Source organism: Hypomesus nipponensis, chromosome 23 (genome assembly GCF_054491055.1).
Source record: "Hypomesus nipponensis isolate SF chromosome 23, ASM5449105v1, whole genome shotgun sequence".
Lineage (NCBI taxonomy): Eukaryota > Metazoa > Chordata > Actinopteri > Osmeriformes > Osmeridae > Hypomesus > Hypomesus nipponensis.
In genome coordinates this window covers 9,266,134-9,338,222 of record NC_140383.1, presented here as the reverse complement: position 1 = coordinate 9,338,222, position 72,089 = coordinate 9,266,134, and the positions used below count along the sequence as shown (strand labels likewise).

At 42.1% G+C, this 72,089-nt stretch overlaps 1 protein-coding gene across 1 annotated transcript; it reads right to left on the bottom strand.

The window, feature by feature from the left end:
* Window positions 1-14,250: 14,250 nt before the first annotated feature.
* ikzf2 (IKAROS family zinc finger 2) lies at window positions 14,251-29,844 on the bottom strand. Its single transcript, XM_084689855.1, has 7 exons — window positions 29,793-29,844; window positions 26,448-26,552; window positions 24,043-24,234; window positions 22,961-23,128; window positions 19,240-19,377; window positions 18,764-18,895; window positions 14,251-17,150 (listed from the first exon to the last, which is right to left on the bottom strand). Exons 1-7 carry the CDS (start codon window positions 29,827-29,829, stop codon window positions 16,348-16,350), a joined length of 1,575 nt encoding a protein of 524 aa, XP_084545981.1. The 5' UTR covers window positions 29,830-29,844; the 3' UTR covers window positions 14,251-16,347.
* Between the last annotated feature and the right edge of the window lie 42,245 nt (window positions 29,845-72,089).

Sequence of the window (72,089 nt, the reverse complement as noted above, 5' to 3'; positions counted from 1 at the left end):
GAGGGAGGGAGGGAGGGAGGGAGGGAGGGAGGGAGGGAGGGAGGGAGGGAGGGAGGGAGGGAGGGAGGGAGGGAGGGAGGGAGGGAGGGAGGGAGGGAGGGAGGAGAGAGGACAGGAGGAGAGGAGTGAAGAGGAGTCTCGAAGAGAGGAGCAGCAGGCAAGGTTGTCAGTAGATGGGTGTCCTGTCCTGTGGCTAGCCAGGATGAAGTGTCCCTGTCACGATCCCAACCCTCACCAGCACCACCCTCCCATCATCCTCCCACCCCCCCAGGGTCCAGGCTGATTAATTGGCTGTCCAGCTCCTGTGATGGTGGCCATTTTAACCAAGGCTCCTGGGAACCTCACCCATGTCTCTCTCTCTCTCTCTCTCATGCCCTCACCTAAACACCCCCATCGCCTCCCCTGTGTTCCTCCCTGCCCGTGTGCCTACCTCTAAGTGTCGGCAGCTAAAATTAGCAACTCCTACCCCCCCCCCCCCCATGCTTCCTCCTCTCATTCTCACTTTTGTCAGTACAAGCACTTTACAGCACCCCCTTCACCTTGCCAACGGGGGGATAATGTCTCTTTGCAGGAGCGGAGCTTGAGCGCAAAGGAGGGGCACACATGAACAGCTTGAAACTCAGCATGGTATTCCCAACTGTTTACATGTGTACCAAAGTGATTGTGTGTGTGTGTGTGTGTGTGTGTGTGTGTCCATGGCCGTGGAGAGCACCTGTAACGGACATAGATGAAGCATCCTTGTCTGGGGTGAACAGCAGGAGATGCACCAGAGTTGACATTGGGCCTGTGGAGCCTCTCTGTCATCCGCTCTCCACTCTCTCCATCTTTCTCTTTCCCTCGCTCTGTCTTTTTCAATGAAACAATGGATCTCATATCAGTTCAACCACTCATCAGGAATGCAATTAAAATGGCTTCCAGTATCAAGGGGTTCAAGCGTTCTTCGAAAGTAATTACCAAACAATCATGCCATTGCCGGATAACAGGGAGGATATTGCACATGTCACATACTGTTCGGTACACTCAACCACCTAATAACCACCAGATGACCACTGTACTGTTTAGCCCTCAACCCTGGTGAGACCATAAGACATCAGCCTGTTCTCCAATGTGTCATACCGTTGCTTATCAGGCAGTGTTTTCCCTGAACAAAGCCTCTCTCCGTCTCTGCACCAGCATCATCACCAGCCCCCAGCAAGCCAGCCAGCCAGCCAAGGTCAATTGCCTTTCCGCCTCTCATTCTGTGCTTTATGTACCTTCACACCCAGGGAAAGAGGCTGCGCTATTTCTGCTCTGCTGCAAGGTGACTGCTTACACAGGCTGGCCGGGGCCACAGGCACCGTATAGGATGCAGAGCTGCACAGCCTTGGCACCGTGACACAGGGACACAGCAAGCGCCGCACAGGCCATGAGACACGGCTGCATGACAAAGGAGCTTGTTGCAATGCAACGCACACATTCACAGTATTCTCTCTCTGTCTTTCCTCTGCCTCTCCCTCTCTCTCTCTCTCTCTCTCTCTCTCTCTCTCTCTCTCTACTCCCTCACTCCCAGATGCCTCCTTACAGCTGCCATGACTGACTGCAAACTCATTTATTACAGGTCACAAACACAAGTGGCTCATTTAAAAGGACGTTACGCCCCAACCCCCCTGAAGCAGAATGAATAATCTACCTGCAGAAATAGCGACAAACACACTGGTCCATTGGCACCGAGGGAGGACACCCCGAGTCAAACCTTCCCTTTGTTTGACTTGGCGCTTTAGAAGCTGCTTTATCTGAACTGGCCGCAGAAGAAATCACCATCATGTTTTTTTTTTTTTTGTACGTATTCATGCACACACAGATCGGTGAATCAAGATTAAGCTTTGAGCATGCGTTCCAGCTGTCCTGCAGCAGTCAATATCACTCACAGCCATGCTGTAATTACATTGTAAATGCAGATTAGCTATGAATATTTTACTAAAAGGATTACTAAAAGCGGAAAGAGAAAGGAAATTAGCCCTTCAGCACAGCCTTACATGAATAGACCTTTAGAAGGTGGTGCTGAGCGTTCTCAGACAAGTTTGCCAACCTATTATTACTCTTTTATTTGTTCATCCCATTCGCTGAAGGAGGGGAAAAAAACTGAAATAAAACAAATCACCGAATTGTCAGCTACTTCAGAGAGAATAACAAGGCACAGGCCAGAAATTATAAAAGGCACAATTATCTTACTTTAATTCTAAACAGTGGTGGTAATGAGGGAGTCTTAGGGAAGATTAGCCATATTTCCATTGTCATTCTAATTCTCCCCTGCTTTTGTGGAGCTCACAAAAGCGGAGGGGATGAAAGCGGGGGAAGAAGACGAGTGCAGCCGTCTGAGGAGGAAGAGAGACTCCGGAACACCCGAGCCACGCTGTCAATCACCATGGAGGCACCCCATCCACCCCTCCATCCTGCTACGCCTCTCCCCTCCCACCCCACCAAACTCCCTCTTTGAACCCTCAGAACACTTGTCAAAAGACCCCTCTGCGGAGCCGAACAGCAGCTTGACAGTCTCCGGGTCTGTCTGAATGAGGACCGGGAGCGGCTCCCATTGTGAGAACGGCAGAGGAGGAAGTGGCACTCGACAGACGCACGCGGACGGAGACGTCTGTATTGTTCACGCGTGTTCGAGTAAAGCCGCCGAGGTGCGGGTCGCAGACACGGCGTGTACGACATGGTGTTCGCACAAGGGGGACGACGTTGAGGTTTCGTGCAGCGCTGAACTGAGCAGGGAGGCGTGCCGGAGGAAAGGACAGAGGCTGGGATGTGTGGCGGCAGACAGGCTGGCAGACAGAGGCCCGTACTGTACATGATGTTACACCACTTTGCTGTGCCTCTCTCCCTGTCTGTGTAAATCTGCCTTCTCCATGATGGAATACACAAACAGGACATGGAGGAAGCCACAGGGTGTTTCAGTCGGTGGGTGCTCTCTTTGGGTGGGCCTTCCTCTTAGTACGTTAGACATCTTAATTAAAACAAGGAGAATTGATCCCACCGCTTAAAGCCAATGCTCTATCCATCTAGGCTAACATTGGCTGATCATCATTTCCATTCTTCTTTTTCCCACCAATGTTTGTTTTTTTTCCCCCAGACATTCCGTCCCGTGAAACAGGTTCATTTGACATTCCGTCCCGTGAAACAGGTTCATTTGACTTCCCCTCACAACACAAATATAAAGTTCTTCTCTTGAGATACAATTTAAAACATAGACACACACACACACACACACACACAGCTCCTTGAAAAAGCCCAGATCTAAGACAAACTGCAGGTTTTCACATAACTACAACTCAAAGTCAGGGACAAAACAACACGCTAAGAAGTATCCACTCTATGACTCAGATGTGAGATTATGGAACATGATGGATGATAACACATGATGAACAGAAAGAACACACAAAGAAAATCACCTCTTTGCCTCAGTAGGTATTGGCTAGCTCCCAGTACATTCCATGAAGTACATGCAGTATACTTTGTACATTCATTGCTGGCATTCTGTTTACCATGTGATTAATTGTATCTAAATAAGGTGGACCACACACTGTACTAAACCACATATTACATTTGAATTCAATTAAGACATTCTCAGAGCTGACATGTTGATGGATGGCATTGACGCCCCCACTGCATGTGTGCCCGCCTCTGTGCCTATAGCGGGTCATGTGACATGAGAGAATGGAGATCTAAAGGTCAAATGAACCAAGGCTGATCAAACCTGCCGGACACTATGGCTAGATGGATGTTCTGCAGCCGAAACCCAGCTGTGCATGCAAGGGGGTAGGTCTGCTGTGAACACTGGTAGGGACAAACATTCTTATCAGCCTACAGTATGACATTGGTGGGGACACATAAATATGCTAACACTGCCCCTGCCCTGCAGTTAATTATAGTGTGTATGTGTGCGTGTGTGCATGTGTGTGAGTGTGTATGGGTGTGTGCGTGTGTGTGTGTGTGTGTCTGTGTCTGTGTCAATGCATGCATATGCAATGGTGTGTGATCAGAGGTAGCAGGTTCCAACCCAAATCTCAGCGGTGGAGTGAGCCACTTCCGAAAGGAACAGAAAGGACCCAATGGCTCTCCAGCCTTCGCTGGCCTTTGCCTGCCAATGGAGGGCATCGCCCCGGGAATCAAAGCATGCTATTCTTCAAGCAGAGTGCCAGAGATGAAGAGGTCAAGTCGGCTTTCAGAGACAGAGGATATATGAATAACAGGCCTTTGTGCTGCGGGACTGAGTTGTTGTAAAGTATATTGTATGTGCTATGAAAGAGAATGAATTATTTGCAGCATTGATATAAAAATTTTAATACGCAAAATATTTTGACATGAATGTGAATTGAAAACAATATTTTCTCCAGCAAAATAAAAGAACAATTTTGATGTTGTCAACTTTGCTTATAGGAATAGACCAGATAGATATATATAATAGAATAATCAACCCACCCTATACTGACAAAGGCGACATGTTGACTGAGTGGAAATGGGCGGTAGTAAATTGGAGCAAATGCAGACATTCAGTAATTTAAAAACGATTTAAGTAAAAAAATTAAAATAAAGAGTGCAAGCGCGAGGGTTAGTGATCTGTGAAAGGCCTGGTGGCTTGTGTCAAAGGTGCGCAGCCGTAGGCACGCAATGGCAAATATGAACTGTTGAGCTAAGCCTCTCGCTTTACAAAACCTTATACCTGACATCACAACCAGAGGATATTCATTAAACATACACATACACATGCATAAAGAATTACACAAATCCCCTGCGTGAACGGCACGCGCACGCGCACTCACAATATGCAACTTTTACCACGGCATAAACAGAACGTGTTGTCTTGCAGGATTATACTGATAGGTTACGTTCAAGTGTTGACATGCTCAGTTTTAATTCCCCAGAGAATGTGTCTTATCTCTGGGTGACGAAATTTCTCATCTGCGGTTTCCGTCTTCTCGCTGAGTTAAATCCATGCTAAACCGATGAGCACATTGATATTTGAATTATCTGTTCTTCCACCCGCTTCTATTGCCTGTGTCACAACTGTATGGTGAAGGATATTACCATTGTATTAAGTCTAGCATTTTAAAATACAGTTGGTTTCTTCAACTCAATTACTATAGGCTATTATGCAAAGAATAATAAGTTAACTCAGAGCAAACCAAATTATTGTTGATTGCTCCATATTCATAACCCAATTTAGAAATGCGTGCGTAACTCCAATTGCTGGGAGTAACAAAGCTACACTTTTTCTGTACCTTTTTTAGATAGACGTGTAATCTTCGAATACTCATGCATTTCAAAAATCATGCATTTTCACGCGCTTTATTGAACGACCAAAAGGCTAATAGGTATACAGTTTGCAGTTGACAAGGCGCTGGCGCGAGGAGGTTCGCAAATTGACAGAATCGGACACTCATTCAGTTGCCTGTACATACAAATACTTTGTACAAGCTAATGTGTCATACATATGCTACCATATCTGTTTGTTCAGTCTTCACAAACAATTTTGTTGTGCTGATGTCAATCCCACTACGACACATGTCAACTTTTTGGGGCAACCCTCTCTCTCTCTCCCTCTCTCCCTCTCCCTCTTCCAGTCATTGCGCGTTTCAATCCAGTCAATTGTTGTTAGTTCAGAAGCACACTATGTATTCTCAACAACATGTCACTGATCTGTAACAGTTCACCTGTTTGATCTGACGTAATTGTCGGCTTAATCAAACTATGAATCTACAATTATAACAAAATAATATTTTGGCTACACTAATGGTAGAAGGCTAGTAGGCTAGTTATTGATCAGTGATTGGTAATGACGATGGTCATTAAGCCTGCCAGTCAGAAATCTTTGACTATCTTGAGTTTATTTGATAATTTTTTACTTTGTCCTTTCATTTAAAGTGTCAAAGGTGCCTGAAAGAACCAAAGTCAACAAAACGTTTCCAAACTGCCGGGATGTGACTGAAGACAAACAAACAAGCATAAAGCTCGACTGATTTTATGCCCACCCGCGCCCTGAAGGAACTGCGTGAGAACAGCCTAATAAAGTATTAATTAACGAGGTTGACTGCCCTGACTGGTGTTTACTGTGTTCAAGGGACACGTGTGACAAAGATTCAATGCTCTCTATTCTCTAAAAATTCAACAAAGCCTCTCTCTGTGAGCAATAGCACGTTCTCGTCGGATATTCATGTGTTACAACAGAAAATTAATTTGAAAATAAACGAATGTACTTTCATTCGGGTTGATATCTAAATGAACCTTTATTTTCAGAGATAATGGTTATTGGACAATAGATAGCCTACCAATCTGCATCGTTCAGTGGCGCGTAAAGGCTACTTATTCGCTGCGCAGCATTCCTACGTTGAAGATCAGGAATTGCCGAAATAAAGAAAACAAAATCCATCAAAACAACCGTGTAGGTCAAAATAGAAGGTCGAACTGGTAAAACGAACACAAATAAATGAATCCTGAACGTCGATTACAGCAAAGAGCGACACTTTGTTACAGTGGGTGCGCACAGTTGTGACAACTGTACAAACACCTTGCGCACCAAGCACACCGTCAACCGCCACTCACCTGACTGTGAAGAGCTCCCCCGAAACAGCGCCGAAGTCAGAAGAAAGCCGAAGCAACACAGGGCAGATGCTTGCTTCATTTTGAGGATGTCTGTAACTCCTTTGATTCACATGTCCAGAAGCAAATCCCTATCTGCTTGGAAAATATAAAACATAAAGCAGTCTACTTCAAGACTTTTGATTCTCATATGTTGTAAGTAGTCCAGCCGTCCTCGTCCAGTTATTGACCTCCAAATTATTGTCAAATATGTTTACTCAAACAGATGCGTAGTACTCTCCACTGTGTCCAGTAAACGGGTTGTCAAAATAGTAAGGCAATGTTCATGCCATTACTCTCGGAGTTGACTACGGTATGCAGCGGAGGCTCACGTACCGGAGACACACCCCCCTGTAAGTTGTTCTCCTCCTACAGTTTACATGATTGGTCAACTGTCCTGCTGATTATCATAAACCCTCCTTTTATACAAAGTAATTCAATTGTGTTACACCTGTCACACAGTAGCCCACAGATAAAAGGTTGTATTCGCAATTTATATCAACATTTTAATGAGTAGCCAACCAGTTAAAGATTACAATGAGCTCGAAAACATGTGCAGACTTTATGCAGGCGATTGTTTTTCATAACCTACATTTAATAGTCATCCAGATCAATAATATGTTTTAGTAAACATTTCTGACTTGAATTCGGATACATTCAATTCAAATATCAAGAGACATTTGTAAGAGAGTGCATCTGTGATTATATCTAAAATACATACCTGCTTGTTTCAACAAAAGTCATAGAATTAACCACCAGGGGGACGGGAGTATATGGGTAGGACGTGCCCAAACATCAGAAGAAATGCATTCACTTATAAGAAGCATGGTTTTACCATGCAAGTTATATATTTTACATCATCTTCCAATCATCAATGAGCACACTTTAAGACTTTGAAAGTGGAAAGTTAGCAATTTTTCACAAGAGTCAGAGGGTCAGGTTTGTTTCTGCTCGGTTGCAGAATGAATAATGCACTGATCTGCGTGGCGCGTCCTCCCTGTGACTGCAATACTGACCTCTCACCACATGGGGGGGTTGCTTTCTCACCTTAAGGGTCAGCCACGCAGCAGATGCCAGCAGGGGGGATGGAGGTGATTCAAGCTGCCACCCACTACTTTACTGACTCTCTAAATGACATTGGGACCTTATCATTGATACACTTTATTAAAAGAAGTTCAATGTGACAAGCTTTTAATATCTATGACAACACCAAATTATTAAGAAATATTAAAATAGGATTTGACGTTTATTGAGGGTTTTATTTTCGGATTAAAAAAAACCCATCTCAGTGGGTGTGCCATTTATAATTTTTAATACTAAATGCAATTTAGCAGCTTCATACTTTAAAAATTATTTTTCATGACAACGTTATCTTCTTAATGCTGTCAATTACATAATTTATTTCAGAGATTATGAAATGGAATACGATGAGATTTCATATGTTTGGTGAGGCTCCCCGAGTGCCTAGTGTGTGGCAAATCTAATACATAACTCCTTAGTTTGTTTAATGGAAGAGATTTTGCTGCATGACGCATGCCAATAAAGCTAAACTTCCAGAGCCATTCTTCCTCGTAATGATTCTAGCAGTTATGAAGCAACTTCATCATACTTCACAGAGTGAGCCTTACTGTTGCCTCACAACCAGCCATCTCTCCCATCACTGGAGGTTTGCTTTCTTCACAAACATGCACCTGCCCGTGCATGCACACACTCATGCACATGCATACAGAGAAAGACACTTAAACTGGGGAAATTCCAGAACATAGTGGATAGTGCATGCAACAAAAACAGGCACCACAAGCAGTTACATGGAGTAACACATTATATCTTTATGTCGACACAGATTTGTTTTGCCAATATTTGCATAAATGTATTACTACATTAGTCATTTTCTCAATGTTGTTCCATTTAAAGATGTATAACCCTTTTTACCAGCAATGTCACAGAGAGCTTCACAGATGCGCATATCAACCTAAAACCCTCGAGGAAGACAAGGAAAAACACCCAGAAAGACTTACAAAAATGTAAGAAACCCTGAATGTGGCAATTCAGTGAGGGATCCCATCCTCCAGAAACAGTTGGTGAAACAGAGAGGTGCGGACCATATGCTGTTTACAATTATGCAGACATGGAGAGAAAAGTAAATAATATGAAAGTGAATGGATGGTGAGTAACCCTAGCAGTTCCTCGTGAATGATGCCTACCTATCACTGGCAAACCATTTCAACACAACCTCCCAGACGAATAACACACATGTCTGTTGGATTCGGAGAAGGATTCTGATTTAATGTAAATACATTGAGGCAGGAAGTTGTTAGAAGCATCTGTTACGGTCCAACAGCTCAGCTTTCAACTGACAAGAAACAGGTTGGATGGGTAAGGCTTTTATAGTCTGTAAAATGTCTTTCTATGGAGCTTCAGACCTCAGTCACCCAAACTGACCTCAACAACCTCGTTTCATTTAATCTAAAAAGATCAGCAGGTTTATTGGGGTTTTCAAAAGCTTGCTTGCAGGTGAGCCACAGCCTTGCAGCATGAAGCTCTTTTGGAGGAATTCTGAAAGAACTTCATGAGTGATGGTGAAAGGTAAGAGACAGCCTTGAATCCTCCAGTCAACGCCCCGGATGGCCTCTCAGGGGTTACGGCTGCCCTCAGAGTCAATGTGGGGACCGGCTCACTGAGCAATAAGCAGCATTACAGCGTTACACACACATGATTACGTGGGCACTCTCTCTGCGAATGACTCTCATCAGAAGTCACTGAAGAACTCAGTAAGTGTGTAATTGTTTCCCATTAGGAGGAGATGTGGGCTGCCATCAGATCCCATCCCACCGTCACATTTGCTGACGAATGCTCTGTGTCCAGTCAGTGAAGCAACTTCCTTCCGACTGCAGCCACTGGGTTGTGGCTGAATTGCTCAGAACCCCCAAAAGCCCACAGCCATTCAGACATTGCAGCTGGCTGGCTGTATATGCGGAGTCAACAACTTGTCATTGACATGGTGGCAAAGGACGGAGTTGAAGGGATATGAACAGGAGCATAATAAAGAAAGACACGACATTTAAGATCAACATGACGATATGTAACGTGTCAGTTGTTAGTGTATGTTTGCATGCTGTACATATTCAACAGTACCTCATCGCAATATGACAGTGAAGATTCTGTTGCTGTGGGTATGTGTGCTAGCCCTGGCCCTATCTTATTCCATCCCTCTGAGGTCTGCCTAACGGGGGTGAATAATTGTTAGCATGTGCCCTTGTGAAGGTGTGGTAAATTGGATATCTTACGTTGCAAATGATGGGTTGGTCCAGAGAACAGACAAGGCCAGCTGTGTGAAGTGAGACTCGTGGATGAGATAGACAGGGCTATGTTGAAGTTGTTACAGTAATGATCTGTCTTAGCTCTCTCTCTCTCTCTCTCTCTCTCTCTCTCTCTCTCTCTCTCTCTCTCTCTCTCTCTCTCTCTCTCTCCCTTTCTCTCTCTCTCGTTGCATCGCATGTGGACCATGATTGTGACTAAATGTTTTTCCTTCTACACTGCTGCCATCTAGAGGACAAAACAGATTGTGCGTCTGTGACTGGAACTTCTGAGAGAAACAAGCCGTGATAAAGATTACATAAGTTATATGATTTAAGGTGGTCTCCACGATAATAAATAAATGAAATCACATCCCCAAACAGTGTGATCAAGGACTAGATGTTTATGCTTATTAATAATCGTGTTTTATGCCGTTCAAGAGGCCACTAGAGAGCAGCAACAACGCAGACTCGATGACGTGACAGCTTAGTAGATTCACTTTTTACTGAAAAGATGCATGTGTGAAAGAGGCATGAGAGACATGCAGTACAGTATACACCCACGCGATTTGAATGTACACTCGCAAAGTAAGACAGTGGCAATGGAGAGGGAAGACGCAAGTTATCTTATGTGAGCAATACTGAGATGACGTCACCATATCAGCGTAAAGTCATCGTGGGGTCTGCAGACAACTACTGTGCTATTCAATCTCACTGGTCATTGACTCAAAAGAGAAATAGGCTAATTTTGACTCATCAGGTTACTGAAAGAAACTCAGGTTGATGCTAGATACTGTACCACTGCTTGAATTTTTGTTCTGCCATGGACAATACAGGAGCAACGACAGTCTACAGTGAACTAGAGTGAAAATGTCTATTGACATCCTAAACGATAGGCTGCAAACAGGGATGAAGGATTCCATGGTTATGAACAAAGTTATTCCGTCTCTATCATTTATTTCCAACGATGGCAATACAAAGACGACAATACCAGAACAGTGAATACTGTTAACTTAAGCTGTTAACATTCGATTGTAGGACCATCCTAAAACACATTTTGAACGTTCCAACAACAGTACTGTACCGTTGGTTCTGCCACTCATAGCAGTAGCGAAGCAGCCCCCACCACACTACAGAGGAACAATGTGTTACTCCAAACATAAGTCAACTGTCAGTTTCAGGAGATCTTTCCCCAGATACAGTTATGTAGCGACTTTCTTTGAAGTGACTCCCTTCACACGCATCTCTATCCTGCACGGCTGCACTTAGGGTCCTAGTTGAATGTGTTGACTGTGTGTATTAAATGTGTCGAGCTCCCATACAGAGTAGGCTCTTTCGCTGGGGCCTGTCTGGAGGCCGTTGGTGTGGTTTACCGTTCCCATTTGAGCCCTGTGCTTCCCTGACCCCGGACTCAGCCACCACACAATGAAAGTGCTGACATTTATGCAAGTCAAATGCAGGTACACACACACATTTTTTTTTTCTGTCTTACTTACCTATTTCTTTCGCAAAAAAAGTGTCTCCGTAAGCATTGAGAGGAGGTGGGATGAGTCGTGTTCGCGTTGAGTTCACATCGTTCATCCTAAAAAGAGTAACGGTCCAAACTAAATTGATTAAACTGTGAGATTCAAATTATATTATAAAACATAGACCTCAACTGTTTTCCCAATCATTTATTTGATTTAAAGGGTTTGAGATTTGAAAATCTTCAAGGCTGAAAATGTCTGCAATCTCCATGTCTCTCAAACACCTCTCAAACAAATAGGTTTATTTGAATTTGTTTCAATTTTTCAGTTCAGCTCTTGACAGCTGTGCACACATTTGTGACAAACCACTAATGTCTGGATCCATGCATCCCCAACCCACAGTCCCTGTACAAGCTCACACCGTTCTCCAGCACCACAAGTCTCTCTCTCTCTTTCTCTTTCTTTCGCTTCCCAAGACTAACAAGCCGACCTGCAGGTGTGCACTACTCCACAAAACCACTCTTTTTCTCACTTTCCCTCACAGTGTCTGCCTTTGTCAGCTGCACTCATCTCTGTCTCTCTCCCTTTTACTCTTTCTCTTTTTAGTCTTTCTCTCTTTCCTCTGTGAGAGGGCTGTATAACTTGGTTAAGCAGAGGAAGGAAAGTGGAAGTTCCCTCACAGTCCAACTTCCTCCCCACACAACGATCGCGACCCCCGCTCTTTGAGCTATAAACATTACCCAAAGGACTTTGCAGTAACTCCAGGTTTCCCTCCTTAATGGTTTTGTTGCACAATATGTTTTGTGTCAATAAGGTATCCTAATACTATATCCCCAATGTTGTATAACAAATAAAAGAAAGTCATAATTATATTGTCCCTTTGTATGAGAGTTTAGCTGTCATAGCACTGTGTCATTCCACTATGATCCACAGTAGGCCAGGCAAGCCCTGACACCTGTAGAGGTAGACACTTCCAGCAGCAACACTTGTGTTGCCACACAGCTACTATGGACCCCACCCCTCCGCTCCCACTCCTAATCCAGCACTACTCCCACTCTGACAGCACATCATTTGGCACACACACATCATTTAGGTCCCAACTTGATCCCAGCCAGACAGATGCATCTTGGCAACTCTCTATAGTGTATTTATAATCCCCATTTCCAGTATAAAAATGGAGTGGTAAAGTACACCTTATACATGGGACATTGAAAGTGAGCAAGGTTGGATCTCAGAAGTCCTTAATCCCATTACACCTTCTTTCTGGTCTTCTTCCCCACAAAGCCTCAGTACAAAGTCATGGCACCAGCGAAATGTCCGTGAAAGTGTCATTGGCAAAGGAGAGAAAACTCCAGGAAGCACTTAGGTCCAGGAAAGTCTTAAGATACAGCCAGGTTGTTTAGTAAAGTGAGAGATGCAGAGTGAAAGACCAGCCCAAACATCCCCCATCACTGAGCAGGAAAAACTGGAATGGGAGTGAACGGTGATTGCACAACAACCAGTGAGAGGTTATTCATAGGATTAGAAGATCTGGAGCAGTTTACTGTAGCCTTCACAGTAATCAATGCCATACATCCATAGAAACAGCATTTTACAAGCTCAGAAAAAAAGAGCTTGGAGCATTGAACCACATTGGAAAATATGGTTCGATCTGCACATGTATGATACATTATTATTCATCCGTGTTGATGTGAGATTATTAGGCCTTATTAGGCCTATCAGTGACCCAGAAGTTGTGTGTCAATGGTTGTCGCTGTGGATTATTATGCAGAGATGATGGGTCTATTATCTCTGTGCAGGGTTGGATGTTTAGCCTGACCACAGGCGGAGTGTGAGGCTGGTCAGAGGCAGCCCCTTCTCACAACAGCTTATCTTCACCAAAGAAACCTCATAGAGGAAGTCTTGAAACTACCGCTCATGCAGCACAGCTCTTTTCCTCAGGCTTTACAAGGTCAAGTAGTGAACATCTATTTTGCTCAATCTACAGTATCAACAGAATATGCACATGTCTAGATGTGTGACTGGAATCGTCAGATGATATGGTGATCTGTGGCTGTCTACCTACAGTCATGTTCATACTACCCGGCTCACACACATGGGGGTTATTGTCAAACTTGCTTGGGCTTCAGAACAGTAATAATGTGTTGAAACCACAGCATTGAGAGTTTAGAGAAGTGTTGCCCCCTGACAGTTGTTGTCACATCCAGACTACACAAACACACACACACACATTTGATGACTGCTCCAGGTCATCAAAAATACCATTTGTCCCTTTCTGGGTTATACCACAGGAGTTTTGCGTTTCCTTGTCTTCTGGCAACCCTCAGAGCTCATGCCACAGCCTATTCAAAATGAATTCAATTCACGAGCAAACATAACTGCTCCTCATTTATTGATGAAATGTCATTGGTGAGACAAAAGGTCCCCCTGATGCAAGATAAGGGAAACAGGGAGTTCAGTGCTACTATGTAGAATACGTGAGTCAAACTGATATCATCGGCAGTGAAGGAAACAAGAAAAGGTGCTGGTAAGCGACGTAAGAAATAGGCTGGATGAGTGCAGATAAAGAGCTAGTGAGGCGTGTGTGGGGTCTGACTGCTGCTCCTTAACATCTGTCACTAAACATCTGTGCTCCTAGAACTCTATAACTCTGAGCTTTGATTCTTTTGTTTTGTTTTGCTTTGTTCTTTTGAGGTAAGGTGGTGAGGGTATAGTGCTGTTTTGACATTTACACAGTTTCACAGTTTACTCTAGGGTCTCAAGATAAAATGAGAAAATTGGACTATTAATTGTGTCAACGATTCGACTGGAGGATTCTAGACCAAAGACAATCAGGACGTAAAATGAATACTTTAATAGAGAAAAGCCAATGCCATTTGAACAAACATTCAACTATGTACAGCACAGTATCTTCATGTAAAGTCAAGGATACTGAAAACTCAAACTCTTCAGTGAAGTGGATTTCGGTAATACCAAAGAACTCTCCTCCATATACATTTGTTTTAATCACAATAATAACAATATCGCTTCATCGAAAGTTACCCAAAATGTCCAAATATAGGATTTATATATTTTTTGGATCTATATAAACCTCAAAAGTCATACAAAAGCACATAGGCGACAGATACCTGAGAGCCCCCACATCAGTAATCATCAACGTCAAATCGTTTCAGAACTTCAATGTGCCAAAATATACATTGTTCTCATATATTATTTTATACAAAAATACATTCCAAACCATTCTTTTAACAATTCAATGGTTAGGACTTAAGAGTAGAAACACAATATTCCAATTCCTGTTTTACATTTACAAAGAAAATAGGTGTTTATAGATATTTGATCAAAATCATCAATCATGATGCTTCAAGTATCCTAGTAAAGAGTGTGTAACATCACCTTTCCCCCCCCTCTCTTTGTTCACATTGATGACTCTAGGCTGTAAGGACACAACTTTATGTTAAAGATTAGGCTATATAATTCCTAAACATGAGTCTAGCCCCTGATGTATGTATAGGAGAGTAGAACACTTTATAAGCTAAGAGTGCATTCCAGAAAAGCCCTTCATACATACACATACACACACACACACACCACGCACACAAAGATTTATGTTGTCACTGTTTTGTGTAAACTCTCACTTGCACAGGCAATAGATATGTTCCTTACAGTGTAGCTGTCTAAATCATATGATGAATGACCTTCACCTTGTCATCAAAGTGTTCCCTTCATGTAAATAGGGAAGTCCTTAAAAACAGAATGTCAGATCTGAAATATTGTAATATAGTAAAATGTTAGTTTGAATACAGTATAATATACATTTAGTCTAAATTAGACTTGATTCAATATAAAACTACAGGACAAACCCCTTAAAACAATAATGCATTAAATGAATGTGGAGTAATAGCATGTTACAAACTGTAAACAAGTTCCAGTGCCAATACTTGATTGATGGTAATAGTAAGCAAATGCCATAGCAGTATAATTTTATACTTTTGTCAATATCGCTGAGATGTAAACTGAAAAGAGCTGCCTTGATCAAACACAATAACTTTCCACACAACAAATTGAAAGAATTGCCCCCATGAGATAGCTAAGACCACCAGGATGAAAACAGATAAAGTAGAGTCTAATTTGTGACAAAATACACTGTACTGCATGATCACCAGTGCAACAGTAAAATTTTTTTTTTTTAAGAGCAGAATAGATATGCATATGTCCAAGTGCACCAAGATAATCCAACATTGGCATTTCAATTGTGGATAGGCTGAGTTTCCCCCCAGCAGTGCTACATACTAAAGTGCACAGCGTACTGTGCCAAGCAGTATCCTTTTCCACAGAGCATGCAAATACACGCACGCACACATGCACGCACACATAAATACTAAAGAAACAATAGCATGTCAACTAGGCAACATGTGCCTGGTGAATCTCTGAATATTGACATGTAGCTGCTGGTACTGAGCTCTGGACCAGCTTCAGATAGGATGTCCTCTTCATTCCAAGGGCCGTTATGTGAACCAGCCATGATGTGCTGGTTGAGCCCAGATTTGGGGTGTGTCCATTTCAGGTCAGGTGTGGACTGGACTGACATGAGGCTAGGTATAAAACCCTTGAGCACCAGCAGAACTAACGTGGAGATATTAAGAAATAAATGACTGTCATTATCGAATCATAGTTAAAGCTCCTTTGTTACATCCACACGGACATCACAGCAAAGTAAATGTTTTCTTTTTGCTTTCAAATACAAATAAAAATACATGTAGACACAAATAACAAGTACAGATTCACCCACCATAGAAAAATGAACTGTGTATTTGGCCCAGACCTTCATATAATTGTTTGATTCATCAGAAAACATCACAGGTAACTATTTTGCTACAAAAGTTTCAGTTTTTCCTTCCTGGAGGTTATGTGTGTGATGGGGACGGACTATGGCTCCTCTCTCCTCCCTCTCTCCCACCCTCTCTTTACCGGAAGGTGTGTTCCCCACGCACAATGTGGGAAGAGAACTCATAATGGTCCTTACTACGATGGCCGCAGATGTTGCACTCCAGGGGGTCCCTGTAGCCATGGCAACCCATGTGGATGGTATACATGACATGGTCCAGGAAAAGGATACGACAGTGCTCACACTGGAACACCCTGACTTCCTGTCCCTGACGCCCAATCACACGCACACCGTCCTGGCTCACGGGGCGCTCGCCACCCCCTCTCACCACCTCCGGTGTCAGGCCTGCCTCGGTCGCCCGTCTCTCCTCTCTGCCATAAACTGGACTGGGCCGGGACCTGGGATGGGGCAGGTTGGCATGGTAACCCAGCCTCTCCTGGGGACTGCTGCGGGCGGAGTCGGCTGAGTCCAAGCCACTGTTGCTAGGCGATTCTCCCCGGACGGCTGGGGGGTGTTTGGGCCTGGTCAAGGACACCGGACCATTGGAGGAGGGGGGATAGTCAGGGGGAGGCAGGGGCACGGGCATGTGGGGGACGTCACGGCTGCTGGGCCGCTCCATGCGGGGCCCCATGGTGGAGTACACATGGGAGAAGAGGGGGTTGACCATGGGCACTACCTCTGCCATGGAGAGGGGAGTGCCGGGATGGGGGTGTGGGCGAGGGTGATGGACAAGAGGCCTGATGGAATCAGCGCCCAGGTAGGAAATGGCATTGTTGATAGCCTGGTCCATCATGTGGGCCTGCATGATCTCAGCTTCCTTTTCATATTTCATACCCATCTCATAGTTTAGCTCAGGGTAGCTATAGCGAACCATCTTCTCACCTGAAACACAACGGCACAGACACAGTCAACTTCACACATATTATAACCGCACAGTTAGAGAATGTGCTTGGCAGAGTGCGGAACTCTGAAGCCATGCTAGATCCATTCCATCTACCACTTCTATGTAACAGGCTTCACACAATCAGCACCGTATACTGTTTGAGATGTGAATCACTGGTTTACCAAGGTGTTAGCAAACACACTAACCTCCCTTACCCGCTTCAGTTGCAAGTAAAGAAATATGAAAGCAATCATTTCTCGTTTGTTTTTCACATTTTTCTATTTTTCTCTGGCGGCTGTCTGGCGTTTAATGGTGGAAAGCCCCATCCGACTGCACTGCTTAACCCCTGCAGAACATGGATGCGGTAAGCTGTTTTGCTCCCCTCTCGATAAGAACAATGGCAAATCTACAGGTGTACCAAACCACAACGTGAAAAAACATTTCCTCGTGCTCTCATCCGCTTTGTCTCTTGCTCAATCTCTTCCTCTACACCTAATAGTGCGGTAAAGCAACTAATAAACTCAACTCTCCCTGAGAGGATTGACAATCATTGGAAAATGTACTCTTAGGTAACTATAAGTATGTCTGTAAATTGGTCCAGAGAGGGCAGTTGATTAATTGCGATTAGTTGTACTTCATTGTAAATTGTACTCCATTTAAATGACTAACATTTGGAATTACAAAATAACTTTAAAAACATTACAATCTACAAGATGTTCACTTTAAAGAGACTATACATACTTTTTAGTTTTTTTAAAATATGAATATATATATATATATATGTTTTTTTTTACTTTAAATTATAGACATACACATTTTCTTCTTCAAATTGTTTAAATTTGATGTTGAGAGACTTCAAAATAAAACACGTGCATGTCCCAGTTTTAAATACAAATTCAAATCTGCAGATTATTGACTTGACGAGTGGTGCACACCTCTCATGTTTCAACGGATATTACAGGCAAACATATTGGGATTTTTTTTTATTGAGAGTATGCGTTTTCATTGCCAGACCAACTGGATCAGAGTCGCACAACCAACAAGTCTTATTAAAATATCAACAATGCTGACATATCACAGGTCAGCAGCACTCTAACTGTCATCCATGTACAGAACAAAGCCTTGAGAAAAAAAACAGCACTAGGTCTTTATCATCCCCTCGATGTGGAGTTTAAGACCTTTTGACCGCTGGAACACGTCAATCAGAAGGAGGCACTGGGCAAAAGAACTCTGGCCTTCCTAAAGCAATAACCCTGCTAAATAAAACAATGACATAAGGAAAATCACTTTTTTGTTTTACTTAACCAAAGCATATAATCATGTGGTAAGCCCAGAGTTCAACCAATTTTCAATACTTGGAAAATAAAGCAACATACCCGTCTGTCTGTCTGTCTGTCTCTCTTTCTCTTTCTGTCTGTGTACTTTACTATTTATGTCTGTATATTATCTAACTTGAAAAGCAGATACAGTAGGTGCCCTTGGTATGATGCTCACTGATGAATACTTCACAGTACACTATATTGCTGTAGCCTTGCCAACAACAATGTACATTGTTTGAAAATGTTTGGTTTGAGCCGACACGGTGCGGTGCGGCCAAGGCATTCATGCTCACCAACAAACTTCTGGGGATTGCTGCTCTTCCTCTTCCCCACGCTGCCCTGCAACCTCTCAATGACGGGCGGACGATCAAAGGTTGCCATGACAGAGGCCTCTGCTGGTGGCCTGTGCTCTTTGGTGGCTTCACCTGTGTGTGTGTGTGTGGGGGGGGGGGGGGGGAGGGGGAAGGGGGCAGAGTATGTGGGTGAGTGTTGATGTTCCACAGTCCGGCAGCGACAGAAGCACAGCATCCATGATACCATCCTTATCAATATGCATCCATGGTAAGGTTAGAGGTTAAATTGTTTAACTGAGCTTGTGCATATGTGGGAGGGGAGGGGGGTTAAGGTTTCTCCCATCCCCCTTCATTTTGTCCTTGGTCCAAACTGTAATGGCTAATCTCACCGTTAAACAACATATCTTTTAGATGATTACACATTGGAAGCAGCTGCCAGTTGGTCTCTATGAAAGCTGAAGACAAGTCGTTCTCACCTGGGTAAGGTCCTGAGTTAGAGGTGGGATCCATGCCAACACTCTGCAGGTAGCTATGGCAACGCTCCTTGTGCTCCTCCAGAGACGTGCGCTGTTTGTAGCTGCGTCCGCAGTAGTTGCACTTGTGCGGTTTGCCAACTAATGCAGAGGTGACATCAAAGGAAAGGGGACTATTAATGTCACACACCAGCAATGAGACAGCGAGAAGGAGGGGGCAGGAGATGGTTCAACCTACTCGGGGGGATGACGCAACGACGAGCCTGCGCTTGGCTGAGGAAGGCAGCCGTAGTAAAAGAGGAAGAGTGGGGAAGCCTCGAGAAAGATCGAGCAGGCTTCTGAGCTCATGGAGTCATGTTCCACTATTACTCTGATCCCACACAGTTATCACCAGCCAAGCGGCACACCAGACAAACAGAGAAGCAGTGGGCGAAGTTCGAAAAAAAAAAAGAAAAAACACTCATACGCATCTACTTTTCATACGCCCTGGAACATACACACATCAAGTCACCCAGGGGCCCACTGCTGTAGTAAAGCCCTACTCTACGAACAAGAGCGATGCTGCTGCGTCTAGCAAAAGTACATCCAGTAGTGGTCGGAAAGAAACGTCAACGCGAAAACAACACCTCTCTCCCACCGGCTGGAGGAGGGCTGTGATTCATGCTGTCGGCTCCATTCAGGCTGGCTCCACACTGGGTTGACGAACCCAGCAGGAAGCACAGCAGGAAGGGAGAAGCAAGGTGATTTGCCCATCAAATCCATTCATCTCTTCATAAATCCATCCATCCGCTCATCCAAGCACCCCCAGATCTGTCCGTTCGTCTACTGCCTGGTCCTACAGCATGACTAGTAAGATATTGGATAGCATGAAAGACAACCCTGTGTAGTAGAATTTTCTGAAAGGTCTTGGTTTGAGTCATAAAGGGACTCTGAGAGTGCACTACAGGCCAGATGCCATGCTGACTATGTGACCCAGACACTGAGACGACAGCAGTGTGTGTGTGTGTGTGTGTGTGTGTGTGTGTGTGTGTGTGTGTGTGTGTGTGTGTGTGTGTGTGTGTGTGTGTGTGTGTTTGACTTTGATAACAGAATGCCCCAATGTGCTTCAGTTTGAGGTTTTTATATGAGAAGACACAACTTTTTGTGTGGACTATCTGGGAATGGTTTGACCGCTGCCATTGTGTCTGTTAGAGAAAGAAAAGGAGGGATGCAAGCTTTGTTTTAATCAAGATAACATTGAATTGAAACCATTCAGGGAACATGTTATCCATAAACTACATTACTTCAATTTTTACTTTACTGCATTTTGAAATGTAAGTAAAAATATTAATTATTACATGTATATGTCCTAGACATACGTTATAAAGGTCACATTCAAATACATCTTGTCTATTGTGTGTACCACATATGGCTATGATACCACATCTGACAATGTTTGGATGACGTGTCCAATAATGATATAAACCACTTTTCATAGACCCATCCTCAGACATGACCTATATTCCATAAGCAAGCTTTTTTTCTTTTTTTTTTTTTACAGTGATTCATAGGAACAATCACAACATCATCAGCAACAATATCTGCCATTGAGCAATCTTGTGGTCTATGAGTAGCAATTGGTTTAGTACATTAGAAACTATGGTTCATGAGAATGTCTGAGTAAGGCAATATACCGAAACACGTCCGTTTCAATATTTCTAAAATCATGGGAGCATAGAGTTGTAGCTAGCTAACAGGTTATGGTTTTTACAGTAAAATTACGCGTTTTACGATGTTCAACCAAGTTATATCTACATATCGTCACAGGGGAAATGTCTGCTCCAGTGATCTTTGTCAGGCACAGCACCTGCTTCAAACTGCCTACATGGTATTGGGCAGTAACACTTTCATATTGTAATCACACCAACACCAACACAAGTTCACTTCAATGTATTTTTTTATCTTTCAAAACCACCGCCCCATGTGGGCTTTGCAGATGTTGGATGCATCACCCAAATCCCGCTTTCAGCTGCTATTCTTGGCCATGTAAATTAATTCAACTCTGTGTTCAGACTCACTTGGCCGCTTCCATTTGGGTGATAAACAGGAACTCAGGTCCCTTATCTCATGTGCTACTAACTTGTGCGATTCTATCGGTCTCCATGGAGAACATTCTGTCCATGAACACATCACATTCATAGAAATATACAGAGCATTATTCTGCCCCAAGGTCATGCAGCATTTCTAGCAGTTAATGTATGCCAACAGGGAAGGACATGAAAGTACTGCATTCTGTACAGTTTGACAGACACATTTTTTATTTTAGTGTATGCAACAACCTACTGCAGTTATGCCACCTTAAATATATCCAGCCATCCTTATTGTCTGTTAGATAACTGTTGCTGCATTGCATTTACTCTATCATCGACTTAACACAATAGGAAGCAAGGTGTAATGATGATTATAAAACAACACATTTAAGGAGTTAGTTCTTCTTGTTTTGTTAAGAAGACCTCAATCAGGTAGATGTTTACTTAGGTGAGGTGTCAATACAACATATACATAGTAAAAGTCAACTCTTTGCCCTTTAGACAGTCATTCAGCAAAGCCTTAACCAGTCGTTGAATGAGGCAGTAAAGTATACTCTGTCTGTCTCTCTGTCTCTCTCCTTAAATGTTACTGTCTCTCGTCTAACTTCCTCCACTATTGACTTCACCTGTTTCCTGGGCAGGGTGCCAGGTGTCTCCATCGTGCCATGGCCATGGAGAGCGAAAGGGGAAGAACAGTGTCATGCCTTTCATGTAAGGTAGCGTCATGCCAGCCAGCTCCCTAGGTTATGTCACAACCCCCCATCCTTGCGTTCCACACTAACTCAGATGCACGGGAAAGAGTGGCAGACTAATAAATACAGCAAAGACCAGTGTACTGCAAGAGGAACAACTTTACACTTCATCTCAGCCACTGTGTCGATCCAGGAGGCTGCAGAATCAATTTAGACATTTAAAACAGGAAGTGAGAAACTCAAAAAGGGGCAAGTGAGAGAGATCCGAGTAGAGAGAGTGGAAGGAAAACAAGAGATACAGAGAACACACGCCGAAAGACAAGAAAGACTAAAACATTACAAGGGAGAGACGCAACCCGGCAGAAAAAAACAAAAACCGTCATTAGAATGAGTGGAAGTCAAAGGGCAACTTTTGAGCAGAACTAGAAGGAAAGGGCTTGGGTCGGGGTGGTGGGGGGTAGAAGGGTTCAGTCAGTCAGTCAGCTGACCCTGATCTCACAGGCATAAGAAAGCACATCCTCTGGTGATGCTAAGATAGGAAAGTGGGTTACAGTTAGAGAGCTCTCTGGCCGCCACTCCTCATGTGTCTCTGAGCAGAGAGCTTCCTTCTAAGGAGCGTGAGTTGAGCTTGTCAGGAACAGCCTGGCCTTGGTGTTTAACCACAACACTGACACACACACAAACACAGACACACACACATAAACAACGTCTGCAAAAAGCCCCGTATCTGCAGTCAATCCAACGATGCGAGATCGAGATCGACACGTGCTATTCTCGACACAAGCATAAACACGAGTCGGGTCGAAGCTTTCTGAGAGACACAGATCCACAGTGCGTGTCGCCCGCATGGCTAATCCAGCTCAACAGAAACCCACGGAGCTCGCTCGTTACATCCATGCGGTGTCAGAGAGTTGGACTGACGAGGATGGGAGGATGGAGGGAGGCCTCTGAGTGCCGTCTGACCTGAGTGTGTGCGCAGGTGGCCGCTCAGTGCGTCACGGCGTCTGCAGGCGTAGCTGCAGAAGGGGCACTTGAAGGGCTTTTCACCCGTGTGCAGCTTGATGTGCCTCAGGAGATTTCCCTTCTGGGTGAAGGAGACCCCACACTGGTTGCACTGGAACGGCCTATCGCCTGGGGAAGACACAGGAAGGACACACTTTCAGTTTTGTGCACCACATACACACACACGCATGTACACATCTGAAGTGCATAGAGACACATACACTCAGAAGCCCCTAACCCCCTCCCCATACCACCACCACCACCTACGCACACACCCTTTTGTCTGTATGGTAACATCAGCAAGTACACCACTCACGGGTAAACCAGCTACAAAGCCCTACTTACAGCTGTTTGTGAAGGAGCAACACTTTCTAAACATCTCGATGACAACACATTTAGCTTTGTGGCACTTTATAGCAGAGTTGCACTGTCAGTGATTTCAATATTAGAATTAGCGAATGAATGGCACATGATGCCACAGAGCCGAGGTCTCGTGTGACATGATTATGAAGATGGTGAGTGCCAGCTACGAGGTGGGCGTTTGTTTGGCTACATCTCCGCATGTCGTCTGCCTGCGGTAACGCTACGGTCGTTGCAGCTGAGTATTCTCACCATGGTGGACATCGTTTGGTCTTGCGGAACCATGTGGAAAAAGTGAAATAGGATCCCGTAGCTGTGATGGTGACAGCACTGTCGTCACAGCGTCAGGTAAAAAGGCTAAGGAACAGGTTGTGGAGGATTCCAGGGATATTTTCCCTGATAATCATTCAAGGGCTAAACTACTGTCTTTTACTTGGCAGCAAAAACTGCCCACACCCTCTAACAAAGAATACAATAGCACAAAAAAGTGATACTAACAATGACAACTAACAATAAATCATCTACCGGAAGTATTGTTCATTGAGTTATTGGACATATATCATTTAGAAAGTTAACCTACGACAAAACTTTAATATATTAGCACTGCAATCAGAGAATGTTTTAGAATTTGACAGTATGGTATGTGGTTTGGATCTTACTGAATGAAAAAGACCATCATGTACCATTTTGTAGCCGATTGTCTGCGTCGCTTACTCCATCGGACCCAGACACACCATCTTGTAGGTTGTTGGGGCTGTCAGTCATGGGCTCCTCCAATCCCGATCCTTCCTCCCCACTATGGGTCATGTCCTCTGGTGCTGTGCTTTTCCCTTCTGGTTCGTCTCCCGTGCCCTCTTCCTGCTTGATGGTCACTTCTGATTGAGACAATGACATGAGAGACATGAGAGTCAGTATGTATGTATGTGAGTGTGTTTGTGTGTGTTTGCGTTTGTGTGTTTTTGCCTGTGTATGTGTGGACGGGGATGGGGATGTGGACGTGCGCATATCTAACCCTAGAATTCATATCCAATCGAACCCTTTGCGAACAGAACCCACTTCTTCACAATCACACCTGAGAGAGCTGTGCACTGACAGTAGCAAGCAGTGTGTTCACACCTCGACCTGCCCTCACCAGCCCAGAGCCCCTGGCAACAGACGACAGGTCAACGTCGGACAACCAAACAAAGAGTGACTCCCAGAAGGAGGTTTCTGTGACATGCTGTGCAACACTGACAGATTGCTGGAGAAATGAGAAACAGGCTGGTCTGGTTCGAGTCCCTGAGGAGAAGGTAGGGAGTGTCCTGCCCGGGCTAGGTTCTCAGCATGTGTGGGTTTCCACTTGACTGGCACTGGGAGAATGGTTGCATTGGGGGAGGAGAGAAGGGGAGGGAGAACTCGCTGACTGAAGATGGGAATGCACGTTCTGATTGTTATAGCAGTCTCATTATCTGTCACCAGACAATGGGGCTTCTGACAGCCAACACATGCACTGTCACGCACACACACATACACACACACACACGCACACAAACATACACACAGATAGACATACAGTCATTCATACACGGGCTGCCTAGATACATATTTTATATACTCAAAAACGTCATTCATTACTATAAGACACTCTAGTTTAGCCATGATGGGAAAACGAACACAACACAAACTGACGCACTACACGACGCAAAAGAGCCCCAAAAAAATCGCCAAACGCCACAAAAGGTCACACAACTTTAGCGTGAACTTGTAGAGGCTCCCTGCATTCCTCTACACGCTTTGGAAAACCTGATCCTGGCTCTCAGTCCCTTACCCATCCTGACAAGCCTGTTTGTGATTACCGAGACCTTAATCACTGAATGGGTGCGGAGTGTGAACCTCAACCCTGACACCACTATCCGGCTCTTTCATCTCATGACGACGTGCGTACGTAGCGTTGTCGACGTGACTTGTTGTTAAAATAGGTGAAACCGACCAAATGGCATTTTCTAAGGTGCAGCTGTGTCGTTCGTTTGTCATTTGAATGCCATGCCGTTTTATTTCACAAAAAGTGAGACGCTCAAGGTGTCATCCCTGGCGACTGTATCCTGGCAACATGGACCAACCTGACTCTATTTCTATTTCGTTTTTCTGCTTTCCCCAGGAGGTTTACATTAAATCATTAACATGAAAACAACAGAGTGAATTAAGGGAAAGGACTGCGTAAAAGAAAGAAGCAGCAACAGAATTGTCAGAAGACAGCATGACAACCTTAACAGGGAGAGAGAGAGAGAGAGAGAGAGAGAGAGAGAGAGAGAGAGAGAGAGAGAGAGAGAGAGAGAGAGAGAGAGAGAGAGAGAGAGAGAGAGAGAGAGAGAGAGAAGGAGAAAGTGAGAGTGAGAGAGAGAGAGAGAAGGAGAAAGTGAGAATGACACACACGAGGCTATCATGAAACAGTCGAGGAGGAGAATGGAGTCGAGTAGCAGCAAGAGACAGTAGGTCGACCGTACAGTGACAGCAGACTGACAGTGGAGTAACAGTAAAGTGACGGTAAAATGCCTGTAGGGTCCCTGTAGGGTGACCATCAAAAGAACCCCTAGAGAGAGAGCTTTGGAGTTGTGAGTCAGAGACCATTGGTAACTGTGGACTCCACAATCTTTCAAATTAAATATGCTTTCAAAATAGATATTTCCCCCCACATGTTTGTTTATCCCTTTCCAGGGACCAGTCAGAACATCATAACTGCATTGTGACAGAGGAGCTAGAGTATATGAGGCAAACAGCAGGTGTCGAGCTTCTCCTTCCAAAACATCTACCTCAGCTGGGGGGCCTTCATTCTTCTGACAACCCCTCTGTGACACAGCCACCAGAGGACCACAGCCACCAGAGGAACACAGTCTCCTTTCATGGTTTAATTAAGAGGCCGCAGGAAAAGAGCAATGCAAGACTTAGGATATTAAGTGATGACAGTTTCTGGCTACTGTAGACTCCTACTACCAGTAAGTGGTTAGTAGTCATATTTAGACATTATGCCAAATGACAAGCCGGCATTGTAACGAAATAGGCGTGTGTGCGTGCGTGCGTGTGCAAGCTAACGTGTTGAGTAGGCACTTACCGCTCTGCGACTTAGGACCCTGAGGCTCCAGTCCGTTGGGTGTGTTTGCCGACAGGTCCACCGACATTCTCGAGTTCTCCTTCCTGGGAGGGCAATCTCCGTTACCTGGGAGACAGACGGCAACAATTGAGCCGGGGATATTGTCCTTGTCTGCACAGCGCGCAGACAGTACGCGGCTCCAAATATTACCCTTCTCATGCTCACTCTGCTGGTCTCACTCTTGACCATACACTCAAACACACACAGTAAACACTCACACGCGCGCACACACACACACACACACACACAAAACAATGCTGGAAGTATTCATACTCCACTCATCAAACCTCATCCATCAAATTCAGATCATTTTATTTCTACAATTTCTACTGATATTCTCTGATGACAGTGACACTAACTTCACTCCAATGCTTGACAGGTGCACTGCAATGTTTATGCATGACAATACCGGGTCACCAGCAAAACATGATGTATGAACAGGAAGGAACATTTCATAGAGTGGTTGCCGCAATGGTCCACCTCTGGCTCTCTAGAACCACAGTTTAGCGGAGAGACGTCCCACTACCATTAACCAGGCCCAGCATGTCTACCTACACGAGGCAGACAGTACTGGGAGGCAGCGGGGTCAAGGTGCTGGCTGCGATCCTCATGTCCAGTAGCATGTCCATGTCTAGTATCCGATTGCTTTCTCTCAGCAGGCTGTTCATAGGCCGGGCTATGGATAGCTGTGTCCACTCAGAGGGAGAGCTAGCCTATCCCTTATCCCATTACACTCTGGCCCCATCGGAGCCTCTCAGATAAAGGCTACAGCGAAGCAGCCCTGCTGACCAAGGTGTCAGATCCCTGAGGAGTCGGGGCAAACCCCCTCACTTCACCACATTTAGCACTACGCAGCAGTTCCTTGATAGCCGAGAAGGAAAGTACCTGAGATGTTCACGTGAACAGCCTCTTCACAGATTCCCTAGTATGGAGGTCTCGTTCTTACTGCTACCAAGCAGTCTGGTTGCAATGATGAGCAAATGCAAATCAAATACCAACATTGACTGCACACTTGACCCTAAGCTACAAGTACTCCCCTCCAGTGAAATAGATCCGATACCTCAAACTGTCCCTGTCGGTTTGTGCGTCTATACTTAAAGGACGGTGGCTATCACGAGGAAGAATAGGAGGAGGAGGAGTGGTGTCCCATTGTTGAGCTGAGTGACGCCCGCTGGGAGACATGACACAATCCCTGGGCACGGTTTCGGATTGCGTGCACTCGCTGGGGTTGGAGGAAATCTCAGGTGACCGGTGGACGGCTATCCCCTGGCTGTGCTGTCCCGGAGACAGGAGTGGCCCAGATTTGTCATGAAGGATTTTCCATTACGGGAGCCTGGACGGACAGCTGCCTCGCGGAACACTAAAAGGCTCTCAGGCGAATTACTATTTGAGTGTCATGAGAAGAGGTCTTGCCATGACACCCGCGTAAACAGACTGTACTGACACACGGTCTGGAAATTACATGGGAGCGTTCGAGCTTTGGTAACTCCTGAGTGAGGCAGGAGTCGCAGGAAACCAGTGTATCCACGAGTGTGACCTCTGTCGTGGCAGACACACACACACACACACACACACACAGTGGCAAACGCACATGGCATGCACGCACTCACTAACACACAAACGTATCCATTCACACACACGCTGACATCCGCACACATCCACATAAGGAACGCACCAACACTCACACACACACTACTGTCTGCTGATTCAGAATCTTCGCTTCACACCACTCATTTGTTGAGTCAATACTGTATGAACAGTAGGCTAAGACTGAGAGCACAGCGGAGGAGGTCAACACTAACAGCATAGATGGATCATTCCATGTACTGGTGGGTGAAAGGAAAAGATGTATGACAATGACAAAGAAAGGAAAATAAAATAAAATCATCAGTACAGACTTGCTCTGTGTATTTGCCAGATTCATGGATTTGGTTCTTTTATAAAACCCTTGCGATAAGACAGAACTGTTGATAGAATTACATTGTTTCACCTGTACTGAACAAAGTTATGGCTTGTGTTCAAATATGAAACCTGGACCTCTACTGAATTATCTACTTAAATGACAGAGCACTCAGTCCTGGCTTGTTCAATAAACAGTTCATGAGAATGATCTGGTTTTTCCAGTAAAACACTGAACCTCCAGACCACACCATCTTTTTCTATCCTTCTCTCTCTCTCTCTCTCTCTCTCTCTCTCTCTCTCTCTCTCTCTCTCTCTCTCTCTCTCTCTCTCTCTCACTCCCTCTTTCTGTTCCTTTCTAACTCTTTCTCAAAAATACTGTACAGTACAAATGAACTTTTACAAACAGTACACACACAGCATACATTCTTCAAATTGCTTAAGGAATGAAAATGTTGACATTTATCAGTTTGGTGATGAATCACCCTTTCCCAAAGCTTTGCTCAGCATCTGCAACATTTGTCAAACTAAAGACTATCAGCATGTTGTATCTTATCTGAGGAAATTTGTTGGGAAACCAAGAGAAGAGGGAAGTACTGCTGTGTACCTGGTACAGTCTCACCCTGCAGATAACAAATGTCCCGGGTAGCCAAGGGTTTTCGACCTTTTGCTACACAATCACAGGGCATACACCAGCAACCTGCTTCCACAGGCTACTTTACACGCCAACACTAACGCATCGAGTGAATACAGTGACACACTCACAAGGGCTGAAAGAGAGGACGGGAATGACCTACAGACAGAACTGAAATGTTTGGCATATTTTTGAACATAAGGCGAGGGAGAACACAGGAGGAACGGAAAGCAGAGAGCTCCTACTTCATCGTCAACCTCCACCCTACCCTGTCCGACAGGCGTTCCCGCAGGCCCACTCTTCAGTGGACCAGGAAGTCCCCATGATGTCACTAACGCGAACCACCAGTTTAAGTACAGAGGCAGACAGATTATAAACAAGGTACACAAAAAAACACAAAAATAAATATGTGCCTGTAAGAAACCAAAAAAGGGAAATGGAGACACATAACAAGTGTATCCAGCATCAGCTATCAGCATTAAACAGGATGTCACTGCTTTTTTTCACAGGTTATAAGGGCCAAACAGGAAAGGGTTTGCTCTAAGGGAAAATCCCAAGCAAGGTACATATATTTTAAATACATGAATTGTATTTATCTAACAAATATGTTTTTGCTAGTGTAATTTACATAAATGATTTTTGCGACACCCAAAGCATCCACTTAAGGCTGTGACAGTGACAATGATATCGCAAGATTGCCAATCTTTCTTCTTCTTACACAAGAATCCTGAAGCTTAATCTAGGCAGACAGAGTGATGGATCAGTTGACTTACTAGCACGGTACCCATCTGGTGAACCTTCCGAGTCCATAGTCCTGCAGAGAGCTGTGGTGGCCAGAGAAAAAGTGTTTATTCAGTGAGTACTGTAAGTCAAACACAAGTTAAGAGTTACCCATTAGGATGCATCATTGTTAGTTGAATAAATACAAATGTTGTTGCTTAAATTCAAGTCATGCGGCTGCAGGAGTGGTTTCAAAAGAGCAAAAAAGACATAACAACTCAGTAGCACTGAGCAACACTGTTTTTCAAACCATCCCAAGGTCACACGTGTTTAAAAATACAGCCATTCATTTCAGTTTGCACAACCACAGAAGAAACACATTTAGCAGGATAGGTTCAGACTTTGTTACAGACTTTGCAGTTGTAGTGAGAATAGCCATTTCCTCTACACCCCCCCCCCCCACACACACACACACACCACCACCACCCCACCCCAAGTTTGATGAAGACCAACTAAATGTATTTCAAGTCAGTGGTCAGGTATGTTTGTGTGTCTGTGCATTTGTTTGTGTATGTTAATCCCTCCTGCTCTCTCTGTGCTTGTCTCTGGTCAAGGCGAGAATGATTTAGAGCCTTGTGAATCCTTACCATACAATTGGCAACAATTTTGAAACATATTTTATTGAATTACAAGCATAATTTAGTTACACCCAGTATTAATGGCCGCATTTTGACTGTCCAACACATTTTAGAGTAAGACCAATAATGAACTATGTGCACTAGCATACAGTATGCTGTATATTAATTGTACAAAAACCTTCTAAATTATTTAGATCAAATGAGTTTCATACTCAAATTTCAAATGTATTTTAGTATAATATTGGCCGGAATAAACAGTATGCTATCGGTCAGAAATTAGGCATTACAAGGGGGCATTACAATAAGGGGGCATTACAATAACGTGTAGGCCTAGGTGGCAGGGTTCCTGTTTGAAGGAGTGCGCTGCTGCATAATGTGCACCAACCCGGCAAGACAAAACACGGTCTGGGTTCAGCACATTACTGTTCAGATGTTAATTGAAGTCAGAGACAGCCCAAAATATCTGGAAAAAAGTATTCGCTGGTATTTGTCACAGCGCTCAGTGCAACCTATTGCATTTTGTGCGCAGCCTGCGCTTTGCCTGATGCACCGTAAAACCATTGGAAATAATGGGTTTCAGAGAGCTATATGGTGCCGTTGCAGCGTTCTGTCTGAACGAATCTTAACTTTCAAATGCCACTTGGTCTGGAACCTCTCAGTGCATTTTTTATAACCAAGGGGCGATCTCCAAGGACAAAGGACAAACATATCCTTCGGACTCAATGGGATAGATACAAAGAAACATTATATTGGTTGTTGTTTACTCTCAACAACTAGATGTTTTCGAGATCTGCCTTTCCAAGCCCTGAATGTAGACGGGAGTAGGAGGTATCAGTCGGGAGGAGTAAAACAAAAACAGTGATAAAGTCGGACAGTCAGTCAGCAAGTCGTTTCCCATCGTGCTGTTGGCTTGGGTTGGCGGTGGAGAGCAACCGCAGCGCCTGGCTTGCTCTTTTGAGATTAGTGGCTCATGTCACTGTGACAATAAGTGACAATGCAATGCACCAGACACCATTTCTAGCATGCACTGCACTGAGTCAGGCAGCGATTGGTGTCTTATCTGTACTGCCATCCTATTAAATCCGCAACAAATCATGAAAACCTTTGTAATAGACCAGACCAGATTCTGGACGGAGGGAAATCTATTTGAATGGGTGAGCAGCCAGCCAGACTCATCATCTACTAGAGAAAAAATAAAACATGAGCTGGCAGATTTGTATGGTTCCCAAGCTAACTGAGCACATGCTTACCACATTATCAGACCGATCGCGCAACAGCACCCTGTCCCGGGCAAACTTTGATAAGACTGCTCGAAACACACACTGACTATCCTCTGTTTAAGTGGATGGTCATGTTGAAACAATGATGTTGCCTTTTCAGAAACTGAAGCAATCTCTTGCCAAATATCGATAGGCTACTGTATAGGCAATCTCACAGTGTTCCAACAGATAATAAAGTTGGAGCGACAGTTAAAAGACACATTGTTATTTTAATTAAAACAGTCAAATTATTCAAGAATTACCTTTCGTTGTCCCCCCTGCGCAAATGCGTACTGTTTCGATGATATCCACCAATGTGATATCTGGTTGTCACCTCCCTCTATAATGCTAATTTAAATAGCCTAGTAGTCTATATCTATCAGATGCCGTGAATTTTCTTTCTTTTTTTAAATAGTAATACTAATAACTGAAAAACACCAGTTTACCTCAGTTACCGTTTTCATTCAAGTCATTTTCAAAACAAAGCATGAGGAAACACTCAAATATAGGCTACTGTCAGAGGCAATAGGTTGATCAATCCACGAACTGATCTTGCACTGACTGAGAAAAGTTAGGAAGAGCGCATCTATCCTAAAGCTCATTTGATTACAGGCTACTTCCTTTGCAGCGCGCAAAGTCAACTTTTCCACCCAATGCGCGACCCCCGCACCGTGCCAATCTCGTTCACTTGATTAAAAAAATATCCCAAATGCACTTAAAGGTTAGCTAATGTGTGCTGTTCGTAAGGAAAACTAACAAAGAGGTAAGTGGAAAGACAACACGTTTCTAAATGAAAGAAGGAGAGGGATAAAACTGGATCCACCGGTTCCAAAGAATTAGCCAAAGAAAAGAGGCAGGGAGCTTACACGCTACCCGACCAAGGTATTGGAAAAACATCAGCTTTAAAAAAAAAAAATATTGGACTTAATATTAGAGCACTGATAACTGGTGCATGCAAACCTGCCTTCATTTATGTGGTTAACTCGCAATTATATTCTCCAGATATAGCTGTTATATTGCAATACAATAATAACTCAATGAATGATTAATTACATGTAACGATAATCATTCGTAACATAAAAACTTCAACGATGAAGAAGGCTAGAGCAGGCCCATAGAAGGGTAACCTGTAGCCTATGTGTTGCCACATAGCACTGGACTTCACCTGGTTGTCAGATCAGTTATCACTACAGACTGTCACAGAAAGACGCACCTGTCTTTGGACGCAGTGCTGACAGAACCACGACAGTGGATGACGATGGATGTGTCGGTCCACTAATAGCCTGGACTTTGTTCGAATAGTTTCAATATCTAAATCAACACCTTATTGTACGTGGTTGTCTTAAAGTGCGCGAAAGCACCAGCCCGTTACATTTCTTACCGTTTACTATGATAATCCTTATCGGATGCATTGGCTAGTTAGTTAACCCGCTGGAATTTCCTCCATCTTCGAAAGCAGAGCAGACTAGCCTGTTGCTATTCTGGAAACTTGATCTGACCATGACAAACGAATCTGTATGGGCAGTCGGCTGCTCGGTAATCGATTACATGGTTTTAACAAGGTAGGCTATTGGAAGATGTTTATGATGTGTCTGATATAGTGTTGGGTGATTTCCGTTGTAATAATCCGAACCACATAGCCTATTATGCAGCAAACATGGCCAGTAAAGGCTACTTTAATCGTCATTATTAACGATGTAGTTCACTTGATAAAACAGTAGGCCTAATCGATGTGAATTTTTTCTTTGTGTGAATGGAAATAAAATACGCACTTAAACCAGTAGTATTTTAATATATCGGTTAACAAAGTAAATCAGTTGGGCAAATTATATAAAACCATATTGAAATACATATAAATAGTAATGATACTCTCTGGCTCCCTCCTGTGTCGAAGACGCGCCAGTTACGCAACAATTACCGGGTCAATTGAATTAATCAAATATATCTACATTTAGGTTTTTTTCGCAGGCAGGTAACATACTAGACAAATCAATTAACACAACTTCATTCAATTCAATGTGTGGAGTGCATGAAAACATGAGAAAGCTCTGACATTCATTCAATCGTAAAACACGCAATGACATTAGTCACCTTTATGAAGTGTCACAGTTTTTCCCTTTGACTTGTACCTCAAGAAGAAAAGTGAAAATGTGATATTGCTACTTACTGGCAATGGAACTGGCAGAAATAGGGTAATGGGAAGTTCTCCGGCCATGGCAAACATGTGAAACCCTGATCTGAGTCAGATCATAGGTTATAGTCTCAAAAGTGTAACGCACACTGTGTCCACTGAGTCAGAGAATCATGCTTTTGCCTCTTTATTGCAGAAATGTGTCAAGGAAATCTAAAAACAAATCAATAAAAACATAAAGTGGAGTGACTTATCCTATAGACTAAAATGTACAATTAAAATTGTTTACCTGTACGCTTGAGCAGGTACTGTAGTGCTCAGTGCATTGATACTAGCATGTGACAGGTACAGTACATGTTCTCTTTGTTCAGAGTGGTTTTCTGGGTTTTGTCTTTTGTGTTCTTATTGACACAAGTGTCACTGCTATTATTAGGGATGTTTCCACTCTTCCAGGATTGCATTTGATGTGGGGTAGAAACCGTTAAGCCCTCCCCTAGCTCCCCACCTCAACCACACCCACCACCTTGTACACATCAGACCATACACAACCAAATAGTTCTTGTTCAGTGAATGTGAACAATTATTGACTCATTAATAGGGAAGAATCTCTCACACGAACACACACAATACTCGTGGATAGATTTGTCAAAGAAAAGAAGTAAGGAAAAAAGAGAGAAAGAAGGAAATGAGCTGCCTTTGAGCAGCTATTGGGCCGTCTTCCAATTCACTGCATGCAGCAGTCTTTTCTCTCTTTCTGTCTCTCACTTTCACATTCTCTCATATAATATTTAGTCGTTAATATTTGACTTATCCTTACAGCGGGCCATATGACAGCAATGATGTGAAACCATTTCTGCCTATTCTCGATACACCACGTTAAAACAGGAAATGTTTATATATAATCAATGTTGGAGAAGAAAGCTGTTTCCTGCATGAACTCAAAAAGTTATTGATTTCAGTTGACCGCACTTCAAGTTTTAGCATTCAATCAAAATCATTTATTTGGGTAACACATTCATATTCAAAGGTCGTATACATACAAAGAGTAATAAATATTTTACCAGTCGGTTGAATCCTTCATGGAAATTTACCTCAGTGCTGCCACCCGATGTTGAAAGAAGAAGCTGCAATAGGGGCCCATGATTGCTTACAACTTGGAATGTTTTGGTTTTAAAGTTTTTGCATTGAATTTAGAGAAATTGTGCATCAAAAGTCTCCCCAAATATTGGTTAATTGCTTTAGAGAATTATCAACACAAACGACCACACATACACATGGTCTTTCTTCTTTCTTCTACAGAACGTCTACAGAATCTTTAGATCACCGAAGGGTTGCTGAAGGGCTGAATTAAACCACTGAAGGACTGAACTAAAGTGTGATGGTACACATACCATGAAATAGAAAGCTTTCCCAGCTTCGAAAGGATCAGAATGGTTTTATTTTGAAATTTTCAAAGGTCTTTTTTGCAAAACAGTTATTATTAATGTCGTTATTATTATAATTGTTTCACTCAGACACAAATGTGTCACCTGTTCAGCATTAATGTTGTATGGCTCCAGAAGACATATATACTTCTTTTGCATCCACCTGCCCAAGATCTCCTGACAACACCGGAGACAAGTCCCCTTGGGACCAGGGTGCAGAGCAATGTTTATTATCAGCCCCTCTGACTTGAAACTGAGCGTCCCCTCATGCATGCTGATAAAAGAGCCTCTTCTCAAATGGCGAGCTCATCAGCGCAGAGATGAGTTGGGAGGGGGCATGGGGAGGTGGAGAGGTGCTTAGAGTTATTGGACCAGGCCAGGGTGTACATCTTCACGCCACCGTTTCATATCTTACACAGACAGCCGTGGGGATTGCGTCGTATTTCACAGGAGGACTGCTATCGAGGGCAAGCGCCACTCACTAAAGCTGTACATGATTTTGTCAAAAGGGCTTGTCTTTTCATCACAGCCAGGCATGCTTTTAAGGCTGTACATTTTCACAGAGTGTGATATACACTGGCACTGTATCCTTTGTGGCACCTCTTCTGTCAATTGAACCCCCATGACACATTTGACTGTGCCGTCGTTACAGATAAGTTATGATGATCTGTAAAAAGAAAAATTGGTAACACTTTGGATCCAAGTGCATAAGCAGTAGTTAATAGGTACTAAGGTCTTAACAAGTTGGAAAGTCTCATTAATAATAATACTTTTTATTTGTAATGCGTCTTCCTTGCACTCAAAGCGCTATAGTGCAATACAAATTACAATCATGAAAAATAATATACAATAACAATAAGAACACAGTAAAATTACAACTTACAAACCTGATACGTTTTAAGCACATTTTTTAAATGGCCAAGCAAAGGAGCAGTGAGAAGGCCCTTACACCCAACGTTTTTAATTTGGAGAGAGACTGGTACAGAGCAAGTCAGCAGACCAAAGAGGTAGTTTGAGTATGAGGTGTGAACAGATCACAAATATGGACTGGGGCCATGCACTGTTTGAAGGTTAACATAAGAATTGTTACATAATTTTGAGATTGGACTGGCAGCCAGTAACTTAGAGAGAACAGGGATAATGTGCTGACGTGAAGATGTGTGGATCAGGACACGAGCAGCTGAATTCTGTATGTATTGTAACCTTTTAATTGAGTTGGCCGGCAGACCTGCAAAAAGTGAATTACAATAATCAAGCCTGAATGAAATTAAGGCATGGATACTCCTTTCTGCATTAGGCAGAGAGAGAAAAGGCCAGACATGGGCAATCTTTGTGAGATAGAAAAATGCTACTTTTATTAACAAGGAGGGCGATAACACCAACCCTAGTTATAACGCTTTCAAAAATGAATGACACTTATTTGGTCTTACAAAAACACGAACACTTCAATAAGCGTGTTATAAAATAAACTAACTTTTACTAAAAACACATGGATAGAAAGTGTTACAGAACAATTATAGAGAGTACAAATAAGGAATCGTACTTCATTTGTGGGATTGGATGTTACATTGGCGGACTGCTGTCACGGATTCTGATGTGAAGTAAATTGTAACTGAAACACAAGTTTCTACCTTCAAACAAATTCCCATTCTATCTACAAGACTGTTCTATTCCTATTTGTTGCCTTTAATACATTTGTATTGTGTGTATATATATATACATATACACACAATATATATATATATGTTTTTAAATAATTTAAATCTCTGCTGCTGCTGGCTAGCCCGCACAAAGACAAAACTCGCATGTATGTAAATATGCATGTGCGTGGGTGTGTGCATAGACATCTACATTGTGCACCTGCATGCTTACTGCTGTGCATGTGTAGTCACTTTAATGGCCAGATAAACAACAATCACCTTCCATCCCCTGACCTTGATCAAACATACTGGATATAGATTAGTCAAAAGAAAGGTAGTGAAGGCATGACATCTCATTGTGCATTACTTACATCAGATTCCAATCATAGAATGGCCCTGCTTACGGTCCAATCTCTTTCTGTATTTTCTGTGGTGTTTTGACATATTTACCTCAGATTTATAATCATGACTGTGTCTGCCCTGAGAGAGCCATGAACAAGTAGAGATGCTCAGCTCTCAGACAGCAAACTAACCAAATTATTATTCTGGAGACGGCAGCACACAGATATGTTATCTGGTCAAGGTCAAGAAACCTCCCTGTAAAAGTCACTCATCAAAAACAGTACACACTGTCTGCTTCTCTACAGTACCTACCCTACAAATACCCTGTTATGATAATAACCCATTCCATGCTGTTCTTCTCCAAGGATCTGGGCCTGGAGCCACATCTTATCACCTTACCAGATTTACAGCACTCATTATTCATGACATCATCCTACTGCAGATTTCAGCGCTGATGATGATGAGTATTGTTGTATTTTTAGTTGGTCATTGCTATTCTACCTTAGATCGGTTGAGACATGATTGCAGCATCCCAGGATATTGATTGTATCTCTCGCTCTTTTTAGGATTGACTCCTTAGACACACCATGCTATGACATGCGAGAAGGAGCTTTGGTATGCACAGAACAATTTAGATTGATTTTGTGTGTGTGTGACAAAATACAGTAAAACTGAAACTGCTTTCTTAGAAGTTGTTGGCCTTCCTGTCATTCTCTAATAGAGAGTGACACGCAGTGGTGTTGCTTTTTACAAAGTAAAGGCTATTTTCCAGATTTGGGTCACTAGGAGGAGAAATGCTTTTGAGGAGCTTTGAATGAAATCCCATTTGCCACGCAAGCTGCCTCTGAAAGCAAGCCAGCTCAAGGACACTGGATGAGGGATGTCATTACACTAGCATGGTGAATCTGATTGGTCACAGCTCATGTGTGGCAAAACGACCCCAACGTTCTCCACAGGCTTTACTCGGTTGAAATGAGATCAATCCATTCGCCTGTATGCCCTTTGAGTGCATATCTGGTAGTCTTCTTATAATGGTTGAAATGACACTGTCAATGACGTTTTATCAAAGCAACATTTGGCTTTTGTAACAGGCATGAGCATTTTGTTGCATGTTATGTTTTTGTTGTAATGTTTTGTAGGGGACTGAAATGCCAGCCTACAATAACGCTTGAGTCTGTTTCTGTAGTTTGTTATATGACGTGCAATGTCTGCCTACCTACCTTCTGACAACCACATAGTTATCGAGTTAGAGCGAGGTAGCTTACTGCACTGGATAGGCATCAGTGTGTGTGTGTGTGTGTGTGTGTGTGTGTGTGTGTGTTTGTGTGTGGGGGGGGGGGGCGGGGTGAAGGACTCAAACTGAGATGGACTATCCATAAATGAGAGTCTTTTCACAGAAGCCAGGTGTCGAATATTCTGTGGTTCTGAGGGGGTGAAGCCCAACAGCAGAAGCTTGTGTGGTGTAACATTTCTAACAAGGTAGGTACTTGGATACTGTGGGCCAGGCTGGTGTCTCGTGGTTTGTCCATGACTCATCTGCCACCCACATGCTCAACAAGAAAAAGAATCCCCCACAAATTCTACTACGACTACTGCTGCTACTACAAATGATAATAATAATTGTAAGTGTAATACCCCAATATTTAGGAAGCAAGTAACTAATGTGATTGTCAATATTGATAATTGTATTCAATTAATTTAATAAATTTGTACAAATTGTAGAAATGTATTTAATACAATAAACAAAGCATCACAAAATACAGAACTTTAACATTTGTGAACACTCAACTCTCAATAATCACATGTAAAATCTAATTGCATTATGCATAATACTATCACTAATGAAAGTATTCACTTGCAGATAAAGTCATAAGAATGACTGAGGGAAAGTCTTTTTCTTAATCCAGTACCCAGGAGGCAATATGAACTGTTCACAAGTTTCCAGGTGGAGGTCACCAGTTAATCTCGTCTACTAATCTACATACTTGTCACTCTGCCTCAAACGATCTTTTGAAATAATTACAAATATCCTTACATGTCACAAGAAGAACCAACGCAGTTGTTCATTTCGTTAACCACAGAGCACATTTAGTGGATGGTGACGGGGGCGTTTACTGTCTGAGGACCCTGTTTTCACATCACTGTGTGGTTTCACCAAACTATCACACTCACAGTGTACACGCTCATCTAGAGAAGATAATATCAAATATGATGCCATCAGTTATTTTGTATTTTCTTTGTGTGAGAACGCCTGCATTCAGAAGATGGAATCTTAGCTATCAGATTCAGAAGTGTCAGATTCAAAGCAAGAAGTGTGTGGCTTTACTACATGGTTGACAAGCACACAGTGTTACATTTCGTGATCCGTAGATCTTGCGCCAAAGGCTGTACAGGTTTAAAACACCCCCTCACTTCAACGGTTTACAATGGAGAGGTACTCCCCCACACACGATAGGAGATTTGTCTTTGAGGCAGACTGCTCCAGAGGAAGAGTTGTTGGTAGCAACCACTTGGCCTTTGCTATTCCCCTGAAGCCCCTATGCTGTAAGCAGAAGGTTTGATAACACAACCTGGCTTTAAAAGGATTATCACAAGAATAATGATGAACTAACACACAGATTAACTTTTAAACCATGTCAAGTCATGTTTAATACCAGGGTTTATCATTTACTTAGGCCCTACACATCTTATTTCTGGTTGTGAATGAATCCAAGATTATTAGTCTTTGCAATCTCACGTAGCAGTTCTTCCAGCTACCCACATATGTCTGGTTGTACAGCGTGTCTTCTTCCTGTGTATACCCTCAGGATCAAAGCTTTGACTCAACAGGAAGCACACCATTTCTACTTGGTACAAGGTTGCCGTTGACAGTTTGATGAAAAAGTGTGTATTCGCATACATTTCACATCATGTGCAAATCTTTTTTTAAGTGTGCAAAAATCACCTGCAGCTCAAAACAGATCCTTGTGCCTTGCATAGCCATACCTGGATGAGTTTCTTACACGTCTCACCACTCATCTGGTAACTGTGAGTCGGTGTGCGGTCTTTGAGACGTTGGTGTGTGGTTTTAGTAATAAAAAAGATAGATCTACTAGCTGACCCCTGGAGATTTCAGATTAGAGTCTTGGATGCAACATCGGAGGCTACACTGGAGACCAAATGACAGGTACAAGTACAATGAGGCTACACACTGTGACAGGACTATGTCATCTTTTAAGGCTATTTAAGATGTTATTTTCAGATGAATCGTGCATTTATTGCCAACTGTTGTCAATTCATACTGTGCAGATAGAAATACGGCGCTTACACAGTCGCAGACACTATACTTCCAGTTTATAATGGTTTTTCAGCAGCTGAAGCAATAATAATTATTGTGGTCTGTGACAGCAGGATGGCTGTTACTTTTCATATTTGTGTCTATAGGAACCAGACAATCGTTCCAAGTAAAACCAGAAAAAGGTTCTGCTTCACACATCTAAAAAGTGAAGCAAGACAGAAAGGGAGACAAAGTAAGATATTCACATGCATTTGTAGAGATGCACAGTTTCCAGACACCTGTTGTTGCTGTGGGAGTACAGTTTCCTGTCTTTGCCAGTGATTAAGATGTATTCTGTATAAGCTCTGAATCCTTGGGATCCTCTTTTAGGAATTCAAAACCGTAAAATTATTTATGCTAATCAATTTTAAAGTTGACTGTTCATTTTGTTGGCAGGTTGAAATACACCAAATTATAGTCGACATGGGAGGTCACACCCCTGGCAAATCATATTGTGTGTACTGCATGTAGATAGGCTATTAATTAATCCACCAAAGTCTAAGAATACAAGTATTTCCTTGTAACTTCAGCACAACCTGAGTTGGAGTGTAAAACTTGCGTCTCCATCTCTGTTTTGAGCAGGCCATGAAGTAATCACTATATCACGGCTTGGCATGGTCCCCATGAGGTTACAAGTGTAGCATGTTGAACTTACAGTACCTAATAGCTCCTTTTCTCCCCTGTACTTTACAGACATAACCTTTGTGTGTGTACACCTCTCTCTCAGGCTCTGTCAGCTCGGGTAATTGAGTCTTACTGTCTCTCCAGAGTGTTCCGCTCGGCTTCCCAGGCTCCACATGCAATCAGGATCGGTGCTTCCACAGTGGCTTCAGGTGGATGGGCAAGAGGACAGGGGACAGGGGGCCTTACAAAGCCTCCCTTCTCCAACACCACTCTAATTAGGCTTTGACGAGGAACGCAGGAGCCTGCAGACGAACGTGCACAGGCACACACACACACACACACACCCAATACAGCAATCCCATGCCTCGTTGGAGTTGTTAAGTAATTGAATTGGTGCAAGTGCCACAACATTGACTTTATATTGCCACAGGACTCAATATTTATAATTCATAGTTGATCATTGGAGCAAGGATTCAATTCTGCCTTTTGGTAGTTGTATAAGTAAGTAAAGTGAAGGTTTCAAGAGTGGAACTATCAGCTATCAACAATCACAAAAACAAAGGGACAAAGTATCTTGAAAATGTAGTTTTGCCTCAGAAAAAAACTGTATTCACTAAATGACTGAGTTGGCCTTTATACTGGGAGTTTCGAGATGGGCTAAAAGTTCAAACTTCTCCCTAACTTCAGAAACCCTCCTCTTTTGACAGGAAACACCTAACCTAACCTAAATAGATACAATCCATGAACACTACAATGTCTAAAACCACCACATGAGGCACCACAACCTAAACTGTGTACCAGCCCCCAACTGAAACCACCATTTGATATTTTTGCCATAACAGAGAGAGACATTAAATAGCTTCAGAGCATTGCCAGGGCTAATGAGGCATCACGGACGTGGACCAAACCAATTAGCCCGGGTGACCTCAGAGATGGTGCGTCTGCAGCCTGTCAGTCTGGGGGGGGGAGGCGGGCTGGGCCCACACCCCTTATCTCTTTTCCTTGTCGGGAAGAAGGGGGCACACACATCCAGGGCTCACTGGGGGCCAGGAGACGAACAGAGAAAACGGCGGGAGTGAAGTGATGGGGAGATGCTATCTGTATCAGACACACAGTGTAGCGAGTGTGTGAGTGTGTGTGTGTGTGTGTGTGGGGGGGGGGGGGGGGCGGTTTGGGGGCAGACCGAAAAAAGCCCTGTGGGGAGGGGGGTAATGTATTCCACCCTTGCTTAGAGGGAGTGAGAGAAAGGTGTAGGGGGAGGGGAGGGGAGATAAAGAAAAAGGCAGATGGAGAGATAGACACGGGTTGAACAGTGGAGAGAGCAGAGAGAGTGAGAACAGATGTAGGGAAGGGCTTCACGCGAGGGAACTGTCTCAAGAGAGCGTTCATGTTTCGTTTTTTTTTTCTTCCAATGCATCCCATCATGTCCAACTACGTTCAGCTGGTGTCTTTTGCACCTCGACTGTCTCACTGTGTGGATAATCTCACAGACAGCCCTGCAGCAAAAGCTTCAAAACACTGCGCTCCAGCCCAGACTCTGAGAGGACCTGATCTGCAGGGACGTGTGTCTCTGTGTGCCACATTCTCCCCGTGACCTGCAGCCATACTTAGCCTGGCTCTCATCTTCCAAAACACAGACACCTTTCCACTCTCTAACTCTCGCAGGCCAAATAACACATCACCAATGGCTGAAGCATTGGACTGAAAAAGAACCATATTTCTGCGCAAGTTAAAAGTTGTTTTACAAAGATTGCCACTCCATAACAGTCATAATTCTACATGGATTTACTCTAAGACTATTCTGTGCGTTACGGAAATCATAGATACAGTGTGTATGTTCAGTCGTCACACCGACAGAAACATAAAAACGGGCTGTACAGAGCTGCAATATTGCACTAATCCAAACACACAACATCTATGTATTTCTAAGGACAACTGCTAAACTGTAGCTCTGATCCTCTCTCTTCCATGTCATCTCAGATCAAGCCACTCAGGGATCATCTAGGTCCCTGACTCCTTGATCATTATCAGGGAACCAGGACATCATGGATCATAATTAAGTCTGGCCCGTCAATGTGACATCTTCTCTGGTTAGGTCTGATGGATGACCGCTGTCTTCTACTTCTTGGTCCTGGTACATACTAGCGTGTCCTCTTGGCTGACGCCATGAAAGACAACAAAATACTCCACATATGTGTCATCAATAACAGACTGTCAAGCCACTACACACCAAGGACATAGCACAAGCAGTGGTTATCAATTTATCCAGATGTTCTCACATGCAATGGTTCATAAACTGTTTGTGGAGACAGAGCATGTATTTTCACATTGTACCACAAGGGGGCAAAGTTGGTTCAGCATATTTTCATCAATGGATTTGTGTCCTCAACCATGAATATTGGCCAAAGATAGAATCTAATGGTAATCTGTATCTCCAAAGTGCTCTCAAAATAAGATAATCATAGATTTATCTTGTCTACTCTGTAAAAGTATTCTTTTGGTGTTTATAAAGATGCCAGTTCTTGGGGGAGTCCTGTCAGTCTTAGACCTGTGTTCAGTCAATTAGAGACAGCGGTTTTATGGATTACGCTAGCAGTACACACTAGTACAGTATGTTTTCAGTGATGAGTTTGGTTTACTGAGCAGTTTGTATTCTGAATTGAGGGAGCAGACAATTGATTTAGAAATTGTTGGTCTTGTCTGCCTTCCTGTCTGGGATATCAAAGATTTTGTATAAACTCTCTATAAAGGTTAAAAATATGATCTTGAGGGTTCCTTGCTTTACCACAGCACGTGAAAAAAGCAATTAATCGTGACGTTGTATAGAAAGAACTGTACAAAACATGATTCAAATGATAAATAACAACCCTGCTGTGTTCATGACCATGACCACTGAAGCGCTTCTGTGCTTTCATCACACTAAGATCAAACTTACTAAGAGAATTGTAATGAAAATACTGTTTTGAAAGGGTTATGATATAGAAAGAGAGAGAATAAAAGAAAACTGAAAAATGGGAACAGGCTGTGTAGCACTCTACCCTTGACAGACGAGGACACGAAGCATGTGGTGAGTTAGTGTCCTGTGGCTAACCTTTGACACATCTTTCCGCGGTGTATTATCCAGGCCAGTGAGGTGCTTTTTGGTCTCGGTGGGAGTTGGTTTCTGGGATTTGTCGACAGTCAGGTGCCAGCATTGCAATGCAACAGAAAGTCTAAGTGCCAAGTACCGAAATGTATTTTAACAGGAGCCTGCCATGCTCCTTGAATCTGTCGTAAGGCATGTGTAATCTGTTGAGCTGGCCTACATGCTCATGAAACCTCAGGCTACTTGACAAGCATTACATCTGTGGAGCAAGTCATCTCTCTTCCGACCTTCCCTCTTTTTAACAAGCAAGTGTGATGCCAGTGTCAGCAGCAGAATTGGTGAGGTGAGGTGGGATAGACTGAACGGACAATGGGCCATGATTGCTCTCAGTGGAGATAGGATGAAAGTCTGATTAAGAAATCTGTTCGACCATTATCCATTGGTGCAGTAGTTTGTGAGTTGAAGGAATTAATTACACATCACTCTGTAATCAGACTTCAGAGAGAACATACAGATCACTGATCCTTTGTCTGGTTATTAACCATCAAACAAGTGGACAGAAAGGAAACAGAGATGACACAAATAGACCTCTGATCATTTAGAATGAATGGCCCCCATCTGCCTGCTTCTTGAAACGCTTCACATGAGCAGCTGCAGAATCTTTTTTTTTTTTTATCAAACTCTTGATAATCTGTATTCTATTAGCAGTTCACTTGGTAAAGTTAACATTTGTTTTCTTCTCCAGTCGAAGGGCAAAGCACATGGTGTGGGCTCACGCCATCTTGTCTTAGCAACTTAGCAACACACTGTCTTAGCAACTTGTCTTAGCAACACACTAGCAACATTCCATGTTACTCATGTCATCAACCTATTTTATTTTGTTGGATGAAAAAGTGCATTTCCATAGATGGCTTTGCTCATGCTAATGGTTCTTTTACCCTCATCACCGTGCTCTTCTTCTTCCACCCTGTCGATAAAGTGGCAATTATTGGGATGCCTAATACATCAGGAAATGTGAGAAATGATCTCATCATCATCTGGCTGTTTATCCTACTCTCACATTGCTCAGTCACACTCTATTAACATTTCCTCCGACACAGACAGTATACAAAAACGTCAGCCCATATTGACCTTGTGGATACCATTCATGTGAAATATGTAGATACACGCTAAATCATAAAGATTCATGCTGAATTGTCTTTGAATGAGTCTAATGTGGTGCAAATGTTGTAGACACACACAATTCATCTCCAGAGGGACAGATACAATCACAGGATTGGGACAATCAACCACGAGGAAGCTACATGTCCTGCCATTAGAGATGACAAGAATGGTTCTGATTGTGGCTTGATCCTGGAATAAGCAATGGGATCATGACATTCATACATGGGTAAAATCAATACATCTTGTTACAAAAGGGTCTTCCACACCTAGACTGTTATAATCTAGATGTATTAGGACCATATTGACAACCTTGTCAATGCCTGTTCCCTACAGATCAGAAGATAAGCTTGGCTCCATACAGGCTGTAGAGGACTGCTGATGAAATGCCTGTAAAACTATGTAGAATGTCAAATAATATACTACTTAGAAGAAAGTAGAACATATCTATTTCAGAAACAATACAATTTTTGCAAACCAAACTGCATTATTGGCAGGGATTTATGTTGTTTTCTTCACAAAATGAAAGAGAAGCCATCATTCTTTCTGATAATGTGACATATGAGGCTAATGATGTGTAGAGGATGCTGAATATCTGGTGGTTCCTGGTTTGACTGATAGACCAGTTAGAGTGAGTGAGGGCTGCCTTAGTCCTCGTCACGCTGAAAAACCACACCCCTTACCAGGGAGAGAAGGTAGGAGAGATAGCCAGTGAGACAGAGAGAGAGTGAAAGAGTAGGTGAGAAACAGAAAATGACAAAGGGTCTGACATGGCAGCATTCTTATTCTGGCTCTGTTTCTAAAATAACATGACAAGTCATCTCTGTTTGATGGTCAACTAAATCATTTATATTTTGGGATGGGGTTTAGCATGTTTGATTTCATCGTGATTGAATAGGTATTTGAGCACATGTTCTTATCAGTTTTGGTCACATTTGGGAATTCATCCAAAACAGAACAAAAAAAGAAAGATAGGCTTAGGGCAAGTTGCTTCATCAATGATACATTTAATAAATTGCGTGGGCAATCAATGACAATTTGCCTGTGACTCGACTGAACTTTTTCCAAAAACATTATCATGTACATTTCTTAATATGATGATTTCCTTCCAAATAAATAGTATACTTTTACACAACCTTACTGCTGCCATGGAAACTAGGGACACTTTAAATGTGGTGTATTAGTGGTAGCCCAGTAATAATATATAGAATGTAACTATTTTAATCACTTTATATATATTTGTTGTGATAACATGGATTTTCTGTAATATTCAATGAGGAGAACTCTCTCTCTCTCTCTCTCTCTCTCTCTCTCTCTCTCTCTCTCTCTCTCTCTCTTTCTTTCTCTCACTCCCTTTCTTTTTTCTCCACAGAGTGTGGGAATCCCAAGGGGCACGTAAATTCCACTACGATGTGTAATTCCCGCTCCTCTCCAAAGTCTACAGCTCGACAAGGTCTTGCTTGCAGGTTGTGCATTCCGTCTCAGCCTCTCTATCATATAAAGCTGTTTCATCGACCATGAAACACCTTTTCCGATTGCTCGCTGTTCCTGTCCCTCCACACAGTTAGCTGTGTGAGGATATGCATAGTCAGGCAAGCGGATAACTGTATCTGTATTACAAAACAGTTTTTTGCCCACTACTGTCACAGCCTGAGATGAAATCGGATGAAGTGACAACCCTGAAATGAATACACGATTATTAGAGTCCAACTATACAAGTGTTACCATCCCTGGTGGAGACTGGAGGCTGACCTGTGAAATCAATCAAAGAACCTCTGCCTGATATAGTGCTTACATAACCAGTGTAACTTTGTGTGCATGCATACATGAAATTAAAAGTGTTTTGGTGGGGTTTCAAAATCACCGCTTATGTTAAGTCCTATTTTGCCTGTAATTACGATCCACTTCGTTCACATTATACTGCGGTGCCAGGCAATTCTAAAAACACAAATCAAGTCTCATCTTTGAAAACCATCACCACTAACTGCAGGGGTCCATGCTATAATGGAAGGCTTGTATGCTTTGCACTTTACCTTGCTTCAAACAAATGACAAAAAATGACTATCCTGTCACTTCATTATTCAAATAAGGTTGGTCTTGTGGCCTGAAATTTAATCAAGCGTTGAGAAAAGGAAAAGACCTCACTTTGACAGCCCAATCGACATTCAGCCTGTTGTCTAATGATCCAGCTTCCCTCTGTTATGAGACAGGGGAAGGAGAGGGCCATAGACTCATGACATTGGGAGCCTCTCAATCCTCCATTGGCCCTGGTTGTCTCCGGGTTATTAGTCAAATCTCTTTTAATCAGACCAAACTATTCCGTGGTGGGGCTGGTGATTTCAGGCCAGCACCAGAGACCTCCCTCATCTATTCTGCAGTCGGCCTCTGATGCAGCTGCTGGCATCTCGCTGGGGGAGAAGAAACTCCATGAACACTTCAGCTCCTTCCCCAAATTAACCTCCATACTGCCTCAATATCATGGATGAATTATCCTCTCTCCGGTAAACATTAGTCCCTATAATGAAGGCTTCCATCATCTGAAATGGACCAGTGCACATGGATTATTGTGTTTGATAGATCATAATGAATAGGAGACATAGGATACAGTGTGATAACATTCTACTAGCATGTTGACAGCATGATGGTGTTTACAATGGATCTAGAGCGACAGGTGTAGTGATGAATCTCTTTCTCTCCTGACTGTTAAACAGCAGGGAATGGTGCTACTTTCTTTTCCTGAACCAGGTTATTTTGCTGTCGAAAATATGAGCAGCACTCCCTTGTAATGCCACTGAAACCTCATCTAGGGCATGAGAACAGCAGCTGCCAGACTCCAGTCTGATTCATGAGCTGGACCCTACTGTCTGCCATGATACAGTCCACTCATCCTCGCTTCTCTCCAGATATTACAATTGAGTTTGTATGCCAGATGGCCTCAGCCAAGGCCAGGTTCCTGAAGAGAAAAAACGAAAGAAGTTATTCAAATATTCATTGGACATCACACATCTCACCCGAAACAACGTTTTCTAAGTAGTTGTATATTATTGATCACACAAGTGTGTTAGAAGTAACTTACATCAGCAACAATTTGTGTTACTTATGAGGAAGTGTAGATGCCAGGATACATGATTAAATAATGCAACAGCTTTGTGTATCCAAAGGGCATCTTGAATCTTGATCTAGTCATAAGTGTAATCATTTGTTACACTTTGTGCAAATAGTTTTGTACAAAGATATTTAATAAACTGTACTCCTACTACTCTTCTGATACCAGCATTTGTGTTTAGCACCAAACACTCACATACACAGACACTGTATATGGATATAACGTTGAAGCGCTTTCAAAGTGCTACTGAGCAATACAAGATTCAAGCCTTTAAGTGAGATCCCATTCCCTCCTCAACAAAGGAACTGTATGTCGGACAGACGAAGAACGTTGCTGAGATAAGGTTTGCAGCACATTCTGAGAACAAGGTTCAAATGTTTGGGAAAATGGCTGCTACAATCACAAATGAAGAGGAACATATTAATTTTCAAAGATGTGTCCTGCATTGTCAATGTTGTGGCTGTGTTTCAAATGGAGACAGAAAAAACATACATGAAATGCTTACCAAACAATGGAGCTACGCTCACTCACAATTTAGCTGGAAAGGCAAAACTTTATGTAAATTCAGTCCCCTTAGGTTTCGGTATCGGGGTTGTCTCAGCCAAGGCTTCTCTCACTTGGAAAGCCTGGGCTCTGGCCAGCACTCCTTTTGTCTCTCTCTCTCTCTCTCTCTCTCTCTCTCTCTCTCTCTCTCTCTCTCTCTCTCTCTCTCTCTCTCTCTCTCTCTCTCTCTCTCTCTCTCTCTCTCTCTCTCTCTCTCTCTCTCTCTCTCTCTCTCTCTCTCTCTCTCTCTCTCTCTCTCTCTCTCTGGGAATGACTCCAGAACAACACCCAGAGCCAGTGGCTTTTTGTCTCCCCCAGTCTTTCTGGCCTTCCAGTCTGGCCAGATGGAGCATTGGGTTCACCAAACCCCTCTTCTTGTCTTCATTGCTTTCGCTTTCTCTTTCTCTCTCTCTCTCTCTCTCTCTCTCTCTCTCTCTCTCTCTCTCTCTCTCTCTCTCTCTCTCTCTCTCTCTCTCATTCTTTCTCTCTTTTCTTCTCTCTTTCAACCTCCTCCACACCTTCTGTTCCTCCCACCCATGTAATTACAGTTCCAGACCCACCATTATCTTGGCTCCATCGTGACACACGTGGGCCAGGTTCATGGTCCCGGTCTTCACTGGTGTTCTGCAGTACTGGAGTTCTGTGTGTTAATACTGTCACAATAAATCACTGCTGGTAGAGGTACCACATTTGTTTGGAGCCCTTCTAATCTACTACGTAAAAAAGAGAGAAAAGCAGTTGTTGAGCAATGCGTTGAATTCTGCAGCATAACATTCAGTAGTGTTAAACATTCTACAAAGGTGCTGACTAGGTACGTAACGAGAAGCTGTTGTCTGTATCTGTTTACCATAAAAGTAACCAGAAGTGGGTGGAACCTAACACGGACAACATTTAATTGTGTTTTTTGAAGTTTCTTGCTCATGTGTTTTGGTCTTTGCTTATTACTGTATAAAGGCGATCACAACAACATCAACATTATATCACATAAAGGCTATGCACACTTCCCTATCCCAAGGGGAGGCCCTTTTCTGAGATACTGGACAGAGATGATCACAAAACTCTCAAAGTTACGTTGTTCCCATTTTTTGTCCATTCAAATATTCAGTCATATTACAGTAAGTGAATGCCTCAATGACCATCTGCCTACTTTTACAGAAAGCCATTGACCACATTGCTACTACACTGTTTGTGGTAGCAATACATTATTGTGAGAGCAATGGTATTCCTTATAAACTGTCAACCCATCTATCTCTGAGGCTAACAGAGCCAGTACTTTGAAACTTGAATTACTGTAAGCTTCTTTACGTAGAACTTTATAGTGGAGTGAGATTCAACTGGCCAGATCTGTATCCAGTTTAAGGATTTGTGTGCAGTACTTTGTCCACCACATCTCCACAGTGAGTCCGGGTGAAAGAGGAATATCAGCAATTCCTAGTAACATCTGGGCATCTTCCACCTATTCACTTATTTTGACAGCAAAAGACTTTGCCATATTTAAGTTAGTCACAGAATCCAAAAGATTTCTGTGTGACTTTGGGTTGACATGATTCCCCTGCATGCTTTTGGTATGAGTACCTGTTGCAAGACTTCAAACTCAAGAATAGAAATCCTGTGTGTGAACTTTACCATCAGCAGTAATTATATCCTCTCTCATGGTTAGGCATTAGCCCTATTGCTTATAGGTGACTGCACTGATGCTATAAATAGCCTTTTTGTCAAATACTTGATGGCTAAATAAAATCTTTCTCTGAAAAATGCAGATAGAAGAAAATTGCTATACTGCTAATAAAACAGACACTGTGCCTAAATGCTAAACCTTGTATTATTTTACTTTGAGTTAGCAGTGTTAAGTACAATCAAATGTCACATTAGTGTAGATTGACAAATAATATGTATGCATGCTGTATGTACAAATGACTTTTTGGGGCTTGTTCAAAGGTTGTCCAAAGCAGAAAATAAGTAAATGAAAATGTGAGTCATGATAAACATACCTACTGTATGAAAGGTTGTACTGTACATTTTAAAGATTTGGATTCTTAATGACTACTCTCTGGCCTTGAACCTCACTTCAAAAGGACTTCTCCACTTCAAAATATTCAAAGCCAAACAAGTGTGGTATGGACATTGGAACACAACCATTATGCAACGCCTTAAAATCACATCCAGCTTAAATTTGAGACAGGAGGATCGGGCACATGGTAATTGTTTTCTGAATGCACATTACAGTTCAAATTGCCTGTGCACTTTCATTGGAGAGAAAATGAATGAGATAAAACCCTTGTTACTCAAGACCTCTCCCACTCAGGAATCTAAATTGATTCAATAGCTTTTAGGTTGACCTATTCTGTTGGCTCAGAAATAGAATGAATGCCGTTGCAGATTACTGTTTTTGTTCAATTTACTTGCAGTATAAGAATTAGGTATACAGTGTCTAATCTACCTCCATCTATTGCTGCCATTAGGGTACTGAACTACTGTTATTGTTACTTTACGAGTGTCCTTGCAAGATCCGAGGGAGGCAGTCTTCTGGATAAAGAAAGCATAACCTAGCCTGGTTGGTTCTGTTGGTAGCAAGATGCACCACTAACACCCCAGTGCCATGACATTTTCCTCTCTGCAACCCTGGCTCAAATAAAAAGGTGATCCAAAGTGCCGTGTTTTCTTTTGTAACTATAAGCACTGGCAGCACATTGGTCACAGGCTGGGGCACCATTGGGACTGACATCATGTCGAGCCTCTTTTCGATTGGGGTTGTCAGGGAGAACGAGAGACGGGAAAATGCCAGTGTCAAAAAGCCCTGTGTTTAGCTTGTCCATGCTGACAGGTGAGGAAATGGAACGTGCTACCTGACCGGCATGAAAGAACAGGAGCAGCTGGCTCACCTGTGGGGCTCGCAGTCAACAACTCTTTCTCCTGTCAGTCACCCAGGTGCACTCTCTATTCTCCTCCCTGTCAGATTAACACAGCCGTGCCTTACTGTCACACAGTCCAGCAGACGCGGCAGTCTTCGGAGTGCTCTGGGATCAGTTATTCACGGGGATGCCATCTCCTGACGCGGTAACCCCTACCTTTCACAAAACGGATAGATTATTCCACATGAATTAGCTCTGTGGAACTGATCATTACTTTCGCCATCCAAGTGCGGGGAATTTAGTGAGGATACCTGCTACCTGGTGGTCTTAGTTATGTTATCAGGTTGCTTCAGGCTCAATTACGCTGAATATATTCACATTTGTATGTGCTAACCTCCAAGACTCACTGTTCTAAAGGGGGCAAGATCAGTATAGTAATTTCTATTAAAAGCATAATTAAAAAACATATTAAGCAATTGACTAATGGCTTTACTCAATTGTTGGTACTGCACTTTTGGAAAGCCACAAAGCACAGCAAAAAAGTGAACAATTGTCAGTGCTCCAAAGTAACACACTAAAGTATTGTGAACAATGTAACATATATTAGCATCCTACAATTTTTGATAATCTGCATAATATGCAATATTTCTCTATAGAAATACACACTTGAATGAACTCAAGGGATATTGAAAACACGCCATCAACCAGACAGTGACTAATAGGCTATTTTTTGTCTGTGCACAATACCTCCATATTGCTTACGTTTCAAACTTGAAGTACAATACAGTATCCCAGATGCAAGCATCTTAATAGCACTGAATAGAGTGAAGTCAATATCCTATAGGAAAGAGTGATGAGGCATGGATAACTTCAGGTCTTGACTCACAAAGTGGTGTGGAAACATTGCTCTGACCTGGCGGTTGGCTACAATATGTGTATTCACTGCTCAAGAAAATGGCTGTGTGAGTGCTGTTGGCTCGACCATGAGAGGACCTCCCTTAAGAACTGTATCCCATAGTTTTTTTTTAATCTTGAGCAGATCAACATTGTTGTCGCAGACAAAACACTGACCATCTATGTTGAAATATTAATAATATAATGTCTAAATATTATTCCATGGCTAAAATATCATGGGTATTGTACAGCTGAGTGTCAGGATGCAACCACGTTTTGTCACTTTTACAAGCTTGTTATTTCATGTTGAAATAGATACAACTGTATTGTAGGTATTCCATTGTTATCTTTTGCTTCTTCCTCATGGATTGCAGCTGTGCTGATGGACATATCTAGCATTTTTAAATTGAATTTTCAACAGACCCTTTGTCTTTCGCTGTTTTTGCACGCTGTGAGAATAACGGAAAGGACAAGGCATAAGATGTGTCTGGCAGCAAATGCTTTTTCTCAAACCTTGACACGAACGATAAACAAACAAACAGAACGTTAACTCTATGCCACCGTTTGCCATATTACTCTTTGGTCTAACAACGTCCTCAGGGAGTCATATTGTAAAATTCCCAACTGAGGAATAATCTTTTTTATTCCCAGATTCCTATACAGTATTCGCTGAACAGTTTATTTGACACCTCTGCCTTACATAAACCAAAAAGTATTGGTCCTGGGACAAAATACGATTGTGGAGCTCTATCCATTTTTTTTTCTTGACAGAGCCTACTGTAATATCTCCCAAATCGAATAAACGTCATCATTCATCACCAAAGCAAGTCTCCTCTTATTTGAGAGGCAGAGGCCAATTCAATCCACTTTGGCCAAACATCAATCTATCAACCTCACTCTCAGTAATACAACTTTAAGGGTCATATTTTTGCTCTGTTATCTACACTGCTCTATATTACTGCATCACTTGATCTGAGAGTGTGGCTACAGCCACACCATATTTCTCTTCTTTATCACTACCATGGAGGCATGGTGTGTAGAGTGCATCCATCTATTAGTGGTAGAATAAAAACATGGATGCTTCATGGCTGCTTTTCATAGCTCTCGAAGGTTTGGGAGCAGGGTCTGAAACCACATATGATGTTTTCTTTAACTGGGCCTTGTTACTTTTACAGATTTAGGACAGAGGATGAATGGGAGTGAAGGCCACTTGACAGCTTTGAGTGGACATAAAGATAATAGCATATTTGACCTTTTCTTTCCATTGAAACACATATGCAACTTTAATAGGATTCAGTAAAAAAGATGTCTTCATGTCATATTCTCTTCCAAGAATGGAACTGGAATGTACGAGTAAGGAATCAGTGAACTGCACAAGATCATGAAGAGATTAATGCTAACTTTGTCTTGCACATCCGTCGATAGGCATTAGTCATTTTGTGGTCAAAATAAAAGCAGAGGTGCAGAGCATCATTTTAAAAGTGTAACTCAAACCAGATCAGCTCCTGCATTGCAAGGATTGAACTTTACAAAAAATGTACAGCTTGACCACTGTAGCAGCCAATAACGTCATCATTTTCATCGGATATCACGGCAGAAAGACTTTAAAATCAAAACTGACAGTTAATGTAATCATGTAAAAAACTGTGCTTTTTTTCTCAGAAATATAAAATATACAAGTATACAACATTGACAATAGTGTTGGTATCATGTTAGCCGACTGAAAACGCTAACATTTGACACCGATTTCATCTTTGGAAATGTCAACTTCAGGCTTTTATAGAATTTGAAACTTATGACAGATGGCAAGTGGTATGTTGATATCAAGCAAAGATCCTGTCAACTCAAATCCCTATCGATGAGTAATGAACCCACCCATGCTAATGTTGATTCGTTCCTGTGCAAGGATCATCCATCTGACCGGAATGGATCTTAGATTAGAAATCATTAGAAGATGTTACATAAGCGAGAAATGAAGGCAAAACAGTCAACAGTGATTCTGAAATGTCTCCTTTGGGTTGCCTGATCTCACAAAATGTTGACATTCAAAAAGGTTTTTAAATCTCATTTGAAATTGAGAAAAATGTTTACCTTAATAGTTAAGTACATTTGTAAGTGAACATTTTTCTTTGACTATTACTGTATTGCACTCCCACGGATTGTAACAGGGGCATCCGGTCACCACTTTTCTAGTTGTAATCCTGACCCATGAAGTTGAAGGTACTTTTACATTATTGGTAAAAATGCTATTACATTATCATTCAGGAATTGTCATTATATTATTTTTTATTTTTTTCATAAATAATTACATTGTTAGGTGCTACAACCACATTGACACAGGCTGTTTAGGAATTGTAATGAACCTCACAACTATAGCCTATTGTGTAATGTAACAATAGTGTGTAGTATACATGGATCACAGAATAGTGTGTCATAATATCGGCCAATTATTGCCATACTGTGCCATTTGGAGTGTTGAAAATATACAAAATACATTAAAGTATGTTTCCAACCCTGAAAGTATTAGATGGATGGGCATCTTACCGAATACACATTGGCACTAATGCAGCATCCGAGGGTCTGTTTAGATTCAGATTTGCCGTCTGGAAACCAGAGAGAATAGACGAAAATTGAGGTAATGTGGATGTGGAAAGCTGAGTGGAAACTTCCAAGGCGGTAGGAGGGACTTGTAAAATGCTTTTCTCACTGTGAAGAGCACAGACAAGCACATCAGGAACTGTGGTCTCACAGGATGCGCTGTCATTTTCAGTCGAGGTCACCAGATTGGTTTGTTTTCTCTCACACTTCTCCACTTACCTGCTTTTTCTATTCCAGCTCAAATCAATTCACATCATTCTCTCAGTTCTAAATGTGGTTAACTGATTGATATGCTTCAACGATTTAGATGCTCACCAACTGCTTATACCAGTAAACCCAAAACATAATTTGGGTCATGGTTGAGTCATGCTCTTGACTATCTTAGCTCATTATAAAGCATACAAAAATTGCTTACCTTCAGTGTTTATATATCTGTGAACTGACCTTGGGAACAAACATTTTAAGATCTAGGATATTTTAGAATTGCAAAGGCCCCAGGGTTCAGTTTAAATGCTATGGTCACTAGACAAACTCAATGGGTAATATGAAAGGTAAGAGCTCATACAATTTACCCAGAAGTCATTGAGACTGGCTGCACCATGTGAGTGCAATAAATGACATACGTAATTTGACTGCACGCTGTAACAAATCAGCCTGACAGTACATGCAACATCTATACTTACTACAGTTATGTAAAGACTAAGACAACCTAAATTCACAGAGGCTGAGATAGAAGTTCGCTAACTTAAAGTAAAGACAACTACAAAGCTTTATGGAGACATTCATCAACCCCTCATTTCTACGTCTACAGCAGTGTGCAATGATCTAGCAGTGGCTGTTGCAATAGCAGTGGAAATGCAAAAGAAGGTTGACCACGAAACTGTGAAGTTGTTTGGAGGGCTTAGAGGCAGGAACATCCAGTACCTACTGTATGCACAATATATTTCCTGTATTGTAAAACTTCTGTCGATTTAAAACTTCTAGTCGATTGATATGCAAAACCACCAATGAATGTGTGTTTTAAGTCATCAGCTGATTAGATTTAGGCCTATGTAATTGATTTAAGATCTGAATAATGAATATACTTCAAAGCAAACAAAAATGATTTATTAATCACTGTAATGTCACATGGACTCTACGCTCTCTGCTGGAGCACCCGAGAGTGCTACTCCTCATCTGATAGCACATGCCCCCTCTGTTGTGTCCATGCTGTAAGGAGAGAATGTTCATTTTACATTGTCTTTTGATGTATTTATGTATTATTTTTTTTACATACATTACCTTAATATGCTTTTCTGTCTTCATTGAAAATTTGGTTTTGGAATAAAATTACTTTGTTGAGTAAATTGCTGATGAAGAGGCCATTTGTATAATAATCTTTAACAAATTATCGTTCACAATAAATATTTAACCTTAAATATGGGGTTATGCTGATCACTGTTATACTTAATAGAGTGTCGGAAGCATGCCAACATCACTCTACACAAGGAACCATGCAATGACATTCTACAAATACCAGTTTCCCTGTTCTCCTTAAGCAGGCCCTGAGGGTTCCCTGTCGCTGCATTCATCCTCCAGTCTAGCTCCACTGTACGCTCCACTTGGAGCAGGCAGATCTTTTCTTCCTCCCGGACACACCTCGCTCTCGCTTCCTGCATAAATCCTTAGAGCATCTGATGTGATTATTACCAGCTCAGTGGCCATTGAAGTAGCTAGCCAGGGGTATTATTCAAACATTCATACATACACGCTCCAACGTTAGGTTGACATGCATGAAGATTTAAACTGAGCCACTGTTTAAGAGATGGGAAATCACCATGGTTGTGTTTGTGGTATTGTGTTTTCATTCAGTGATTGTTCATGCAGTGATAAACTGGCATTGTGTGAATACATGAGTAGCTGTAATGGCCGCTGGGAAATCTACTGTGTGCTAGAGTGGTACTGTTTTCCTACATCGGTGAAACTTCTCTCCTCTCCACACCTCCCCTGTCTCTCACTGGCTTTAATCATTTATTTCCCATGTGATCAGGGGAGCGGTGGTGTGGCCAGAATGCAGACTGTGAAGATCAGAGACACTGAATGACATTGGCTCTTTTCACTGATAAGGGGCCCCCATGTCAAAACATTTGATTTGCTTATTTTAATAAACTGTGCGTTGTCGACACAAACACTCGCAGGTATCATACTGTGCACTGTTGAAGAGGCAGGATTTTATTTGATCATCAAAAAGAGCCTTTATAAAAAATATAGGTCAAAATTTGAATAACCTCAGATTTTCAGTCAATACTGGGGCTTTGTCACCTAATAATAACTACCATTTCCTGACATGGCCTTCCCCCAAACACATGAATGTTAAAAATGTTTCCTCTGAATAAAAGTGCCAAGTCCCAATGTCATCATAACTGAAACATGTCTAGAGGCAATGCCAAGAGATCAGTTTGAGTTCAGCTAGCCTCCAGAGTTACTGGGTTTAGGAATCTCTACTCCTGCCTGCTGCAGCTAGATAAGAGCTTAATAGTTAAACAGTCCTTCTCAAGTCACAAGAAAACTTTTGCTCAATTAAATGGCTCAGTTCAAGAATAGCTCTCAATGTCATTGTATTTGTTTTGACAACAGCTTTGTTTTTTTTGGGAGACATCAACTTCAGTACTAATGATACTGTTGGGTAAAATCTGTCCTGATTTAGTCACTGGAAAGTATGTTTTGCCTTTCATTTGGTGGCTGGCAGTGTTCTGAGAACAGTACAGCCTTCACAAGATGTATTTTGTGGATCAATTGGTAGATATTGTTTTACTGCTACCCTGCAGGCATCTCTAATTTGGTCCTTTAGAATAAGCTCTGTCCTGCAGAGAACAGCCCTTTAGAACCAGCTCTGTCCTGGAAAGAATTGTCCTTGGAACCAGCCTGTTCTTGTAAGAACAGTTATTTGGCACACGTCGTGTCCTTGTGAGAACAGTTCTTTAAAACCATGCCTTTCCTGGTGAGAACTGTCGTTTAGAACCAACCCTGTCCTTGTGATAGTAAGTGGAGCAGAGAGCTTCTTGGCTCCAGAGGGTCAGACTCGGATAATAGCTGCTCTCTCAACAGGAGCAGCAGTGAGAACAACATTTTCTGACACTCAAAGGTGCAATTAGCCTCAATCAACAAAGAGCCCTCCTACCTTCCCTCGATCCCATCTCTCATTCACTTTACAAGCTGCAAATATGATTGATATGCCGATTCTCGTCGGACAGATTCCCTGTTCCATTGTTTTCAGGTTGTAATTGAGTCACAGATGAGTGACTGCTTCCCTCCTCTTGTAATGAAGATACAGATGACATCCGCCACTGCCACCAGCCCAAGGATTGAGGATGGGGTCAGTTCAGATACCGTTCCCTGTAACCTCAAGGGCAAATGGGTTAAGCACACAACCTATCTCTAGCATGAGTGATTTAATGCTTGATGAGGGCACATATCTATCAGGTGTTCAACTGACACTAGGGCTATGGACTATCAAAGTATACAAAATCGACCCCCAGAGACTGTGTTGACATGCCTGAATTATGGGAATCATTACTGAAACAACGACTCAGGCCCCACTTTTGTCCTTATTTAAAAGCATAATGTTTATGAATGTTACTAGCCATATCAAGTTGACTTAAGTGTGTGAAAGATGCGTAGCCCACGAGAACCAGTCACTTTAAATGCAACATTTTAGTTTTATTATCTAAATTATAAGATAATTTATGCATCATGAACATGAAACAAATCTATCAAGAAACACCTTTAGAGAATTCATTAACAAATGCAATTAAAGTGAAATTAAACTAGATGCCTGGCACACCGGAGCGTCCGAGACCTTGTCTTAAATACAGAACACGCATATCTGACATTTTTGTGGGACTAAACAAAGAGACTGTTTCAAAGCATACAAATTCTAATGAGACCATCTTCAATGACAGGAGAGGCACCTTTGGAAGATGAAGGAATTATGGGAACACTATACCATACTACAACACTAAAAACACAACTAAAATATGGCCCTTAAAAGAAGAAACTTGATAATGCCAAACATTGCATTCAAAAATGGCCTTCACCGTCGAGGCCACTCCTCAAATATCGTGTGGTTGAAGATGTGAAGGCAGTCTCGTTGGACCAATAGCTTGCACAGGGGCCTCCACTCTCCCATTCATATATGCACTGCAGGTCGGATGTGGCAATGACATTCTATAGAGTCCTATTTGGGTCATTGCAAATTTAGTTTTGTCACATTGATTTACGGTATGCTTTGCAACTATTTGTTTATGCTTGAATTTCTGTTCATTGTGCTCACCATGGTTTGCTGACCTACATATAGTAACTCTTCTTCAATGACAGACATTCTGCAAAGGACTCACGAAAAAGGTCTCCTTACAAGATATCATATACTGAGCTAATTACTGTCCACGGTGTTAACAAGCCATTATGTGTAAGCACTGAATGAAAGGATTTGGTTGTTATCAGTCATTCAGCGTAATTAAGTCTGCTTTTGAGGACTCCTAATTATCATCCTTCCCTCTCCCATGACACCCCCACCAACCCACCGGCTGAATGACTGACAGCATCTAAGGTCACACCTCGGTGCCTCCAAAATTTGCCTTCAGTTGAAATATTGCCTTTCCACTGCATTGTTTGATCCAGCATGTAGTCTTTTATTCATAGGCTTTCAAAAATGCAAGAGCAATACCACAGGAATGCACACAGAATCTTAATACCACTCCCCCATCTGCAGGAGAACAGAGTGGAGCTTTGAAATCCAGCCAAGGTCATTGCCGAAAACAACAGGGACCTGCGGATTTGTCGGTATGTCAGGCAAGAATTAGCAGATTGCAAAAGGCAATTACCGGGAGGTCGCAAACCTCGGTGCACATGCTAAGCCAACACAACCTGATCAGGATTATGATGTCCTAATTTCCATATATCTGCTATAACCCCAACAGGAGGTGTGCCTGACGGATTGTAATCACTGGGAATATTTGACGATTAACAAACCTGCCAGGTCACAATGTCTAGCTCGCAGCTAAAACCTTCCGGTGCGATTCTACATTTTGTTTATGATCAGCCATGACCTTGGTTTAGAAAATGATGTGAAGAGGTTAGAAACACTGAATGGGATGTCCCACTTTGTGACAGCTATGCACCAGGGGTTTTCATTTATAAAGTCATCCAGTCATCTCAGATAGGTTCCCCTTGCAAAGGTATGAAACATAAGCCCTTCGAAAAAACCTTTCTCACACCAGAGCACCTGTTAGGGCCCTGATCAATCATCATTATGGCACACCTCTCCCTGACATTGGCAGGTGCTGTCAACCTTGCATGGTGGAGGGGATGCTTGTTATTGAGCAGACATGGACCAGGAGAACAGTGTATCCAAGGCTTACCGCTGCCATTGTCCTTCAGGAAGACATGACTGGGCACTTTGCAAAAGAATGAGAAAGAGTGGGTGGTTGCCAGGTTGGCACTGGGCAAGATGGATGTGGTACACTGAGGCACATCCACACTGGCAGAGTGGGCACAATACTGCTGCCGCAGCAGGCAGCCCACTAACAATCAAGCACAGAGAAACACATGCACACACAGACACAAACAAACCCACCTTCATGCATACATGCTGGCACTGGCAAATATGAGCATAAATACGTGTGCACTCCATTTATTACCGTCATCTATGATATATGTATGACTATTGTATAGTATAATAGAGATGAGCCATTTTTTCTGACCAGATCTGATCTCTAGTTTGTAGATAATGTTTCATTATATAACATACAAGTTAAGGTAACATTATATGGTCTGGCAAAACTCTGGGGTAAGCAGACACTAGACTACAAGAAATGTTCCATAACATTCCATTGGGAGAAAAGAAACCAATTCATACCCATTTATCAACGAGGGTACAATATGAGGAATGTCAAAGAAGATATAATAGATGACACATTTCAATAGAATGCTGCGCTGCCAAATGGAAAATTAATTGAGCCGTACCTCTAACTGTGGACAAATGATCTTCCTTGGTGCCAAGATGATGACAGCATTCCCTGAGTCCTTGCTCTGACTGCTCAAATCTCTCAAATGTAGCTTTTGAACATGGCCCATCTGGACTGGGGGGAAATTAAGGCATGGTGCTTCAACTCTCTTTCTTCTTCTTTCCAGGTTCAGTGTGTTAATTTCATTCTGGGCATTAGTTGGGTGAACATCTCCAAAGAGATGTTTCCTTGGGTTGCTGGGTTTTATGAACCTGGAACTGTGGGCTGATACGATAACAAAGTGAACAGCATCCAACATGAACAGCAGGATTTTTAGTAGCTTCTAGAATTGTCCTAACCCCAGGATTGAGTGAGGTCATCGACCTCCACACTACAGTATACCGGGGAAAAAAAGGATGTTTAAAAGACAGCAAAAAATGCAAACGAGGTATCTCACCCATGAGAGTTTAAGGAAAGCAAGTCAGCTCCTGCCTGGATTGCTATGACAAGGAGCATAGCAACCCCTACGACGTGGAAGATATAATCAACATTCATGCCATGTTTGCATAGTTAGAGGTTAGCTATGCACCAGTTTCAAAAATTGTACAGAATGTACAGTCCGCTTTATGAGATTAAAACTGGAATAAAACAACTATGTATGTAAGTATGTATGTATGCATGTATGTATGTATGTATGTATGTATGTATGTATGTATGTATGTATGTATGTATGTATGTATGTATGTATGTATGTCTGCATGTATGTATGTATGTATGTATGTATGTATGTATGTATGTATGTATGTATGTATGTATGTATGTATGTATGTATGTCTGCATGTATGTCTGCATGTATGTATGTATGCATGTATGTATGTATGTATGTATGTATGTATGTATGTATGTATGTATGTAAGTTTTAGCATATTCGATTTTGTGACCTCAACAAACTCAACAGAGTAGGACATAGAACCAGTGGACAACATGAAGGATGGTGGGTGACACAGAAAGAGAAATATGGCCGTAATGATATGGACTTTTGAACAATAAATAGTGTTCGGAGTCTGGGAGGAGACAGATGCATTAGTTTAATCCACTTCCATAATGGCAGAGAGGCTGGCAGTGCCAAGTGTCTGGTTTATTGTAAGGGTTTTGAGGTTGTATGCGAGAATCATTATGGGAACTGGTACTGTTTAGAACCAGGTTGGTTTGATCAGTTGAGACAAGACTAAATATTATTTTAGACAAAAATACAGCAATTGACCAATTGACTAGTTATTTCAACAGACTGCTCTGTGGACTGCGACATTGCACCATAGTGATGGCAGACTGAAAGAGACTTGTCATGTCATTACTCTTCACATTGTCAATCAAGTTTGCCTCTGACATAACCAATGTTGGAGAAGAAAGGATGTCCTTGGGATAGCATTTTGACTGATGAGGAGGGTTGGGAGAAAGTATAAATGTCTCTGGCAGTCAAATTGCTGCAGAAATGATAAATCAACAACGATAGAAACTTGGTGGACCAGTGATGGACAGCCTACCATGCCAAAAGAGCTGGACACTCATGACAAATATAGATCTATCAAAACAAGGTAAACATTATAGCTTTACAATTCAGTGGTATTGTGATATTTTTCCAAACAGATTATGTTAATGATATTCATTGAAGTTCATGTCCTAACTTGTCAATTGTCAACACAATCTACACTTGGAAAAAGCTTGTCTGCAGAGCTTGTTGGCTACTTGTGGTCTCTAAGGGGAATGTGTTGTGGGACTGAAGCCTGGAGCGATGCACTTACACAAACATAAAATACACACATTAATTTTACACTGGCCCTGGGGGTCCAACATAACACATGAATACATTGGGAGACATTTTTTTGCCCTTCTCCTGCTCCGAGCTAACAGGAAGGCAGTTGGGCACTCGTACCCAAATTGTGTATGATTCAGGCAGGAGACTCAGTTGTATGTAATAAACACTTTATTGATGATTCAAACACATTCATCTTTGCATATATGGTTCTGCTTGCACCGGCTCTCTGTCGAACCCAACAGAGACACTCTCTCGACATCAGTGACTGGGAGATATGACGGTGGTGCTGACTAGCTCCGCCTGATTCTTGGTCAATACATGCACGTTTGGTGACAAAAATGAAAAACAGCTACAAGACGAGAGCATGCCGAGTTGTAGATCTATGAAGGGTTGTCACATTTGTTTTTGGTTTTCAAAATTGCTTGGTAAATTGCCTCCAGATCGGAGCGGTCATTACTATATGGTAAAACAGTATGGGGCCTCGTATACATGTGACCATGACAGAGCGCATCACACTCTTTGATGGCAAGTGTAGCAATTACACTGCCAGAGCAGGAGAAAATGTGTCAGGGTTCAGCATGAACATAGTGACACATAGCAACAGCGAGATAGAGATGAAATGTCGTTGACGAGTTGGGGTTTCAAGACAACTGAGAAATGTGTAAAATTGCATGTGTAAAAACAGCAATACTGGACAGAGGGTGTATTTACGTGGTGTGAAAAATCCACAGTCTTTGACATTCAGTTTCAATCTGTGCATCAGCATGTTGCACATACAACCCACAAATGGATATATAAAGTCATCACACCATAATAACTCTCTCACAGTATAATACTCTGAGATGGAACTAAACTGTGCAACCAGTTATTCACAACAACATTATCAGTTGGCAAATTGTGCATTTGTGTATTTGCCCCTCCCTGTTCAGCACTAAATCTTTGTCCCACCTGTCTCGATCCTTCTCTTTGCCCTGGTGATATAGTCACTTTCCTACCCATTAGTCTCCACAAACCTTCCTTTGCCCTGTCAGCATGCTTCCCGTCCCACTTACAGAACCTCCACTGCAGAGCCGAGGACCAAACTATCTGTTCTGATTCAGCAATTAATGTGTTCCGCACCACTACCCTGTGACAATGACCCCCAATCTCCAGAGACTCCCTCTGCTCCTCTGGCTTCCCCTCTCTATCTGTCTGGAGTGGACATCAGATGGGCCTGCTGTTGGAGCCATGCCAGCTTCGGAGAGAGATATCAAATGTTTTAGGGTCCAGGGGATACTGACCAGGAAGTCAGTATTTCTTCAGAAGAAAGGACAAACTTATGGAAGAGGAGAACTAGTTCCCACAGCAATTCAATTCTTAGATGTCATCCAGTCCAGTTCTATGTTTTGTAGAAATGATTTAAATATCACTATGTTTATTGGATGAATTCTTGCTACCAATATAGAAAGGCTGTGAGGGAAATAGTCTTTGCTGTTTTAATTCATGTTATTAATGTTATTGTTAACTAAATACTTGTTAAAATTAAAGCTCACCAGACCTCAACCCATGTCTTTAGCTCAAATTTATGCACAGGTTGTAATTCATCATAATTTGAGAACGCGGATGACACTTGGGATGATAACTAACATGGTCCTGGATATTTTCGAAGGTTATGGGAAATTGTTTACAGAGGCAAAATATCTTTAGTCTCTAGTGAACTGACAATAACTTGAAATTGCATCTTTGTTTGGCAGACTTAACAGAAGGCAGATTAATGCATCATACCAGTTTGGCAATAGCCACCCTACCTAATAAAAACAATGAGATTAAGGAACATGAGTGTGTATATGTGTATGTGTGTGTTGGTGCATATTCTATTGTATGAAGGCATACAAAATACATGGCAAAGAATTAATTAGGACCTCTTTCCTTCTTAGAAGTTCAGAAAGGTGAAAAGAATGTAATTAGTCCTATGTCACTTTGCTTTGAGTGAAGGTTTTACAACAGATGGGACTTTCTGGACAACTTTGAACAGAGATAAGTCAATGTTTTGCTTCACTTGTTCTGAAATGGTTTCAACTGGCAGCAACTAAGCAGACCCATCTGTTAGCACGTGACTAATCTTCACTATTCTCACAACAAGTTGTATAACAATGCAAAATAGCTACCGCTTCAGTGGACTGCACATGCTTTTCATTTCTGAAAATCGTTTCAGAAAAATGCTTCTCATTCTTCTCTCAAAAGTTGTTATTTTACCATTGTGTGTTGATGTCTGGAGCTGCACATTTCTGCACCATACTGAGAATATCCACCCCCTGCTCTCTCTGAGGTTTTGTAGCATCCATTCACATTGCTCATTAGACTCATTCTCTTTTGTTTACCACCCAACACTGTAGAAAATTGCAACAATTGAAAACTGTCATATAGAGAAAATTCTCTTTATAATTCCAGTTATTTTCAGCAATTACAAACACGTCTGCAATGTCAGTTTCTGTTAAACATGACTAGAAAACAATATCATTTGCTTCAATAGATAAGCATGCAAAGAATGATTTGTTCCAGCTCCAACGATTTGTTCTCTCACCCAGTTTTGTTGAACACTTGTCTTACATCAGTGAAGACAATCACAAATGTGTGTCAGAAAGACAAAGGAGCTTGAAATTACAGTAAGTGACGTTTTATTCATTAAGGGAACACACTTTTCAGGGAAAGGTGTGTCCTAAACAGATAATCAACAGTACAATCACCCTGCTTCTATTTTCTGTGATTTGAACACCTTAGTCTTTAACTCCTATCAATGGACAGTGCTTGCATTGTGTTTCACACACATATCCCTTGCTTATAGTATAGACTATTTGCTTTGTGTGGCATTCAAGTAGATGACATGCCTTTTGGTTGCATGGTAGTGTCTACTTTTCAAGCCAACATTGATTTGGGGTAAGTGGCACAGCCTTCTCTGTGTGCATCCAACATAAAATGAACCTGTCTGTCCTAAATTGACTCGACAGAGGGCATGCTAAATTGAGGAGATGGCAGTGAAATGCTGATTTGTTGGGAAATTATGTTCTCCCAGTAGAACCTACTATGCTAATATAGGTTCCAGGCCATCAGGGTTCACTGATGCATACAAGACCCTGAGACTTCTATTCCCAGGACTGACAACAGGGAAGCTCAGTTGGATCATGAAGACAGGACCTTGGCACTTAAGGGGAATAACTCGTGGACAAAATGAATCCAAAAATGGAGCATAAAGGACATTAACAGTGTGATTATAGCTTTTGTGACTGTCCAGTGTAATTTCATTTGTCAAAGTGGTGGAGGAAGTGGAATTCTGACTGAGCAGAGTAACATTTTCTGAAGCACTCTACAACTTCTGTAGTTCCGCATATGACTCATCACATGTATTATATTCCACTCACTGATGGCACAGTGAACATTGTTTTCTCATATTCACATTCTTTTGCATTGATGAGTTGTATTGAGGAGTTTATATCTTTATGCCTGTGTATGACATACAGTATAAGTGATTGGGTCGAGCCAAAAGAATGTTGTTCAATTAATTTAACAATGCGGAAGTATTGCGCAAAATAATATGTTTGATAGGAGGACTTCATTGTAAGCAGAATATGGGAAATCACTCACCTGCAGTCAGAAATCCTGTAGAAGTCCATCAATCTTTGTGGAAAGTTTCTTTGCTGAATGAACAAGACAGCTGACCTTGGTTTCTCACTGTGTTCAGTCGTACTCTTAAGTTTGTTTGTTGATTTAATGGTTATGTGTATGTAAGAGCTTAGGAGAGAGAAAAAAAGGTGAGACGGCAATTGCTTTTTACTGGCATCCTTTGGGATTCTCCACAGCCATGCCATTCAATGGCAAGGGATTCTAAAACCTGATACGATTTTCTGTGTGTTCTTCCATAATGTATAGTTCTGCTTAGAATCTGTCCATGTTGAGCATGTATTGTTTGTAAATTGGAGCTCAGGGGATTCCACAAGATGGATATCTGCAGAATTCATGATCAGGCGTTCACAGGCCATTCTGCAATGGCTGTTCAGGTACCCCGTGGGATCCATCCAGTGCAAAGCATTATCTACGAAGTTCATTGATCGAGCAACTTTATAATGAGAAGGGTCTTCACTGGTGTTGCTCAGAAACCCCTTGAGAATTGAGGATAAGTGTATAGGCTGAGTGGAGTGTTGCCATGCCACCGTAGCATACATCACATCCGTCCAAACAGTGTATCTGCTATCCATTCCATGTGCAAATGCGTGAATAGCAAGGTGGCTGCCTTCCAACAACGCTAATGATACTATTAGTGCACCGCTAATGTATTCAAAGCCATAAAGAACTCATTGGTGGGTTGAGCATGAACATGCTCCCATGCTGACCACGTTTCTCTCTTTCCCGGCCCCCTTTCTGCCAAACCCAGGATCCGTTTTCGCTTCCTCTCGTTCCTAAGGTTGCTAGAGAGAACCAAGCTGTGAACCTGCCCAGAAGATGATACTAACACACCCAAACAAAATGTGATTGATTTCCTTCCTTCAATACTGTACCTACAATAACATGAGTTCTCCGACCCCCAGAATCAGCTGGCATAGCACGTCACTTAAAAGATGAATGCGCACGATACAGTATATTGTTGTACTTTTTCGAAACAATGATTGAAATTGCATGTCTGTGTTTTCAACTTCAAACTATGCATTTCCAAGTCAGATGTAGGCTCACTGTGTGCTGGGTATTGGTTGGCCTCTGTCTTGGATGTGGGGCTGAAGGCTGTAGTAAGGGAGCCTTGTAGTTAATGGGCCACAAATGACATTAGCATTGCAGAATTGAGGAAATGGATTCTAGCAGGGGCTTGACCTGTGTGAGCCATGCAATCAAATTGTGCACAAGCAGAGGAGGAGGAGAGCACAAATTAGCTTTTCCATTCTGACATTTCTGAAAAAGGAAATGTTGCAGCTGAATGTCCCATTCATGAGAAATTATTTGTTTGCTTTTCATGTCCAACTATTAGAATAGGCAGACATGTAAATGTATATACATGGTTTGTGTACATGAAAACTGATGTAAAGGGGAACTTTCATTTAGCATATTGGTTTGAACACATCTTCGTATGAAAACAGCAACTTCTCATTTTCAACACATGGGTTGAGGTAACAGCACAATAATAACATGTTTGTTTGATGATCCATAAAGACAGAACATAGCGTGAAGGTGATGTGTATGTCAATTCCTTTTGTGATGAATATTTGATTATAAATGCAGTTCTTTTTTTTCTCTCATTTCAAGCAAGCTAGCTGGCTTGGAGGAAAACTGAACGATTGTTCCACTTGGCTTTTGTTTATTTCATGCTTCCCTTGATTTCTAATTCCACACCTGCAGAGTGACTGCACACGCAAACACTCACTTAGTACCACTGCCTCTGACAATAATACATACAGACACTACATAGACAAAATGCTTTAGGCAAAACAAAGGTCTTAATGCATAGTGTTATAAGTTGTAAATGACCATTAAGGTCTTCCAGGACACATTAATGGACTTTGGCATTACATGAACATGTGGAGCCACTGGTGTGTTTATTAGAAACCTGTTCTCACCACTAAACGGCGTAAAAAAAGAAAAAAAAGAAGCCATTGTACAAGGTGTAGTGTGATTACCATAAACACGAAAGTATCCATAATATCCTTTCCACTAAGCTTTTGCAACCTTGGAAGCTCAAACCAATGGCTGGAAACGTGGTGTTTTACAGTGTGAGATGCTTACAAGATCATCTGTTTCTCAAGCTTAAGCTTCTCTCTGAGCTTCACTATCCCTGTTCGTCTAATGTTTAGCCACATTCCTCTTATCTAACTCCTCTTTGTCCACTGGGAGAATTACAGTACAAGGGTTAAGCTATTCACTGTCACAGCTGTCTATCCCAGTTAAACATCAAAATCTCAGGACACACTGGCATTTAGGCAGACGTTGACATTCTGAGCCTTTCATATAGTGCAGAAATTGGAAAACGGATATTGTGCTTTACTTTGCTTGACTCTCTCATGGGATTTTACAATGAGTTGTGGTTTTTGGGTTTCTCAAAGTCTGCAGGTGAGATATTCCTGCCTTCTTGTTTTGATATAACACAGTTGTCTCTTCCTGCAAGTGACAGACAACAATGTCTTCAGAGAGCGATGGGAGGAAAAGAAGACGTTATTAGAAGATGTGGTTGCCTGATGCTTCTCATTACAGGAGACTAAAGTTTGAGATGTTCCCACAGAAGCAGTAAAAGACTCACCCAGATCTCAAACTCCACTACATGCAGGCAGAATGAAGCCTCTTTCATTTAAATTGATTCATATACCACCTAAGAATACATATCATAGAGGATGATAATACATGTCATTAGGTCTGTGTTTTGTGAAATGTAGCATGACCATAGATGATCTTGCTCGTAGATGGTTAGATGCAATGGTCTATGAATGTATTACATACATTTGTGCGTATCATCTGTATCGGTTTTAGATTTAGGCTGTCTTTAGATGTCTTGCATTTCAACTTTGACCATTCACAGTAAGTGACAAACGATAAGCAACCAATGATTTGTTCTAGTTTCGGTGATACTATGGTGCCTCCAACCATATCCTCGCATGGAACCACTGATCAGAGGAGGAATGCAGTGGTCTGGCACGTTGTCAAAAATACCTTTATATCAACAAAACAATAACGTTTCACTGAAATGTGTTGATCATAGAATAAATAAAGAAAACATTCTTAATAATGTTGAAGGCAGACGGGATGTCAATGCTTACTGAAGTGCTGTTCTGTATTCTCATTTCTCCCCATCCATAATTTGTTGACTGTATTCCCATGAATATTTAAATGTTTGCTTTATTCATAATATCTTTGCTGTTACCTAAAACAACAAACCATGATTTCCCAGTAGAATAATGAGCCCTGGTGCCATGGTCACCAAGATTGATTGGATCTGTATAATTCTTCATGGTTTATTAATTGATTATTTACAACCTGTAATCTAAAGTAGTTATTTATCAAGTTTAGCTTTGATGTTGTATTGTGTCTGGAGAAATGGAAGTTCAATCAGTGTGCTTTCACAGTATTGTCAGCAACAAATCGTTAGAATCAGTGACACCTGAGCTGCAAATCTGTCAGTCATATCCAAGATTCCCTTGAAGAGTAACACACATTATCATTAATCCTCATTAAGTATTTTGTATTTTTGTTATTGTTTTGGATTGAAACAACAACAGATTGAAGAGATGTAGTGGCTGCACAGACAGATGGGCACATTTCCTATTATTCGTCTCTGACAAAAACAACTGGTTAAATAGTGGCTTGTGGAAATACATCCTGGAGGTAAAACCATGTAAGGTGGCATCACCAAGATCAGTGGGAGGTTCCTATCCTGTCTCCCATCTACTCAGTCACCAGCTCACTCACCACGTAATGCAGAAGGAACTTCCAACACAATCCAACGAGATCTGACGTGACTTCACCTCACAGAGCATGCAGTAATTACAATTCCATTCACTTTCAATTTGTCCTGTTACAAATCAATGGCTTTCCTTCTTGGTACACACATTTGTTTTCGGGGCACTAACAAGCTATGACAAGTTACCTGGAACCAAGTGATGACAATAGAGGATGTAGAAATTGTTTCAAATTACACACAATGCAAAATATTATTGAAATGAACATGGTATTCCTCTGTATAAGAGTATTTGGAGAGTTGTGTTTTAGTTTAATCTGTTACTACCTTGCCGTCTGTGTTGCTTTAAAAATCATGAAGCAAAGCTAAAACCTCTCCTTTGTTCTTCAATCAAACATCTTATCTGCAAATCCCTCTCTCTTTCTCACTGTTGTTCTCACATTTCCTCTCTGGATTTTCACCAATCACTGAGTCTCAGGATTTCATTTCAAACCCTTTAGTGATGGAGGTCAGCCCAGCCTCAGTGTTAAAATCAATTTGCCAACCACTCCTTTCCATTGCCCAACATATAGTGCCCTCAGTGACCCAGCAAAATGGAACCTCTGGCATGTGAGATGTAGCACTTGAATGACAGCTAAACAAGTTCCTTTCTCCAATGTCAAGACAGACAAAGAAACAGTTTTTACTGTTATGTATGTGTGCAACCAGAAAAAGCCTTGGGAAAACAAGCTGGTGTGTTCAGCAACAGCATTTGCAAGATCATCCAGCTAGTGCCATCTCTATTTCATCATGAGCCTGCAAATCATTGCCATATTTCACAAGAGCACTTCCAAGAGTTAGATGTTGTGCTAACATGAATCACTCCAGTTCTGTCTAGGGAAGGGGGAACATTTTCCAACCCTGTGACGTGTAGAGAACAGAATTTTTCTATGAGGTGAAGCTTAATTTGCCCATGGAGACCTAGGTTTTTATGGAGACCGCTGTGACTGATAGGCTGTGTCACAGGCAAAGGGCATGAGGATAAGTGAAGTTGCCTTGTAGTGTAATGGAGGTTATAAAATGTAAAAGAGCTCAGTGATGCCTTTAGCACTGTCCATAAAGTAATACTCCACTACAATTGTCCATGGTGATGAAGTGTTGGGTCTGCCCCACCTTCTAAAAACACTGTGTGTCCTAGACTGATCATTGACTCAGTACAGACATTCATTTTTTGGTGGGAGAATATATTTGATGGGGTAATTTTGCACCGTTCTAATTGTTCAGCATTTTGAAGACGATTACACAGTTTACCTTTTGTTTCATACCTTTTCCATGCAATATTTCCCATGCTGTTTGCTTGATGAGACATTTGTGCAAACACACATTTGTTTAACTTGACTTTTTTTAACACGTTCCACTGTCCAACCATGACCACCCTTTTAATTCAGTGTTTTGAATCTCGACCACACATGGTGTTGTGTTGATAAAAATGGGCTGACTCCATTAAAGCATTGTTTATCATCATTAACAGAGTGGTCACAGGGAATGTC

What these genes read in the sequence shown, in the direction of transcription:
- ikzf2 (XM_084689855.1), bottom strand. Translation starts at nt 29,829, where the DNA reads ATGGACTCGGAAGGTTCACCAGATGGGTACCGTGCTA. An exon ending in ACCAGATGGGTACCGTGCTA is followed by an intron (nt 26,553 to 29,792) that starts GTAAGTCAACTG and finishes TCTGTCTCCCAG; the next exon opens with GTAACGGAGATTGCCCTCCC. An exon ending in GGGTCCTAAGTCGCAGAGCG is followed by an intron (nt 24,235 to 26,447) that starts GTAAGTGCCTAC and finishes TGTCTCAATCAG; the next exon opens with AAGTGACCATCAAGCAGGAA.